This window comes from Sinohyriopsis cumingii, chromosome 14 (genome assembly GCF_028554795.1).
Source record: "Sinohyriopsis cumingii isolate HCF-2022 chromosome 14, ASM2855479v2, whole genome shotgun sequence".
In the NCBI taxonomy this organism is placed as follows: Eukaryota; Metazoa; Mollusca; class Bivalvia; order Unionida; family Unionidae; genus Sinohyriopsis; species Sinohyriopsis cumingii.
The window spans coordinates 33,790,271-33,862,359 of NC_142974.1; the positions used below are offsets into that span (position 1 = coordinate 33,790,271).

The 72,089-nt window shown below is 36.0% G+C and overlaps 2 protein-coding genes and 1 long non-coding RNA gene across 8 annotated transcripts in view; 1 reads left to right on the forward strand and 2 right to left on the reverse strand.

Annotated features, from left to right (window-relative positions):
• Nucleotides 1-6,784: 6,784 nt before the first annotated feature.
• Nucleotides 6,785-32,501, reverse strand: LOC149783542 (sphingosine-1-phosphate lyase-like). Of its 3 annotated transcripts, none has more exons than XM_089931806.1 (13): nt 32,251-32,501; nt 30,028-30,319; nt 28,543-28,689; nt 26,577-26,679; nt 24,652-24,817; nt 22,211-22,327; nt 19,450-19,601; nt 18,711-18,810; nt 17,951-18,065; nt 17,416-17,537; nt 13,712-13,814; nt 12,567-12,685; nt 6,785-7,785 (listed from the first exon to the last, which is right to left on the reverse strand). In XM_089931806.1, exons 2-13 carry the CDS (start codon nt 30,272-30,274, stop codon nt 7,660-7,662), a joined length of 1,617 nt encoding a protein of 538 aa, XP_089787932.1. In that variant the 5' UTR covers nt 30,275-30,319; nt 32,251-32,501; the 3' UTR covers nt 6,785-7,659. The 3 variants fall into 3 exon arrangements, with proteins under 3 accessions (XP_089787932.1, XP_089787930.1, XP_089787931.1); XM_089931804.1 differs by having other exon boundaries at nt 32,313-32,499; XM_089931805.1 differs by having other exon boundaries at nt 32,189-32,270.
• Nucleotides 32,130-45,804, forward strand: LOC149783543 (uncharacterized). 4 transcript variants are annotated; one of them, XM_089931809.1, is made up of 4 exons: nt 32,130-32,205; nt 41,107-42,063; nt 42,326-42,421; nt 44,697-45,804. In XM_089931809.1, the coding sequence occupies exons 2-4, from the start codon at nt 41,143-41,145 to the stop codon at nt 45,036-45,038; spliced, it is 1,359 nt and encodes a 452-aa protein (XP_089787935.1). In that variant the 5' UTR covers nt 32,130-32,205; nt 41,107-41,142; the 3' UTR covers nt 45,039-45,804. The 4 variants fall into 4 exon arrangements, with proteins under 4 accessions (XP_089787935.1, XP_089787936.1, XP_089787934.1 ...); XM_089931810.1 differs by having other exon boundaries at nt 32,171-32,267; XM_089931808.1 differs by lacking the exon at nt 32,130-32,205 and adding an exon at nt 37,982-38,517.
• Nucleotides 45,805-65,417: 19,613 nt separating this feature from the next.
• Nucleotides 65,418-72,089, reverse strand: part of LOC149783544 (uncharacterized) — an 11,775-nt gene continuing 5,103 nt past the window's right edge. Inside the window, exons 2-3 of the long non-coding RNA XR_016413624.1 lie at nt 70,067-70,125; nt 65,418-69,213 (exon numbers count right to left, since the gene is read on the reverse strand). This is a non-coding gene — a long non-coding RNA (uncharacterized LOC149783544). The remainder of the gene's footprint in view (nt 69,214-70,066; nt 70,126-72,089) is intronic.

A 72,089-nucleotide genomic window follows, 5' to 3' on the forward strand; every position in this document is an offset into this window, starting at 1 on the left:
GTCTGGCTGATGTCTAGGTGGGCAATGAGGAGCTCATTCAGTCTAGCTCATACCTAGGTAGGCAATGAGGTATCATTCAGTCTAGCTGATATCTAGGTGGGCATTGAGGAGCTCATTCCGAATCTAGCTAATACCTGAATGGGCAATGAGGAGCTCACACAGTGTAGCTGATGCCTAGGTGGGCAATGAGGAGCTTACTCAGTCTAGTTGATACCGAGATGGTCATTGAGCAGCTCATTCAGTCTAGCTGATACCTAGGTGGGCGTTGAGGAGCTCACACAGTCTAGCTGATACCTAGGTGGGCAATGAGGAGCTCACTCAGTCTAGCTGATACCTAGATGGGCATTGAGGAGCTCATTTAATCCAGCTGATACCTAAGTGGGCAACGAGGAGCTCATTCAGTCTAGCTGACACCTAGGTCGGCAATGAGGAGCTTACTTAGTCTGGCTGATGTCTAGGTGGGCAATGAGGAGCTCATTCAGTCTAGCTAATTCCTAGGTGGGCAATGAGGAGCTCATTCTGTCTATCTGATACCTAGGTTGGCATTGATGAGCTCACTCTGGCTAGCTGATACCTACGTGTGCAATGAGGAGCTCACTCAGTCTAGCTGATACCTAGGTATGCATTGAGGAACTCATTCAGTCTAACTGTTACCTCGGTGGGCAACGAGGAGATCACTCAGTCTAGCTGATACCTAGATTGGCAATGAGGAGTTCATTCAATCCAGCTGATACCTAAGTGGGCAACGAGGAGCTCATTCAGTCTAGCGGACACCTAGGTCGAAAATGAGGAGCTTACTTAGTCTGGATGATGTCTAGGTGGGCAATGAGGAGCTCATTCAGTCTAGCTAATTCCTAGGTGGGCAATGAGGAGCTCATTCTGTCTAGCTGATACCTAGGTTGGCATTGATGAGCTCACTCTGGCGAGCTGATACCTACGTGTGCAATGAGGAGCTCACTCAGTCTAGCTGATACCTAGGTATGCATTGAGGAACTCATTTAGTCTAGCTGTTACCCCGGTGGGCAACGAGGAGCTCATTCAGTCTAGCTGATATCTAGGTGGGCAATGAGAAGCTCATTCAGTCTAGCTGATGCCGAGGTGGGCAATGAGGAGCTCACTCAGTCTAGCTGATATCTAGGTGGACAATGAGGAGCTCACTCAGTCTAGCATATATCGAGGTCGGCAATGAGGAGCTCATTCAGTCTAGCTGATATCTAGGTGGGCATTGAAGAGCCCACTCAGGATCTAGCTAATACCTAGATGTGCAACGAGGAGCTCACTCAGTCTATCTGATACCTAGGTGGGCAATAAGGAGCTCATTAATTCTAGCTGATACCTTGTTTTGCAATGAGGAAGTCATTCAGTCTAGTTGATACCTAGGTGGGCAATGAGGAGCTCACTCAGTCTCGCTGATACCGAGGTGGGCAATGACGAGCTCACTCAGTCTAGTTAATACCGAGGTGGTCATTGAGGAGCTCATTCAGTCTAGCTGATACCTAGGTGGGCAACGAGGAGCTCATTCAGTCTAGCTGATACCTAGGTCGGCAATGAGGAGCTTACTTAGTCTATCTGATGTCTAGGTGGGCAATGAGGAGCTCATTCAGTCTATCTAATTCCTAGGTGGGCAATGAGGAGCTCACTCAGTCTAGCTGATACCTAGGTATGCATTGAGGAGCTCATTCAGTTTAGCTGTTACCTCGGTGGGCAACGAGGGGCTCATTCAGTCTAGCTGATACCTAGGTGGGCAATGAGAAGCTCATTCAGTCTAGCTGATACCGAGGTGGGCAATGAGGAGCTCACTCAGTCTAGCTGATATCTAGGTGGACAATGAGGAGCTCACTCAGTCTAGCATATATCGAGGTGGGCAATGAGGAGCTCATTCAGTCTAGCTTATATCTAGGTGGGCATTGAAGAGCCCATTCAGGATCTAGCTAATACCTAGATATGCAACGAGGAGCTCACTCAGTCTAGCTGATACCTAGGTCGGCAATGAGGAGCTCATTAATTCTAGCTGATATCTTGTTTTGCAATGAGGAAGTCATTCAGTCTAGTTTATACCTAGGTGGGCAATGAGGACCTCACTCAGTCTACCTGATGCCTAATTGGGCAATGAGGAGCTCATTCAGTCTAGCTGATACCTAGGTGGACAATGATGAGCTCATTCAGTCTAGCTGATACCGAGGTGGGCAATGAGGAGCTCACTCAGTCTCGCTGATACCGAGGTGGGCAATGAAGAGCTCATTCAGTCTCGCTAATACCGAGGTGGGCAATGAGGCGCTCATTCAGTGTAGCTGATACCTAGGTGGGCAATGAGGAGCTCATTCAGTCTAGCTCATACCTAGGTCAGCAATGAGGAGCTCACTCAGTCTGGCTGATGCCTAGGTGCGCAATGAGGAGCTCATTCAGTCTAGCTGATTCCTAAGTGGGCAATGTGGAGCTCATTCAGTCTAGCTGATACCTAGGTCAGCAATGAGGAGCTCACTCAGTCTGGCTGATGCCTAGGTGCGCAATGAGGAGCTCATTCAGTCTAGCTGATTCCTAAGTGGGCAATGTGGAGCTCACTCAGTCTAGCTGATACCTAGGTGGGCATTGATGATCTCACTCAGAGTCGAGCTAATACCTAGATGGGCAATGATGAGCTCACTCAGTCTAGCTGATGCCTAGGTGGGCAATGAGGAGCTCACTCAGTCTAGCTGATTCTCAGGTAGGCAATGAGGTGGTTACTTAGTCTAGCTGATATCTAGGTGGTCATTGAGGAGCTCATTCAGAGTGTAGCTAATACCTAGATGTGCAATGAGGAGATCATTTGGTCTAGTTGATTCCTAGGTGGGCAATGAGGAGCTCAAACATTCTAGCTGATACCTAGGTATGGATTGAGGAGCTCATTCAGTCTAGCTGTTACCTAGGTGGGCAATGAGGAGCTCACTCAGTCTAGCTGATATCTAGGTGGGCATTGAGGTGCTCATTCAGAGTCGAGCTAATACCTAGATGGGCAATGATGAGCTCACTCAGTCTAGCTGATGCCTAGGTGGGCAATGAGGAGCTCACTCAGTCTAGCTGATTCTCAGGTAGGCAATGAGGTGTTTACTTAGTCTAGCTGATATCTAGGTGGTCATTGAGGAGCTCATTTAGAGTGTAGCTAATACTTAGATGTGCAATGAGGAGCTCATTTGGTCTAGTTGATTCCTAGGTGAGCAATGAGGAGCTCATTCAGTCTAGCTGATACCTAGTTGGGCAATGAGGAAGTCATTCAGTCTAGCTGATACCTAGGTCGGCAATGAGGAGCTCACTCAGTCTCGCTGATGCCTAGGTGGACAATGAGGAGCTCATTCAGTCTAGCTGATACCTAGGTGGGCATTGAGGAGCTCACTCAGTCTAGCTGAGACCTAGGTGGGCAAATAACTTATTGCATTTCACTTATAGGTGTTATCCAAGGAGGGCTGGGTTTGAGTGGTAGTGGTTGTTTTCCCAAATCATTATGAAGTAATTAACTGGAAAAAATATATTTGGGGCAACTTTAGAGCATGTTTGGAATACTGTAACACATTGTAATGGTTTTTAACCTTCTATCCCTCATGACTCATAATGTTTGCTGTAAAAAGGTTATTTCAGGTATGGAAATGGTTTCCAATTTTTAACATAACATTTTTTATGTGGCCGTTTTATGTTATTCAACAACGGTACTAAAGCAATAGAAGAAAGCGTTACTAACAGTATCTCATGAGCATAGACAATTTTGTCCAAATATTGTTTCCATCTTGGACTTGGACTTGTTACAGTTAAATGCACCAATAAACAATGCCAAGCTGGATAAACGGGAGTAAAGGTTCTGGCAAGCAAAGTTTGCTTACATTCGATTAGGATATTTCGAAATGCAGATTCTGGGGCTATCAGGTGGCCCCAAATAATATCGTAGAAACTAAACATGCAATTAGAAACTTACCTACTACTGGAATAATATTTAATGCAGGTGTCCATGACAATATAAAATATACAGTTCATATACAGAGTACAATGAAAGCTTATGTTTGGGCACCAACAAGACTGAGGTACAATTTTTAATAATATTTTTTAGTCCTTTCTTTATCTCGATGTATACATAACGTTTATCGACTTTTTCTTCATATCAGTTTCTGCAGTTATGTAAAGTTAAAACTGTTTTTCTGTAAATTAAAATGAGAAACATGCAAATGTATATGAATTTCAATAGTTATACTTGTTTCTAGTAATGTATCCTTTGGCTTAGTACATGGTCATACGATTAATTCGAATACCATGGGAGAGTCTGAAAAGTGAAACCACTCTTGGTTTTCAAAATGTACGTTTTCTAAACCTTATTTTATTCCATTCAGTATGGGTCATAAATGATCCTTACAAAATCCAATATCACTCATGATAAACATGGGTAAGACAGGGTAATTCTTATTATTTTTAACAAGAGTTGATACCCTGCAGATGGCCGTAAGAGGGCGCTCTAAAGATATTATTCATTTTTGAGAGTATGACAGACATAAAACGAAGCTCTTTACATTTGCAATATGCACAATGGAGAGAATGTTGGCTAACATCTATGTTACTTTCATATGGCTGAAATTTCTATGGATATTGTAGAAAATGTACCTGCTCTAAGCACATTGCTAACTAAAACGACTGCTCCCATGAACTCGAACAATCAGCATGAATTAGTCTGAAGTATATTATCTTTAGCAGTTATTAAAATAGAGAAAACGAATATTGCCAGACTAGACAATGCCAGCCTTTGAATGTACAATGAATGAATTAAAAATATATAAAATGTAAATAAGTTGCAGGTTTCTTCTTACAATTTACCTCTGAACCACAGGAAGTGACAATGACCAAGCGGAGCTAGCAGTTCTTTTTATACGAGCACATCTGAAGTAAGGCCAAACTGTATACTCTATAGCCCAAATGGCACCCTCAATCATACACCAAATTAAAGGGAATTAAAAGTCGTTTTAATGATATCTAAGATAATCAATGTCTTTTAATAGTCAGTATAACAGTGAGTATATCTTGGGAAACTATTTTTCATTAAAAATCTAACCCTATGCAAAATACGAAACTGTTTGCAAAGAGATGTAGAGCTTAAGATGTGTATAATTGCTGATATGGAATCACGTCACAATTAATACTTCCAGTTCAGTACCCACGAATGTAGTTCTAGTCTATTTTTAGAACATTTTTTCCTCTCTCATTTTGGTGGCGATAGAAGAGTTTTATTTATGCATTTTTGGTAGGGATTTAAAGGTAACTGTTTATTCTTGATAATATGAGCTCAGGGTGTTGTTGTCTGTGTGCATTTTGGCGACAGTACACACTGAGTAATAAGGCCTTGGAAATGATCCGGAAGTGAATCTGTGTTCTGTTTACATGCTGCTATGTTGACAGTCCAGCATCTCAAAACAGAGCAGGTCAACCTTTGACAAGAACTTCACCGTGAAGTCATCTTTGAAGGTATTTTAGATTAACATATGATTTGTATTGATTGTCACACAGTGGAAAGGTCAGTACTGAGAAACAAATGTAGAGAACATATAGTAAAATTAATTGTGTTCCATGTCCATATGTACATCTAAATAATCATTGCTATCTGTCTGACATCATCGTCTATGAAGACGCTACACCTAATTTCACCGAAAAGCGCCCAGGTAATACCCAAAACTGAGACAAAGGAAACAATTCATAACAGCCATACATATAGAACAACATATTCAGTATATATCATTATAGTTGTGTAGAGTTCAATACGGTATATTCAGATATACATGTTGTTCGCTTCCCTTTATTAGTTTATTTACTGAAGTTACCGTTAGTGAATTGTTTGACTAATGTCCAAAGTGGTGTGTTCTACTGTAAAGAAACGTAAGATTAGCAGCAATTGGTTGTGTAAAATGTAAATGCAGAAACGTTTAGAATTGAACATCTGTAATTTTATTTACCGTGTAAATATCAAATAATGAGTTTGATTCATATAAGGATTATACAAGTGATGAAATACAATAGAAATGAAACTTTAAAAAAGAATTGGTGGTATTAAACATTAGTAGCCTTGGTTACATAAATCAAAAATATAATTTTTTTTACAACGCCACCTGAAGAAAGGTGAACCTTTGATTGCAAAACAAACGTTAATAAGTGTATACATGTAATAACCGTGACATAATTTATGATCAACCTTAAATGTAATGCTCTTATGCATAAATGTAATAAATTTGACCTAATTCAATATCAACCTTAAATGTAATGCTCTTATGCATAAATGTAATAAATTTGACCTAATTCAATATCAGCCTTAAATGTAATGCTTTTATGTAATATTATTATATTTAACTTTAATTTTTATTAAATTCACAGTTACTGGAAATATTACATCTATGGGTAACTGTTATTATATTTACGGTTTGTCTGGTTTATAACACGTAAGACTGATGTTACTGTATTTACGGTTTGTCTGGTTTATAACATGTAAGACTAATGTTATTATATTTATGGTTTATCTGGATTATAACATTTAAGGCTGATATTAGGTTTACGGTTTGTCTGGTTTATAACATGTAAGACTAATGTTATTATATTTACGGTTTGTCTGGTTTATAACATGTAAGACTGATGTTATTATATTTACGGTTTGTCTGGTTTATAACATGTAAGACTAACGTTATTATATTTACGGTTTGTCTGGTTTATAACATGTAAGACTAATGTTATTATATTTATGGTTTATCTGGATTATAACATTTAAGGCTGATATTAGGTTTACGGTTTGTCTGGTTTATAACATGTAAGACTAATGTTATTATATTTACGGTTTGTCTGGTTCATAACATGTAAGACTGATGTTATTATATTTACGTTTTGTCTGGTTTATAACATGTAAGACTGGTGTTATTACATAGATGTGAGTTTGTTAGGTTGACGTTTGAAACCATATTTTATTTACTGCATTTACATTACTTTTGCATTTAAGCATTTAACAGACGAGTACAATATACCAACACAATAAAAACAAGTATGAACATATTAAAACAGACAGGCCACAGTATGTAAATATTTAAAACAGAAGACACACAGTGAAATGCTACGACAAACAAATAAAGAACGAAAACAAAAGAAATGGCACATCTTTATAATACAAACTGAATAGATAAAAAGTATATATAAAACATAGATATATCGTGCTATATTGTAAGTAAAATGTGTACATACATGAAACACCAATCACGGGACTATTACAAGATGTGTCACAAAATAATATGATTTATTGCTGTATCCACATGGCAAGTCAATTGTTTATATTCATTCCGTCAAATTAAATAATATTTTCATCTCATGATTTAATATTTTGCTTGAATCACATAAATCATTCTGATGAGAGAAAAAAAAAGAGTTTTCATTTTTAATTCAGAAACCACGATCGAGTACAGTCCCTGTATCGATCGATCGAGAACATCTTATACGGTTCACATTGTAATAGCCGTTTGTTCTGGTCTGCGATAGTCAGTAGAATTAGTTTCAATCGTCGATTCATAATTTTTTAAAACACTGATTACAGTGCTAGGGTGGGTATTAAAAAGTCATGAAACATAGTCCGGTAGTGCACACTATAGTTTGTTTTATTCGTAAAATGAATCTTGCAATTTATTTGCACTTGTAGATCTCGCTGAAGAACTCTGTGATAAAATCATTGACAATGGCTTTGTCAGGTATTGTAGCCATCATTCCGTACATGGCAGCCGTGCCTTTCTTCGCCAAACTCTTGTTCTCCTAAAATTGAATAATGGCAATCATGCTAATCAGAAATTAAGAGAAATTACCCACACTGCTGAACATATTTGTCCTTGTCTTTACCTTCTCTTCATTATATGCACCTCCTATCAGGTTCAACAAACAACCCCACCACCAGAAGGTTACACAAGATCATTTAGTAGATGTAGAAGTTTTTCATATTGGTTCCAAAAATACGAAACAGCCACCATACAACATATCATGCAACGTGTTTGAAAGTCTTATCACATAAATGCAACTTTAATTGTCTGTGAACAGCACGTCGCCAAAAACAAAACGCATTACTCGATGATCGTTTTATAGACTTTGAAATTTGTCTTTAATCAGTGGACAAAACTTATGACTAAAATAATTAATGATCGAATGTCAAGGAATGCTTTGAAAGAAGAGGAGGGAAACATGTGCACAACATGGAATGCATGTTTGCGGCTGTTTTTTGTGTGCGCTACGGTGAGGGTGGTAGTTGCAAAGAGATGTTTGTAGCAATGGCGAGAAAGGTGGTACATACGATGCTATTATGGAGACGAAAGCAGAAAATGAGAAGGAAAGGTGTAAAGTGCTTTTGATGATGCGAGGCATCTGAATCAGGTTTGTTTACAGGGAAAATGTCAATAAAATGAACGAACATAGCTTGTGAGATATTAATGATCACGTTCCTTTCTACAGTCACATAAAAATAACCGTCTGAGTCATGTAATCTGAATGTTAAATATTTTAAGTATCTTTTATATTCATTTTGCCCTTTAAATGAGAATTGATTGAAAAAATCATAAAACATTTTAAAGACAATATTGGAGCAATTACATTTTTTGGTTGTTTTTATGAGCATTTTCTGTTCATATGATAATTTGTAGTTTAAGTTCCTTTATAAAGCTAAGCTCACTTTTAAAAGCCAAAAGGCCATTGGAGTCAAATATAGAAAGTATATATTATTAGAAATACAATCAATCCAGAACAACCGAGAATGGACTGCATGGCATAGACTTGAGTGGAATTAGGTTCACCAAGCGAAACATGATTTGGGAACAGAGAAGGACGAACGAGAGGAGAAAGGAATGGTGGAGGCAAAAATAGTCTGTGGGATAGAGGGTTCAATTAAAAAAAAAAACATTTTAATGGGGTGTGGACGAGTAGGAGAAGTGATTATGGGTGGGGGTGGGTACGAAGAAAGTTTAGGCGAGAAAGTAGAAAGAGGAACCGAAATCCGAAATCAAGTTTATGTAAAGAAGAAGGAATATCAAGAGAAGGCGATGGGAAAGAGGAGATAGATGCAGTTATCTTTGATGTCGCATAAAAACAGGATAGAAACCAACAAGCGAAAGAAGAATGATATCAAACTGGTGTGATATTAAGAAGAATAAAAAACTGGAAAGATGACGCGGTAAGATGGAAGTGCATGAGAAGAAGATGGACACGGTGAAATGGAAATAAAGGAGAAGATGGACACGGTGAAATGGAAAAAAAGGAGAAGATGGACACGGTGAAATGGGAAAAAAGGAGAAAAATCTTGAATCTGTCATGCGGTAAAATCATTACAAACCTAAGAAAGAAGGAGACATGCAGGGAAGAGAAATATGACGCTCTAGACACAAGAGCAGGATGATATGGAGCAAAAAGGACAAAATAGTAGAAGAGGAGAAGGAGGGAAATAAAATTGAGAATGGGATGGAGAGAACACAGTATAGGAAGGTATGCTGCAACGGTAGTCATTATGTAAATAGGAGAAACATTAGGGGTCTAAAACAATTAGAAGGATGGCCAATGAATAGACGACCAAGGACACGGAGAAGACTATTATAACAGAATCATCAGCATGAGTGGTAGTTGTAATTTGAGTAAATGACGTCACTTCGACGATGGTTGACGTTAGAACCAATAGAGAACTTTCAGATTTCGAACTCCCTTTGACCGCTATTCTTCATTCTCATTTGACCTCTTTTTTGACGGTGAATGGATATTGTTCCAGTGAATTCCATTGAGCGAAAGAGCGAAATGCATGAATAAATAAATAAATGCACCTTCTGTATGCAAAAAATGTTTATTAAATCTATTTAAAAAAATAAAGATCGGTAAATTATATAAGCAGCTGAGCATAACTAAAAGTCATTTACTGCAATGATATGATTAAAGTCTTAGATTATTTTGATCACTATAAAGAAAGAAAATAAAAATATTGTTATGCCATTACTTACATAATTTCAACAAGGTGAGGTAAAAACATGTCAGTTTCATGGTATTTATGGGGAAACTTTGATATGTAATAAACTACTGTGACGTGTATTTAATTTATATTGTGTACTTGACGTTTGTCCGTTACTGAGAGTTGAGTTTTGGGCCACGTGGCTATTGTTATGTTTTGTCTACCTGTTGTTTGTTTTCAAATGATAAGTGGTAAACTAGATGTTTCCTACACTTTTAAGTTCAAGGCCAAACTTATTTAGTTAATTTTTTCATTGGTTCTTTCGAAAATTTATTGCGTTGCAGGTCAAGAGAGGTGTGTATATATAGAGGTTTGGTAAACACATTTTTCATTCCCATTTCAAATAATTCTTTGGAAATCCCTGATCAGAGTTTGAAGTTGTGTTCAGGTATAATTTGGGAGGAATTATTTATTTCAAATTATTCACGGGGATTATAAAGAACTCAGTAACGTTTTGGACTGAAACACTACCATGGGGTTATTGAGGGCTCATTCAAAGACATTCTGGATTAAATCATTGGTGCATCAGGACATTCAAGATTATTGGAATTGATTCTGAACATTCTATACTTTTGGACTTGTCAGAGAACATTTAGGATTATCTGAAACTATATTATCAATAATGTATGTGTCATTTAAATTTTCACGTTGAAACGTAGAGAAATAACTTATTGTCGATTTTACTAATCTTGTTGGTATATTTCCTTTCCGTTGCATATCTTAAAACCTAGTATCGTGACACTAGATATTCAAGTTAATACACGATACAAAACTACCGTATGTTATAAACTAGACATTTAAATGTGTATATTCAAATATTATCACAATTACAATTAGTTCTTCCAAAACTTTTAATAAATTTCAAAGAAAGAATCTAAATATTATTCATCCCGAAATTGCCTCAAAAATATAGAATATGCTACCAGTCTATCCTTGTGCTCTCTAAATCTTCTTTTTTTAAACACCCGTTAAGATGTTTTTTGCAAATAAATTCGGAATGCCTACAACATGCTATGATGGGGTTCTGAAATATTTGTAAAACACTGTCGTTTATATAATTAATACATTTTTGGCACAACATAGATAATTCTTATGATAAACAATTCCGATGTTGATCATTAATTTTCTACATTAAAACTGTATCTATAAAGAGAACAATCTAATAAATTCCTTTTAGTTTAAAAACATCTTTCTGGTCAATTGTTTTAAAGAACTTCAATAAAGAAAAATCGTTATTATTTGTCAATACATTGCCAAACAAACTGGGACAACTATAGATCTTCATCTGTCCACTCAAAGTCAAGCTTTAAAAACCAACTCTTCTTTAGGTAAAGCCTTTACTGCGTTTGTTTCCAGGGTATCAGACAGTTCTATAGTAATTCAGCAACAAACGCTTTTCGTAAAGTCTCGATCTTCGCGAGATTTCCTGGGTTGTTCATGCTTTTGTTGTCTACTGTCACTTCCATTCACTGTTATTTAGTTTTCGAGTTTAAGACACTGCGGAGTGTGAGTCTTCTATAGCAATAGTTTTTCAATGAACTACGGAGCAGCTGAAAGGTTTGCTTCGTCGAAACCTCACAGATCCTCGCGGGACGAATCGTTATTTTAAGGCTTTAAGGATAATGCGGAAGTCTCTCTTTTGCCTATTAAAATGTAAAAGCTTTGCAGACGCAACCACGAGGCGGCATTAACCCGTGTATCTTTCATAAGCAATGCTCCAAGGATATATGCGACTGGCAGAGGTAGATAGCTTGATGAGCCAGCTTCCAGACAACTAATTCTGAAGCGTAGCTTCTTTACATTTAGTTTCTGTATGGCGATATTTTCACCACGATACAATCGTTTTCATATCAGTAGTTATTTTGAAGTTGGAGGAAATGGTGTCAAAAATTGACTTAATCAATGATAAGACACAATAATTAACTTGCGTTACGATATATAATTACGCTAATAACATTTGCGAATCTCACATGTCCATAAACCGTAAGTAATAAAGTGTGGGACAGCAAACGTCGCCCCGTGTTTGAGTTATTACAAGTGGACTCTTAGATATCATTATAAACTGCCACACTGCAGACATTATAGCGATATGACTGATTTTTTTTTTAAAGCTGCTTTAAAAATCCAAATCACACACATACACACTAACATATTAAAATAGGGAAAATTAATTTTGCCAGACTAGACATTATGAACGTCTGAACGTACAATTAATGAATTACAAAATAAATAAAACATAAAGAAGTTATCGTCTCTTTTTTAAAATTGACTTTTTAAGCCCAGGAATTGAAAATAGCTAGGCACAGCTAGCTGTGTCTTTTATATGAGCACATCTGAAATAAGGCCGAGTTGTCTGCTCTATAACCCATACTTCACGAATCAATCATACACCAAAATAAATGGAATAAATGTTCCTTTAACAATGCCTAAGATACACAAGGTCTTTTTTAAATAGCCAAATAACCAGTGAGGAAAACCGGGGAAGTTATTATTTCTTTAAAAAGCTAACCATGAAAAATACGAAACTGTAGAACGCCACCTATAATAATAATAATAATACCTTGACTTCCTGTGTTGATGACTTCAGTACCTCCAACAGTTCATCAACCACCCCCACGTGATGCGGCAAAATGGAGCAGTGGATTGAGTCAGGGTTCATGTTTCTTTCCATCTTCCAGCCTGTCATGTTAGTAGAACTTCGTGATTGAATTGAATTCACATACACGTCAATTCTAAAGATGGTGCGTGAATGTATATGTTTGTGTACGTGTGTATACCGTCTCTCTTGGTTGGTTCTGTTTCTAAAGTCTCGCACATTACAAAACCGTTCTGGAGCAGAAAGGTTCTACAGTTGTAAGTTCAATCTAAAACCTACAAGGGTAAATTTCCGCATAAACAGCTGTAAAATTGGATTGTAAACCCTTCAGATTTTAGATCATTACCTGTAATTTGAGGTAAATTGTTTCAGTATAATAAAACGATAAGACATTTACCTTTGATATCTCCACGAAAACGTAACTCATTGCGAGATTTGTCTAACGACCATATCTGGATAGATCATGGCGAGAAAGGTTGTGCAATTTTAACAATATCAGAGAGCTGCACGACTATAAGAATATTGTCTTTCTGTTCATGTTCTCCAAGACGCTCGCAATCGATATGTATGTATGTATGTATGTATGTATGTATGTATCCAACTCAGTGATTTAGAAATTAAGAAAGAAACTTCTTATAGTGGTCATCATATTCACACACACACACACACACACACACACACACATCATGCAATTCATCTACCCGACCTTTCATGTATCTATCCATACAATCATTCAAACCATCCATCTATGCCGGTTCATCAGTGTTTCCCAAATTATAACATTCGCGTACCCCTTCTGGGAAATCGGTCTTATCGGCGTATCCCTTCTCCCAGTGCCGTAGTGGATTTTTTTGTGTGTGAAAATTTTTTAGCGATTTATTTTCTGCCACGTACCTTCTTAAATACTTTCATGTCCCAGGGGTGGTATGAGTACCACACTTTGAGAAACACTGCTGTACATGAAGAAAGAAACAGGCGTACTGGGAGACAATGAAACATACACAAGGTTTACTGGGAGACGATGAAACAAACACAAGGTTTACTGGGAGACAATGAAACATACACAACGTTTACCGAGAGACAATCAAACATATACAAGGTTTACGAACCTCTTTGTTCCATGACATCTGCTACAGCCTGCATATTGATGTCTGGATCGGAGGAACCGATGGCAAACGCCGTCATGTGTGGTTCACCAAGAATGCACAGTCCCTGTACATGATCAAAAAAAGTAGATAAGCGTCTAGTGGTCAACTTTCTGCGTTTTCAGATCTTTCCAAACATAATAATGTAGCAATCGAGAAATTGTCGCATTCGAACGTTACGAAATATCTTGTAGCTTATATTCCAAAAAAGAAAATGTATGCCATTTTGGACACAGGGGCTCGTATCGTTGCTTACAATTAACTTGTAGTTATGATATAGTACATGTATGACAGGTCAATTATAAGCAACGATACGAGCCGCTGTGGTTTTGGAATGGTAATAAGATGTAATTCAAATAACAAGAGATTGCGCCATTTATATTTATTTATATCTTTTCATCTCATTCGTAATTGCCTCAGCTATTCTGCGAGACAAAATTTTGCCTCAGATGTATGTCGGCGTAGTAGTTTACAGTAAAAGCATATTTTATTTGGATAAAATTTTCTCCGGAACAAAATTCAGATCGCCTCGGCTATTTTTACTATTGAAGTAAATGTAGGATTAACCGAGGGGTTAATAATGAAAATAATTTGTTTGATCATTCGTAACTTCTCTGTCAATCCTTGTTTCATAAATAGCTGAAAGTAATCCAAATGGCAGCTATCCATATACATTTGAGATATTATCAGTGGGACTGATCGCAAAGTTGCGAATGTTTCTCAGTTGTGGTCTGACGGCTTATCTTTACTTGCTTACTCTTATTTTCCAGGGGCCCCGAGTGGCCGAGTGGTCTAAAGCGCTCTTCGTTACGGATCACTGCCATCTCACCTCTGTCTGCGGCAGTTCGAGTCTAAGATTCAGCTAATGTGGGTATGTGAGAAAGCTTGCCAGTAGCTTCTCGAGGTTCGGTGGTTCTTTCCGGGGTTTTCCCGGGTTCTTCCTCCACCATTAATACTGGCCGCCATGTATAGCCTATCGTGTGCTGAAAAATGGCGTTAAGCCCCACGACAACAACAACAACTTATTTTCCAGAAAATATTGGGAACCGGTGAACAAAAACAGGAATAAGCCACGTCACAAAGACTATGTATAAATTACAACAAGTGTACCGCGTTTGTTTTCAGTTATGGTTGCCATTTCAATCAATGTACACGGGTGTTCAATGTTGATGATGCTTCTTTAGAGGAGACAATGACTTTTAAATCAACTGTTTTGCTGGAAGATTATCTGTACAAAAAATGACGTAATTGGAAAATCTTACCCTATGATGCTTATAAACTTTACCACAAGAATACTTGACCTTACTAATTTCCGTGAAATTATATTAGTTTCTGAAATGGCAAACAATGCATCGCTCTAATTTTGATATTTATTGATATTATTTTCCTAATACATGCATAGTCTGGGAAATTTTATTTCTCCATAAATTTAAAGGTAAAGATGCATAAGCATCACGTAAAACATGAATGCTCATTTATGTATCACGTGTCTTAAACAACATTCTTTGTAACAATACATAGCCACAACATTCTTTGTAAGAATACATAGCCACAACATTCTTTGTAAGAATATATAGCCACAACATTCTCTGTAAGAATACATGGCCACAACATTCTTTGTAAGAATATATAGCCACATCATTCTTTGTAAGAATATATGGCCACATCATTCTTTGTAAGAATACATAGCCACAACATTCTTTGTAAGAAAACATAGCCACAACATTCTCTGTAAGAATACATGGCCACAACATTCTTTGTAAGAATACATAGCCACAACATTCTTTGTAAGAACATATAGCCATAACATTCTTTGTAAGGATATATAGCCACAACATTCTTTGTAAGAATACATAGCCACAACATTCTTTGTAAGAATATATAGCCACAACATTCTTTGTAAGAATATGGCCACAACATTCTTTGTAAGAATATGGCCACAACATTCTTTGTAAAAATATATTCTTTGTAAGAATATGGCCACAACATTCTTTGTAAGAATATGGCCACAACATTCTTTGTAAAAATATATAGCCATAACATTCTTTGTAAGAATATGGCCACAACATTCTTTGTAAGAATATATAGCCACAACATTCTTTGTAAGAATATGGCCACAACATTCTTTGTAAAAATATATTCTTTGTAAGAATACATGGCCACAACATTCTTTGTAAGAATACATAGCCACAACATTCTTTGTAAGAATACATAGCCACACCATTCTTTGTAAGAATACATAGCCACAACATTCTTTGTAAGAATACATAGCCACAACATTCGTTGTAAGAATACATAGCCACAACATTCTTTGTAAGAATACATGGCCACAACATTCCTTGTAAGAATATATAGCCACAACATTCTTTGTAAGAATATGGCCACAACATTCTTTGTAAGAATATATAGCCACAACATTCTTTGTAAGAATATGGCCACAACATTCCTTGTAAAAATATATTCTTTGTAAGAATACATGGCCACAACATTCTTTGTAAGAATACATAGCCACAACATTCTTTGTAAGAATACATAGCCACAACATTCTTTGTAAGAATACATAGCCACAACATTCTTTGTAAGAATACATGGCCACAACATTCCTTGTAAGAATATATAGCCACAACATTCTTTGTAAGAATATATAGCCACAACATTCCTTGTAAGAATATATAGCCACAACATTCTCTGTAAGAATAAATAGCCACATCATTCTTTGTAATAATACATATCCACAACATTCTTTGTAATAATACATATCCACAACATTCTTTGTAATAATACAGAGCCACAACATTCTTTGTAAGAATACATAGCCACAACATTCTTTGTAAGAATATATAGCCACAACATTTTCTGTAAGAATACATATCCACAACATTGTTTGTAAGAATACATGGCCAAACCATTCTTTGTAAGAATACATAGCCACAACATTCTCTGTAAGAATACATAGTCGCATTCTTTGTTAGAATATATAGCCACAACATTCTTTGTTAGAATATATAGCCACAACATTCTTTGTAAGAATATATAGCCACAACATTCTTTGTAAGAATACACAGCCACAACATTCTTTGTAAGAATACACAGCCACAACATTCTTTGTAATAATACATATCCACAACATTCTTTGTAAGAATATATAGCCACAACATTCTTTGTAAGAATATATATCCACAACATTCTTTGTAAGAATATATAGCCACATCATTCTTTGTAAGAATATATATTTACGCATGCTACGTGAGGTGTGTGTTTTTATTATTATTATTATTATTATTTTGTTGTTGTTGTTGTTGTTCACCTCCATCCCACCCACACACAAATAAATGGCGATATTTTTAGTGCAATGTAATAAACCCATTTGAATTTACGCATCAGATAATAGTTTTGTAAGAATTTAGTGATTTTTGGTTGATTATTGGGAGTCGGTGTATTGAGGATATTTCGTAAACCGAGTAATTGTGTTAAGGTTCTTGGAAATAGGGAAAGCATGTACCTCAGACCAGACTCACTCAAGATTTGCTTGATTCAGTCGGTAGTCAGACCTCTTGCGTGTAACAATAATTATATATGAAAAGCTTGTGTCATTTTAAATGATATACATTTGATAATGTTTACGTGGAATTTTGAGAGGGACAGAAAAGAGAGAGAGAGAGTCAGACCTGGATATTTTTTATGCCTGCTTTAAGTTTTATCGTCGCCTCCATCAATTCTTTGGCTTTTCTCATGTATCCGTCTTCTCCCAAAGCCTTCATAGACGCCCAAGACGCGGCTATATTACCACCTTAGGGATAAAAGCCATTTGCATCATGTAAATTATTTCGTGAAAGTGTGATTAAAAATTGTAGAAAAAGGACTTTCCACCATATGTCTGAAGCCATTTCAGTTTGTATAGTTATTGATTCATAATCCTCTAATCAAGGCTGAGTAGCCGAAACTGAAACGTTTGTGACGTAGAAATGCTTTATATATTATCTAGAATTTTACAATTTCATACGCTAAGGATGGTCAAAACTTACATGGATAATTCTTTCAAGCTTAGGCAATGATTAGGTCATACATTTCTAGAGGAAAGTTAGTTGAAAGTTTTATTTAAACGATGTAAGATAATATCAAGCTAAATGATTAACTGTTGATCGCTTATTCATTGTTATGTGTGTGTATGCATTGCATGCTAAGAATCTGCATGCTTTTTACCTGGTCTGGTGCCCGCCATGCTGGGAGATCCGTACAAGCCCCCAGGCCATTGCGCATAGGTGTAAATTTGAAACTTCCGGATCTCGGAGTTCCGGTACACAATCACACTGGAGCCCTTTAAGTAAGTACATATACATCATATTTAAAATGTGACGGAGTATGTAATGCGAATACGTGATGTATGTGGTCTCATATTGGCTCAAGAGCTGTCTATCAAAAAAAGTTGAAATTTGTAATTTAATGTCTAATGTTTTTATAAATCCAGTTTTACCTCTTGTTAATAAACTTAATACTTCATTTAAAAAAATTATTTTATATCAAGAATAGACCTAGCATGTTCTAGGGGACATCAAGTCAACATCTCATACGTTTCGAAACAAACTGCATCTATATATATGCATACTAGTGAACTATGGATGCATCCTTGAATGCTCATTTCTAGCGGAAGCCTTGGATTAAGCAAAGTATGATCATCTGCAGCCGAGTATAGCCAGTTACGGAAAATTAAAACAAAAAAAAAAAAAAAAAAAAAACAGATCCGCATATAATGTTCTTAAATATTTGTTTGTACCCTTAACTACTCCCATATAGTGTACTATGCTGTACATTTGTGAAGTGTGTGCATTGTTAGTCTAAGATTGTTGCAGTCTTCTTTTTACTGTTCTTTTTCCATACATCGAGAAAGGTTGGTTTATCTTGCAAAAGGGTGAAATCTGTAGTCGGTGAAGGGAAAGCAATGTACCCATAATACAACACTCACCTTGGAGCCGTATCCGTACTTGTGGATATCGGCCGAAATAGACGTCACACCTAGACATCTAAAGTCGAATGGAGGAACCGGGTATCCTAGCTTTTCCACCCTGCAAGGAGTCACCAGGTTAGGACTCATTTTCTTGCCTGCTATACAGCTTAATGAATTACTCTTCTCTCTCTCTCTCTCTCTCTCTCTCTCTCTCTCTCTCTCTGTGAATAGATTTTTAGTGGAAGGATTGTAGTAAGATATTTATTGTTTCAAGTATAAATCACAATTAAGTATACGATGGATTCTAGAATTTACTTGTCAAATAGGAACAGAAGAACATATCCATACCTCATATTTTTTAAAGTAGTGATTTGTTTGTAAAAGAAAATTCGAACGTATACGTCACAACGTTTTTACACCGCTTCTCAATATTTGTAAAAGCATATTCACTGCGTATAAAGGAATTTAGAAGAAACTAATTTCAGAATACCGTTGTCACAGACCTTACTTTTTCAGGAGGATATTTCAGCATGATATTTATCTGATACTATAAATGCTAAAGTTTATAAAATTCGCAATATTTCTTCATTGTATTCCTTGAGCGGTGTCGTTTTAGTGCTTTGTTAAGGAAACTACACTCGCATAACTTATTTGTTCTGCTTGATTTACCTAAATGGAGCTTAGTAAAATTAACTCTGAAAGAGAAAGTTGATTTATCACATTCTAACAGAACGAAAAAGTATCACAATCCAAATACCACGGAAGCATGAATCCACCGAAGCAAGCGTCTACATGAAATGGAAGGCCTCTCCTGAGTGCGATGTCCGAAATTTGCCCAATAGGATCAACAACACCGTGACAGAATTGCGGTGCTGAGGCGGCGATCATAATGGTGTTGGAATTTATAGTCTGGATTGTAAAAAAAAACACGACAAATTAGCGTTAAGGTCACTACTTGAACACTGAGTTGGTTTCATACGGCATCGCAATAACACCTGCTGCTGCATCTAGAAATATATTGATGGAAATTGTTATTACTAATCGACAAAGAAAGCTCCTTTTAAACGAGCTTAATAGCACGCCTTTCTTTGCCTCATTATCGTGGTCAGTGGTTAATTAATAGCATGCCTTTCTTGCCCTCATTATCGTGGTCAGTATGGCTTCAATCACCTCAAAGGGTCAAGGTTATCGTAATGGTAAAACTACCGCCATATTTTATAATGTTTATTCCTTGCAGAACGTGCGTTGGCTGCAACCTCCATCAGATTTCCGGTAAAAACAAAATCTACTAATATTTCAGTAATTTATCTTGAACTATTTCTTTAGTTTCAAACTTAAAGAAATTTTTTTATTTTTTATTTCTTGAATATTTTGTTATTTATTTTACAATTACCATATTAGCACGCAATTCCTTAACCCTATGCAGGATCTAATCATCGTCTGACTACTATGCCTTGATACCAATAATTTTATATTACAAAAAACCACGAGCTTCGACTGTGAATGGAATCCATCTGCTGTCACGTGGTAAAGAATGGTTTAAAATGTTATTGATGCCGATCTAATACGAGTTAATCTTGTTCCGTGTTTCCGTGCGTCGTAAGAAACACGTTTTTAGACACATCAAGATTTCCATTCGCGATGCTATTTGAAAACAACTATGGCTATCTGTCTGATATTTGAAAACGACTATAGCTGACTGTCTGATAAAGCGACTGACTGATTTAATTAATAATTGACAAATAAAAGAACTTGCCAGCTTGTAGGACAGGGTAATTAACTGACTGACATATCAACTTCGTTAATCATGTATTTGTTTAATTAATTCATTCCACAACATATGTCTTTGTCGGACTGAGGACTGACTAATTAATCAAAAAGTATATTTGATGAACATTTAGGATTTGCAACACTAACTGGCTTACTAATATACCCAGTATACGACAACATCTGAATCTGAATCTGAATGTGTACAGTGCAGGACCAATTACGGCAGAATGTTTGCACCGGAATCTGAATGTGTACAGTGCAGGGCCAGTCACGGTATAAGTGTGCACCGCAATCTGAATGTGTACAGTGCAGGGCCAATTACGGCATAAATTTGCACCGGAATCTGAATGTGTACAGTACAGGGCTAGTCACGGTATAAGTGTGCACCGGAATCTGAATGTATACAGTGCAGGGCCAATTACGGCATAAATTTGCACCGGAATCTGAATGTGTACAGTGCAGGGCCAATTACGGCAAAATGTTTCCACCGGAAGAGATGCAACTAAAATTTCAACTAATTAATTAGCTAGCAAGCCAGACACCTTATTTGTGTACATGTTAGTACACCATAGCCTCTCATACCTAACGGGTGTGATTAAACATCATATAAAATTACTGAAATAATCTGTTGGTAATTTAATTTGCTCGACTGCACATGTAGTTCTTGACTGAGGAACAACAGCAATGTTGATTCATATAATAAAATACTTAACCCCTTTTTTGTACACAACATGTCCATTATAAAAACGAAAAGAACGAGAGGTCCACGTGGATTTGGGATAGAGCACCTGTCAGATATTTGTTCAATAGCCCAATGCATGAGCAGTTTTAGAAGTTCCTTTAGGTTGTTCTATTTTCTGCAAGACTCGATTGGCATCATTTGTATAAACTTAAGCTTTAATCATTTCGTTCATCATTATATCATTCCAAACTTATCATCGTCAAGGGTCGCTGAAATTTTCATCTTGTTCGTGTTGCAAAACCGAAATGTAGTTTCTTCACTTACACTGTCGCCATATTTGCGAGAGCGAGTCAAATTATTTTCAGACAACAGATGTTATGTTGTTACCCACATTCAATAAGCTCCAAATTGTTCCGAAAATTTCCAGGACTTATATCTTTTTGAACACGTATATATTCGAGTGACATCATTTTATTTTCTTTATTTTATTTTAGAAATATTAAAAGAAGACATTGTATATATTGGCGACAACACATTTCTTAAGGTCTTGCAGTTTGCATCGACAGCTTCCGTCTGGTTTAAAACGCAGACAAGATGACAGTGTTAGGAGCACTTCAAATGATGTATTTCGTTTTGTAAATGGCTGGGGAGGGGTTTAGACAACTTCCATAACTGGAGGCAAATATTATACACGCACTAAAATTGAAATGTTACTTTTATTTATTTACTTTTTCATACGCCCCACCCCATAAGTCAGACTGAGAATGAGAAACACGCACCCCACCCCTCAGTATAAATCACCTATATCACAATACTAAATTTCACGGGGATAGGTACTTTACTGGTTTAAAAAAAAAAAAATTAAAATACTTAAGCAGTGACTGTGGTTCTCATGGAATATCAATAGGGAGTCTGACATTGGATTTGAAAGGCCCTGGATGACAATCGCTGTTTGATTCGAGTTTCTGCACACAGTAAGCTTTCTTGGTCTTACCGATATGAGAGATTAAAACATAAATAAAGATGATAAAAAAGGAAGCAAACAATTAAGTAATCACTCACTGACCTTCTCCAGTGCCTTGACATCGGCTCTGAAGTCCGGTCCTATTGGGGTGTGAATAACCTCCAATCCAAAGTAATGTGCCGCCTTGTCAATTGTTGGGTGGATGGTTATGGGTGTTACCTGACATAGAACAAGAAACAGATTCAATGTGTTTAAATCCTTCTATAACACAGGTTTCCATCTCTACTCTGAACCACAAAGTGTATCATCCAAGTTTTAACATCACAATGAATGGTACAATAGGTGTACTTATCTACGTAAGAAATGTATTTTTTGGTTTCATACATTAACTTAGAGAGTAATATTATTTTATATCTAAACTGTACAAGAAAAGTGATCCGCGTAAACATGGAACGAGTTTACTACCCAATACAGCCAAGTTTGACTGTAGCACTTGAGCTGTGGATTTATTAATTTCTGCACACAAAAAATTCTTCCCCAGAACAGTACACTTTGAAACTGTCGTTGTTTAGTAAGACTTCTTCTCAGATGGCATTACCATTTCTTGTACAGAACACGCGTTTTTCGTGTATTTCTGGTGTATGAAAACTAAGCAGGGTTTGGCCACCTAAGGGCTAATGGTGAGCACAATTCAGCACAGGTGGGTGGGGGGATGGTAGTCTGAGTGTGAAAAATGGCTACAAATTATGCCAATAGTGATGTCACATTTCCTTTAATTAGGTATACTGCAACAGTCCGCAATGGATGTGTGAAAGAATGGCTCATAATAAAAAGTCCATATAACTTTGTACAGAGACTTTGATGTAGTGTACAGCAATATGGAGTTTATATGTAATGAAATGAAATGCCACTGATATTTATGTATAATGCATTTAGTGACAAGGTGAAGTGGATTTTGCATAAAACTGGAAGAAACTGAACATGAGCTGCTTTTTTGCAGATGCTGTTTGCAATAAAAAGATGTACATTATGTACAGAAAGATGTGTGCATGGAATATGAAAATATTCCAAAGTATTCATTTTGGGATAATAATAATAATGTTTGTGACAAAACTGTATGCCATTATTACTATTATCTGAATAAATGGAGAGCTCCATTTTTGTCTCATAAAACAATGTGTTACAAGCCTCTCCACTTTTCTTTAGGTACTGCTATCAATGATTACCACAGTGTACTGTTCTGCACGTGCGCGTGCGTGTGTGTGTGTGTGTGTGTGTGTGTGTGTTTAACACATATATTAAAAAATGACATGCTTTTAAAATATTGGTATAATACAAATTGATATACCAGTAATGTTGGTATATCAAAATGTGATTTGTGTATGGCACATTAATATGCATATATTAATATAGTTTCAACAGTATACTATCGCTTTTATACTCTCTAGATCAGTGATGAATTTCCAATGATTAATTGTTAGCGACGCAAGAGAATAAGGAGAACAATATTAACAATCGCCATTTTCTAAATGAATAAAACATAGTACACAATTTCAACAAAATCTTTTCTGCTTTCCCTTTTTGTTTTTCTCTCTCGTGCATAAGGGACATAATACCTTGAAATTGAATTCAATAGCCCGTCGAGATTTATAATAAATTTCTTCATTAGAAGGCACACATATCCTGTAATATATTTAATTAAATGCTTCTTTGTTTGTTTTTATTTATAAAACAATAACTATAATAAGGATCTATATAGCAATTATTAAAAAAGATGTTTTAAATTAATGATATCAACCTGTTATTTTGTTACTTTACAGACTAAACGTCCTCAAAGCAAAACTGAGACAAGGTCTTGAATTCTGTTGATTGATTGACTGGTGTGTAAAATTAGATCAGCATATGAAAGTGGATACAGTGCTGATACAGTTGGGGCAATGTGCTCTGTGCAGGATTGGAAAACAGCATCAAATTAGTTCAGGATCTGAAATGCTAGACAATGAATCAACCGTGGTTCCTTTTTTGTATTCTAAAATACAGTAACATAGCCCTGATAAGTGGTAAGGTTTATAGCATGACTAAATACATGGATTACCTAATTTGTTCTTCTTCGTTCTTCTGGCATTGTGCTTGTATTATTTTTCTGAACTTTCTTAATCTAATTTAATTAATCTATCCTGCTCCAAAACTTGGGACTTTATCAGATTGATTAAAATTTCGTTTGTAATGTTTGATAGTTTGTGTTTCACTGAGGAAGGGAGGAGAAACTGTATTGCGGACTGTTGGTCCCTTCAGTTATATATTTTATAACTTTTATTACTTTACAAAATGTAATTTTACTAAATTTCTAAATTGAAAGTATGAGTTTACAATTGTCACTTATGGACATTAAAAACAAAAGGAAAAAAAAAAAGAAAAGAAAGGAAACACTGTTGAAGAAAATTGTCCAATTTCACTGGCATCTCTATTAGGGTGAAATATGTCATTTTATACTTCTTATATGTCATTCTATATAGCTTATAATAGTAATTTTCCAAACATACAATATTTGGCTTCTTGATATGGGGCCACAATTTCCTAGCTCTGTCTCTATACGTTTTAACAGCCATCAAGTTGCTCTCCGTTCCACCGGAAGTTAGAAAACCGACCGCCTCTCTACTTCCATTCAACATGGCTGCTGTCATGCTGATGATCTCTGTCTCCATTTTTCTATATAGAGTTAAACAGTTTCATTTGCAGATGATGATGATGGTAATGATAGCAATGTTAATAATAATTATAGGTTACTGTATTTGTATGGGAAAATATGAACGAGTTGTTTGGATGGAATACTGCACGAACTTGTGAGTGCAGTATATCCTTCCTACAAAACGAGTTCATATTTTCCCATACAAATGCAGTAACTTTTTTATTATGTACTCATTTTTTTATTCTACCTAAGGTTTAATTATATAAACAAAATACACTACAAGAAACAACGTAAAGGAATGAATGCCGTATTCCAAACTAAATACACAAACGTAGATTTGTCATTACACAATGACATCATTATTAATGCGCACATAACTCCGCCCAAATAAATTTGAACTTAGTCGCGCGCTCGACATAACTTTCGAAAGAAAATGGCGTGTCTAGTTAAAGCTGAAATTTGCAGTCTAATTGTGAATGAATGCGCATTGCAACAACTGTTAAATTTGATCTGGAATGAATATATTTTGGTATTTTGTTTCGATTCGACGAAAGTTTGTCATTTTGGACTGGATTCATCTGTGCAAATTATACATGAAATACATCGGATTGAAGTGGCGCGGGAGAAGCCTGTTTACGTCAGCAAATGTGTCTGTTTCTGTCATTGAATGTTTGAAAATCATAATGTGGGAAAAATATGAAGTCTTTCCATTGCAATTATCAAAAAGACGCTATGGAATTTAATGCTTATTTCATTTTGAGTGCAATAAGGAGGATGCAATTGCACTTATCATCGAAATTACAGCACAGTTTCGAAATGTGTAATCCCGATTGAAAACCGATGACATGGCTCATGTAATTCGGATTTGCAGAATTAAGAAAATATATTTTGAGGAAATTCAGGATGTAAAACTGTAAGTATGTTTTATTTTGCCATTCTTATCACCAGCTAAAGAAAACAGTATATGCCTTGTCACTTGTATGTTATTTGTAAGGACCCAATCTTCCGTCATTTTGATAATGTAGCTAGCCTAAATCCGAAACATTGTATCAACGCGGAATGTGCCAAAACAGCTGGTTTTTTTTTTTGCAGTCCACGAAACGTGTTTTAGTTCATTCAGAAACAAATTTAAACAACCACAACGTAAAGAGCCTCTTACGCGACTGTATATGATTTGTTTACAAATCAAAAGTGCTGGCGTCTGAGTCCATTGTTTGTTTACAAAAGAAAGTAGTTCCTTTATTCACGTGAATGCTATATGTGTGTTGTCGCGCACGTTCAGTATCGGGGAATATTGAACGATTCTGACAATGTAAAGTTAACGGGGGAAAAAATGAGCATGTAATAAGAATCGTTATTGCAATAACAGCAATAAAACTTGTTTATGGAAAGGTAACTCCAAATGAATGTCTCAGTGTAATTAAGCATATTTATAGGGAGTTGTGAGATCTTGCATTTGTACATGAGATACTGAGATAATTGCACGGATCTTTATACTATACAATATTGCAGATCATGTCCCTGATCAGAGGTTATCATTATAACTCTGGGTCTGCTGAAGTTCTAAAGAAATTGGGAATTATAAATTAAGATCTACGGCACGCAGGTTTTTGATATGTATATTTTCATCTTCCGTCACATAAGTAAAATCGTAATGAATTTTCATTACTTCTTTCTTCCTTCCTTCCTTCCTTCCTTCCTTCCTTCCTTCCTTTCTTTCTTTCTCTCTTTCTTTCTTTCTTTCTTTCTTTCTTTCTTTCTTAGTCGTATGAGACTCGCCTTAGACTCGGGTAAATCATGGGATTCAAGGCATTCTCGTGTAGAAAGGCGTGATGAAATTCTCTCACCAGCGTATCATGGTCCACGGAATAGCCGATCTTTTCTAAATCAATTTTTTAAAATAAAAAATAAATAAATAAATTAAACTAAACTAAATTAAATTAAGTCAGAAATAAATTAAAAGTTATTTGTATATTTCACCGCATTTTCTTCGATTCCGTTAAATGAAATTAAGGCAAAGCACTTCTTAACATATTCTATCTGATTTAATATATTCGTTTGTTTAGTTACGGGGTGAGTTGGGATGGGGTGAAGAAAAAACATTTGTCCGTATTTGTGGGCTGTAAAAACACATTTAAGGACTAATCATGAAATTTAATGTGTGCCTAATTCAAAGTATCTCTTGACTCGAAATACTTTCTCAGTTCAAGGGTAATGCATTTAAAAAACTGATCCATGTACACGAAAGAGAGTAAAATATATTACAAAATTTATAATAACAACGTTCATTGTACGATTAGTACATCTGGGGACTAATTTTCGATTTGAAATTAGGGGATCAAGCATTGATAAACTATATTTCTTTAAAAAGTCTTTTTTTTCTATTTGAAAAGTTGCAATAAAATATATACGTTATGTAAAGTTAATGTCGTTGTGTAATCGACATTTCGAAAGTTTATATTCTGTTTATTTTCTTCAAGTAACTCACTGTCCTCAACTCAGTCGAAATGAATTTGCCAGGGTCTAAGTAAGGATAGTCTACTTAGTGACAATGACAATTAAAACAAAATCGGACACAGAATCTAAATTTAATAAACGCGTCCTTAGAAAAGAATGATCATATACCGGCCGAAAAGACTTCTTAGGAACTTACGAAACGTCCATTTCGTCCCTCCTCCTTTTTGCTATAAAATGCAAAGTGCTGAAACTATGTAAGACAGTATTGAAAAAGTTCAATATACCGAAAAAAATAATAAATATAATACTCTAACATAACATTAAAGTTGTTATATATCCTTGATATATATATATATATATATATATATATATATATATATATATATATATATATATATATATATATATGCTGCAAGACATGTATTAGGGAAAGTCCCCTGTCATTATAGCCATCCATTCAGAATGAGTAGCCATTTATTTAGTGATGATAAGAAGCTGAGGTGGCTGTTAAAGCTGTCTTGTAGGAGGTCAGGTTGGTATCATTTTCACAAAGGAAAAAAAAGATATCGTGAGAAGTCTTTTAAAGACAACCCTATATCAAAACGACCATCTGCTTTAGAGAAGTAGTTAATAACAAACTTTTTAATATGGCCGCCATGTCAGCCATTTTAATGTTTGGATCAACATCATTTTCATTTATAGCCAAATGCTATACGTTTCTTGTCAAAACCTATGGCAATACATCCTTTCTTTCAGGCAGAATATAGATAAAATATTTTTAAGATCAGTATAACGAAAAAGATAGCGTGTGTGTGTGAGTGTGTGATTTGGATTTTTAACGTAGCTTTAAAAATTGTTCAGTCATATCGCTACGATGTCTGCAGTGTGGCAGTTTATAGTGATGTCTAGCACATGGGCATCATGCCGCAGACATGTGACATTATCCTGACACCATGCCGACCAGTCCTGAGCGCCAAGCAAGGTAACTGTTTGTACCATTTTTGTAAGTCTTTGGTATGACTCGGCCGGGGATCGAACCCACGACCTCATGCATCTGAGGCGGACGCTCTAACCACTAGCCACTGGAGCGGTTAACGAAGAAGATAGAGAAATGGAAATAAATGTGTGTTAATTGAAAATTCGCCCAATTATATACTTGGCATCTTAAAATTTGCATGAGAAGAGATATCACTGCCAGACGTATGGACTAACAATATGACTCAATACCTTATAAACGCGTGAGGACGAAATGTCATTGATGTTGAAATTTCGTGACAGTTGAACTCACCACTGAAGATTTCAAAAGCGTCTTTCTGAAGCTGGAAATGATCGTCCTCCAATGTGTAGACATAGGCGAAAATTTTCCCCTCCTCGTGATTGGTCTCCTTCTTTTTCATCAAGATCATCTGTCGCCGCAATTCCTCGTGAGAGATCCCTGCCGAGGAGATTCAATTGATATTTTTTTCTGTTACAGTAACTCCTTACTTCGCATATTCTTATCTCATTTGCTGCAACCAGTAACAGATTTACAGACAATTACTGGTTGGAGCGATTACAAAACATTACATCAAAGGAGTAGTCGTGTAAAATCTGGTCCTTATAATAGGCGCAAGTGTAAAAATTGATTAAAGAAATCTGAGCTGGATCGTGGCAGAAAAGTGAAAGAATTATTATTAGTAATAGTATGCCATTTTCGGCGTAGTCTGGTTGTATGTTAAAAGACTTAAAATACTCAAAGGAGGAATAAGGACCTTGGAACTAATTTAAATACAAGGCCTGTTGTTATGATTTGCCGTGGAATACTTGTGTTAGTCTACAGAATTTACGTAGGGTAAGCGAAGAAGAAAAAAAAGCCCCAACAAAATCAGCTCTTCATAAATAAAAACGCTGCATGCAACCTATACAATTCCGATGAAACGTATCGCAACGTATCGCGTTATTCATTCATTCCAACACTTTAAAAGTTGGGAATAATTATTAGACGCAAAAAGACGTGGTCAAGACTGCCCCCCCCCCTTTTTTCAGTAATAGTAACTGTTTATAAATATCTGAATAAACCAGATAAGTTATCTAACCAGCACACACTTTATTGCTACTACGATGGAGGTGAAAAGATAGCTTACGTTATGTATTTATGCTAATGCAGTTGAACAATTAATCTGAGTTGTGGTCGATGTCTTTATGCTGAATAAAAGTTAGTGTATGTAGATAGATAAGTAGGCAGGTGTATATGTAGATAGATAATTAGGCAGATGTATATGTAGATAGAAGGAAGGAAGGCTGATTAGTTAATTGATTCGTAGTTGGATGGATGAATTTACAGACCATATTATTGCGTCCTCTTTGTGATTTAACGCACCCCATCCACTACCGTTAAATTGTACACATACATACATACATACATACATACATACATACATACATACATACATACATACATACATGCATGCATACATACATATATATATACATACATACATACACACATACATACATACATTCATACATACATACATACATACATACATACATACATACATACATGCATACATACATACATTCATATATATACATACATACATACATACATACATACATACATACATACATATACATACATACATACATACATGCATGCATACATACATACATACATACATACATGCATGCATACATACAATTACATACATACATACATACATACATACATACATACATACATACATACATACATACACATGGATAGACTGGCTGACTGACTGACTAAACGCACCCTCTTTTGATAGAACCACTCTTGGTTGCATTTGTTCCACTTGGGTGTCATCTGCCAGATTTGTCGTCTTCACGAAGCTTGCGACCGCTTTGTGCAATACAACATCTATCAGCTCCTGTACACCAGGCAGCGCTTTTAGACCCGTCAGAAGTACCCGGATCAACTCATCTCGACCTTTTCGGAAATAGACGCTGGCCAATATGGCTACCACCAGCGTAAACAAGAAGTGCTCAACAAACTCGAGCATGATTCCAGGATGATAGTTGTTGTGCAAGAAACATCAGAGGCTAACCTAAATAAATATGACAGGTCTAATTGAAATGTTTCGTAAAGGAAAAGAAAAATTGAACATAAAAATAGATAGATAGATAGACAGATAGATAGATAGATAGACAGATTGATTGATTGATTGATTGATTGATTGATTGATATGTAAAGAGTGAATCTATCTAAACGATCCAGGATAATGTTTAGTAACAAATCAACAATAAAACAATACAAAACAACAAATATAACAATCAGAATATATATATATATATATATATATATATATATATATATATGCAACACCCGACGAGGGTATCTCCATGGTATTTTAGTAAGTATGTACAGCCTAGGGTCTCTTATTCGGTATCCCAGCCTTGTATCACAGTAGATTTAAATTCATATGCCTTGTACAAGTCAGAATACTCGATACCGATATAACTATTTATGTACCATTCAGAATACTCGGTACTGATTTCCTATTTATGTACTAGTCAGAATACTCGATACCGATATACTTATCTATGTGCTAGTCAGAATACACAATGCCAATATACATATTCATGTACTAGTCACATTTCTCCATACCGATATACCTCTTTTATGTACTAGTCAGAATACACAATGCCAATATTCATGTACTAGTCAGGATACACAATGCCGATATACCTATTTATGTACTAGTCAGAATACTCGATACCGATATACTTATTTATGTACTGGTCAGAATACTCGATACCAATATACTTTTTTATGTACTAGTCAGAATACACAATGCCAAAACCTATTCATGTACTAGTCAGGATACACAATGCCGATATACCTATTTATGTACTAGCCAGAATATTCGATACCGATATACCTATTTATGTACTAGTCAGAATACTCGATACCTATATACTTATTCATGTACTAGTCGAATACTCGATACTGACATACCTGACTCGCCATGACCTTATGGTGTTCATCGTTAGGGAAGCATGTTCATGTCAAAGCAGATGTGCAATGTGTCCGAGTTTGCACCAAGACTGATGGAGAAGATGACCATTTCAAATAAGATATATATTTTTTTTAGACACTCCTAATTAAAGACCTTTACGGTATATACCAAGATTAGAAGCTAAGGACGCAAGCATGTAACTGCAATTTATTCAAATAACACCTAATAGTGTATACTTGGATTTTAAAGAAAATAATAGAAACCAACAAAAAATAAATAAACCCAATAGGGCTGCACGTCGCGCAGCAGCATAATGACAGTTTACTCCTAATAGGACCGCTCCGGTGGCCTGGTGGTTGGAGAGTCCGCCTCGGATGCGGGAGGTCGCGTGTTCGAACCCTGGCCGAGTCATGCCAAAGACCCATAAAAATGGTACTGGCAGCTGCCTCGTTTGGCGCTCATCATTAAGAGGTTAGTCTTAGGACTGGTCGGCCTGGTGGCAGGATAATGTGACTGGGTGGGACATCATGCTACATGTCTGCGGCACACTGCAGACATCGCAGTGATATGACTGAATATTTTTTAAAGCTTCTGTAAAAGTCCAACACACACACACACACACACACACACACACACTCGTAATGGTCCAATACACCTCATGCAACTCCACCCACGACTAATAACGTACGCTCAAGTCCCCGACGACCGACTAATGTTTTTCTCTTAGTTTACGCACAGATCAAAAGCAAATTACTCCACTGACTCTCCACCCTCTACAAAATCTGTCCTGCATTGTATAGCTTGAACGAGAGTGAAAGTAAAGATAAAACCACAGACACGTATGTATATCGGCTTACTAGTAGTTTATCACGTGCAGGATTCGTGTGTGGGAGAGATAATAATATCTACCTTATTAAAACACCACCAAGGCTTATGAAAGTTAGATGTATAGCTTACCGGCATACGATCAAAAAGTGAGTACTTCAGTACACAACAATTCCGTTAGATGTATAGCTTACCGGCATACGATCAAAAAGTGAGTACTTCAGTGCAAAACAATTCCGTCAGATGTATAGCTTACCGGCATACGATCAAAAAGTGAGTACTTCAGTACAGAACAATTCTTCACTCTTTCTCGTGTCTGTATTATCAGAAGGCAGAGCAGACGGATTGGAACGAAGATACTGAATGATCATGTACACGAGGAGTTTAACCTGACTGATATCCACGAAAGGGTCAAAGGGTGCATTATCACCATATCGTATGGTATATTAGGGTATAAATTCGTTTCACATAGAGGGTATTATTTCCCTTGGTCCGTCATGTCGAGGCCATAGTTTTAAATACGAACTCTACCGTAATTATTTGTTCATTTTAACTATCAGGTCAGAAGATGTATTTCGCTTGGAAATAATATGCAAATATTTCTGTCAGTTACATAAAACTGTAATCCATGTCAGAAGGGAAAAAGGAAAAATAAAACGATGTTTGGAGAGCTAGCGTGCTAAGGGAGATAAATAGAAGTAATTCTTACCGAATTCGCTAACGTGTGTGCATTTGTCATTTCATTTTTTGTGAAGTCAAAACAGATTCCATAAGAACAATACACTTTACTGTCATTAGTCTTTTAATTGTTTCACTTTATCCGAAGAAAATCAAAGCGTTCTGGTTTTATTTTCATTTACAGCATGTTCAATTTTTCTGCACCTTTCATTTTTTGAAGACAAATTTCCTAAATAGTGTTTTTCAAAATAGTATCGCAGTAAATGGACCTACAATATTTTATTGCATAATATTTAGTCTCATGGAAAATCATTCATTATTTTTATGCTTTTTCCTGTATCTTTCCAAATCATCAAGATTGTTTCTTGTGCTCATTAGAAAGCAGCATTGAAACTTGAAAAGACAAAAGTTCTACCGTGTCCAGCCTATTGGTTTTAGAGGAGGTTGACGAAGTAAACAGGTGTGATTCAGCCGTTTTTGCACAGGTCACTTGCACTACAACTTCCATTTGCTGCATTCCTATGCACATAATTAAAACAAATGTATTCATATGCACATAATTAAAACAAATGCAACATCACGTGTTCTGATTTTTGCATATGCTGTGACCAAGATAATGCGCAATAGGCGACGGTAGAGGTGGGTCTGTGCAGTTGCAATTAGACTCGACTTAAAGGCCAATACAAACGGTATATAACCGCTCCGGTGGTCTAGTGGTTAGAGCGTCCGCCTCGGATGCGGGAGGTCGTGGGTTCGATCCCCGGCCGAGTTATACCAAAGACTTACAAAAATGGTACTAACAGCTGCCTCGCTTGGCGTTCAGCATTAAGAGGTCAGTGTTATGACTGGTCGGCCTGGTGTCAGGATAATGTGACTGGGTGGGACATCATGCTACATGTCTGCGGCATGATGCCCAGTGCTAGACATCACTAATAAACTGCCACATTGCAGACATCGTTGCGATTATTAAATTGTTAAAGCTAAGTTAAAAATCAAAATCACATCACACAACACATCACAAACGGTATACAGGTGCTCCTGGCCTGGTCAGTTAAGTGGAATAAATTAAATAGTTTGCTTTAAAGACATCCGGGTCTAAATTTCTCCCTTCTTAACTGATACGGTATCTTCGAACAATTGAAAGTCAACATACACGTCTGTTGTTGACACAACGAACATCTATGTAGTTTTATCTTTCGAAATATGGCCCATGGGTTTTTATACTTCTCATGGTTTTATTATAGGTGGACGCAAGTGCTTTGGTAACATCGCTCGGTCATTTCCGTCAAGTGGAGAAATATCATCGGATTTAATTTCCTGAAATGCACATATGTTTGTTAGGCTAAGTGATTAACCTCTGGTGGAGTGCACCACATATGTTGCGACCAAAGAGGCAGACACTATTCGATTGTGTCTTTGAATCCTTCCGCTGCCACAGTGTATCTTACTAATAAAAGTAGTTCCAAATTAGTTTTCAATGGGGGCGAATTGCATCCTAGTTCAATTTCTCGACTTGACAGAAACGGCCGAGTATGTACACAAGGGAAATAATTTGTACATAGCTAAGTACTAAGTTTAGCAATTGTGGGATATCTTGTTTCAAAGAAACATTATGGATGAACATTGTCCTAAATATTGTATCATATTTTTTATTTTGTACCTGTAAAATATTTAAACAAAATATACAAATAGTTTTGGAGTATTTTAATCTCAACAAAATATAAAGAAACTTAATTTTTCTTATGACTATGACAAGTGAGTCCTTGTGTTTAGACCCTGATTTTTTTTTGTCACCTACCATATCATTAGGCTGTCCATTTAAACATCTTCCTTGTGTAATAAACTGTTCACTGGAGCAAACCATATTTGAAATAAATGCAACCAAACTTTACTGTTATGCTTCAGTGTCGCTGCAGAGATAAAAAATCAAATTCATTAAATAGGTGTAAGCATTTGTCATTTTTTTCAATAAAATTAGAAGCACATTATACATTTTCTTCCCTAGCAGCCCCGTAGTTTAGAGGATAGCGTACTGTCTCCTGCGCAGTATAATCGCGTTCGATTCCCAGACTAGGTCGACTAGGTTGCCGTGTTGTGTCCTTAGAACACAGAACTTACTATAAATGATGTGATAATACTACGCAGACACGTTTTCGTCAGCTGATGGGCAAGGAGATTAATTGATATTTAATGGAGAAGCATATTTTGTGTTTTATGACATGGAAAAGCTTTACATTATATGTCGTGTATTTTAATGTAATTTTCAGATGACAAGGTATTGACGGCAGATCTATATCATGATCATGTATGTACAATGTGTAGCCTCGGTCTTCATCGTTATTCTGAGCTGCGTAGTTATCTCCGTCCACACAAAGTTTCAATTGATTGGATATAACATTTACACTTATTGTTCCAACAATTTTGTGCCCTAGAGAACTTTCTTGCATATTTGATTTTTCAAACTGAATGAGACGATGTTGAACTTAAATACTGTCAGATATTTCTATGTGATAACCGCTGGAACGTTTAATATTCTCTACAACGTTTCCAGAAAGAAGTACATTTTTGTTTCTGTGTTAAATTAAAAGGTATGCAGAAATGATTTTGTTAACAAAATCACTTACTTCAGTCATTTAAATAATTTTTGCCCGTCCTGAGACTTTGAAACGCGTGCATCTGAACGTTGTTCTTACGTTTAGACCTGTGATGATATAAATTCGGAAAATGTCAGAAGGTTATGTAGATGTACATATCAGACAGTCGGAAAAAGACCATTTTTGTGTTCTCTCTCTCTCTGTCTCTCTTTCTCTGTCTCTCTGTCTCTGTCTCTCTCTCTCTCTCTCTCACACACACACACACACACACACACACCCACACACATAGCGATTATTGCTAATCTGTAACCGCCACCTTTAATGAAAATAAAACAAATGAGAGGAAATTGATGGTTTCTCTCAGTATTAAGACTATTGTTGAAAATATAACTATTCGGTCTAAGGGACACAATTCTCAGACTTTGACGGTAGATATATAATAAACTCTTGTTCAGCCTAACAAACAAAAAACTCGTGCTAGTACACAGATTCATATGCACGTGCTTCACAATACAATATAATCCTTGGAGTTTCATAAATTTATCAAATAAAAATAGGTTAAAATCACATTACAAAAATAAACCAATTCTTGCCTATAGAAGGCCCAATATTTTGCAAGATTTTTTAATTAAAACTCAACAGAGAGAGAAGGAAAAAAAACATGTTTCGTCATCTAAATGTAAAAGACACCGGTGCTCTCAAAGTGCAAATATATGAGAAAGTACTTCTTTCAGTAGTGCTAATATAAAAAGTATTTTCTCTACGTTATAACACCAATTGCGTATCAACTGATGTGATTTATTTAATAACCTGTAAAAAATTAAACATGCAATATGTTGGACAACACTTCGACAAGTTTCTAGAAAATGAATAATCGTCGCTTTCATATAAAAAATTATAGAGAACCTCAGTTTTCCTCTAATATTTCAACACATTTTGCTACCAATAATCACTACTCGATTTTCTTTCATGCCAATAGATACTGGGCACGGAGACATGAATAGACTCATAAAGGAAATTTACTGGGTTCGTAAGTTAAATACTTTGTATTATAATGGCCTTAATACCAATGCACTAAAATAATATAAAATATTATTATTTTTTATAAATTGATAATTATGTCTTTTATAACAATATAATTATATGTCTCTATTTTATTTCATTATTATACTAATTCAGGTTTCATAGAGACTCATGTATCTTTTATATATATATATATATATATATATATATATATATATATATATATATATATATATATATATATACAACGTGCAAATGAAGTTTTTAAACAAGTTATTGATGTTTTTGAAGCTAACGAAATGTAGTCTGCATATTAATGTTTCCATGGGAATGAGGATGATGCGACATACAATTCTTGTTGGGATACGTCATGTAAGCGGATGCTGCGACATGTAATTCTTGTTGGGATACGTTCTTTAAACGGATGCTGTTCGAGGGTAATCCAGTTTAAAGGACAGACCATTTAATTTGGGGGCGGGGGTAAGGAAAAAAATGTCTGGCTGTCAAATAACTGGTAACATATTCTTGCTCTGATATACATCAGCAAAAAAATACAGCAAACAACAAGATTAACAACCAAAAAACAACAAACAGCAAATAATAACTAAGAATAAAATACACACACACACACACACACACACAGATATATATATATATATATATATATATATATATATATATATATATATATATATATATATATATACACACACACACACACACACACACACACAACGCATCTCCATAAATATCCATGCTAGAAAGAAAATCCAAGGTCCATTCACCTCTCCCACCCACCCCGCATTACTCCCGAAAATGTTGGTATGTGCAGCATAATCATAAAAAAATACTACCAAATGAAAACTGTAACCAGATCATAAAAATACGACCAAATGAAAACTGTAACCAAATCTCTACGCAAATCGTCTAAAACTGTGAGCTAGACAATAAGGTAAAAATTGCTGTGAGTGTTGTCGCACAATAAATTATATTAGTTCATCCCTGGTATGACAATAATCCATCAATGGATTTAGCGTAATAATAGCTCAGCCCAAATATGAACATAATCCAGCAAGGGGTTTAACCACTACGAGTTAATCGAAAACATTTAACAAATCCATAGCCATTTGTTTACACCGCCTCTGCTGGTAAAAATCCCCATAATGCGTAAAAAAATCAGAACTCGGGGGATAGGGTCCGTCACAAAACATCCCTATATACATATGCTACAAATCTTTCTTTCTATGGTTTGAATTTTTCTTTCCAAGGAATAACACTGATTGTTAACAAATCGGCACGCTAAAAGTTATGCAGAGATGTTCTCTTTGATCTAGGTGGGTGGGGGTATGATTGTGCTCTGGATCAAATCAATCATAATATGCACATTTTATCCTATCGTCGGTGCCTTTGGGTCTGTCTGTCTGTCTGTCTGTCCATCCATCCATCCATCCATCCATCTATCTATCTATCTATCTATCTATCTATCTATCTATCTATCTATGGTTTCCCTTTTTCAGGATAGCATTACAGATTACAGTTGCTTGCTTCATACCAGTTCGCTTGTAAGTTTAATAACACATTCATCTTGTTATCGGAACAGTTAGGGTTTTTAGGGTACACACACGCCTGTCCGACTGTTCTCTCTCTCTCTCTCTCTCTCCACACATATACACGCACCTGACAATTATTTGCACTTCCAAGGTTGCAACATCTGTTGCCAACCTGAATCAAGGGAGGACAATTTACACCCAGCCAGCTGATACGCTAATAAAACTCCGGATTGAAATATTTCTCGTTTTAAAATCAATATTTAATTCAAGCCTCGAACAACCGTTACTTAATTTTGCTGCTACAAACAAAACTACTTTTGTGTTCTACCGAGGAATAGAAAACAGGTCTGCATTATGGCTATTTCTTTCCCTTTAATCATCTATACTGAAACACTGTCGCAGTTATAAACATATTTTTAAGTAGTTGCGTCCCAGTAAGTACGTTATATGTACTAAAATTGATCGGAGGAAAGGCTAACAATGCGCATGCTCCAGTGTTGTATGCCAGCGTGTGCATTTCCGGATGGAAACTAACGTTGAAAATTAGACGATTTGATGAGGATTGTACCAGATAGAGATCTATTCCAGTTTACAACGTATATGACGATGAAATCTTGTAAGTGAAACCAGCAAGTTTTGGACGGAGGTTAAAGGTACCCAAACTAAGATTTGCCATTTTATTTTCAAACCCTTACTAGTTCAACATTTTCTATCACTGTTAAATTTATTGATTTTATCATCATTTACACTACGTTATAGGCTTTATTCGCTAATGCCCTGTTTACAGTAAGGCTTGATTTGATCTCATTTATTACGTCCAGTTTATAATACATCCACATAACATTAAAGTTCTAACAATTTATATTACATCCAATTAACATTCAAGTTCTAACAATTTATATAAAACTATTGGACGGATTGAATAGGACGTGATTACAGAGGGAACAAACGTGTTAGTTCTGAGCCTTTTCTTAATAATGCATTATTGTAAATTATGTGTTCACTAGTTCGTCTCCTTTAGTTTATTTCTTTGCCGATTTTCGCTGCCTTGACTTTTAAATAATTAACCTTTGACATCCGTAACATATACATCCATACACGTGAAGTTCTAACAATGTATATAAAACCATTTTTACAAGGCAAAGTCTAAAATGTCCGTATAAGAGATGACCGTCATGAATCAAGCTCAGAGCAGTGCCGGATTACCAAATAGGTAGAGTAGTCACCAGCCTAGGGGCCCCGCGACAACGGATCAAAATAATATTGATAAAATGTATTAGGAGATAATTTGCGAGGGGACCCCAAGATTTCGACTGCCTAAGGGTCGAAGGGCCTCCACAGGGTTTAATTCTGCACTGGCTCAGAGTCACTGACCAACGTCGTGCTGTATTATTTTGTCTCGTTGTTACAAGAGTTGCGAAGCACTAGATGTAAACCACTGCGAAAATATGTTTGTTTAACGTTTTCATGATTATTTTTTGGGGTGGTGGTGGTGGTTTGGTTATATCCATGTTTTTCTTGTTTGAGAGACTGTTTTGAGTTCACTCATCTTCATTAATATGGTCATGCATGATGTAGTTAGTGTAGAAATTTGCACTTTATTTCTTGACTTTTAAATAAAAGTAAACCTCAGTGTCACATTGGATGGAACAAATAGCAGTAGACAGGGGACATGTATATGCTACGTACAATTTCCTATAGTATTGTATCTATTTGTTTTATGTTTTCGTTGTTAAATTTGGAATGTTTTCATGGACATAAAAACGGGGGTGAAGATTCCGTGGTTTTAATCCGTAATCATTTTCTCATACAGATCTGGCTATGTTTTTGCATTGGCGCTATACAGTACTTGCAAAGGCCCTATACAGTACTTGCGAAGGCCCTATACAGTACTTGCAAAGGCCCTATACAGTACTTGCGAAGGTCCTATACAGTACTTGCAAAGGCCCTATACAGTACTTTAATATTATCACCTTGAATATGTTCACTTCTCGTTTTGTTTGAAAAGATGTTGCAGTAGTAGAATTAATTAAGCATTTACAAAAGATAATAAAAATACTGCTTTAACTTTATTTTCTTATATTAAAGTTAAAGAAAGACAAAAGCAATGGACAAATTACATACATTCGTTCACTGTGAAGACATTAAGTATGAGAAATAATCGCAAAAAGTATGTAATCGTGGAAGAAAAAGACAAATTACAGAAAATAATCAATAAGCAACTACTGTGAGGCAAGCGTCTTACATCACCACTCTGAAGAACAAAAATGTCTACAGTTTGGCATAATAAAATTTCTGTTATAGAGAGTTACACATGGTCACAGTAAGAGAGACACATACTGAATCTGCACTAAATCATCAACGAAACAAAAATTGCCAAGGCAGTAGAAAACTGGAATTAATTGAAATATCCAAGTTGTACAAACCTGGAATTAAGTTAAATGTTGACGAATTACAAAATTGGATACAACTCAAATGTGTAAGAATAGAAAACTGGAATTAACTTAGGTGTCTAGGTATAAGACAGCTGAATGAAAAAGGAATAAATTTAACAAGAGACTGTATTGATCATGTCTCAAAAACAGGCAAGTTGCGACGATAAATCATCCTACAACGTTTTGTCTTTAAAAATTTTGTTTTGCATTGTTATCGCTCCTTTCTCTTAGAATCGACTGAAAACACTAAGTAATTTCTTGGACCGGAGGATGTTAAATCACACAAAACTAAATATCTTAGAAGGAATTTGTTTCAAGGGAAACGTATCTTGGTGAAGCACATTTTATGATTCAAACATTTTATTCTTTTGCTCTAAGTCCGACTTCAAAATTATTAGAGTAAGGGCTCAGGTTTACAGCTTCCAGTGTATAATATTTAAAGAATTTTTGAACAAAAAGTCACGTTTGTTAAAGATGTCCTCACAATTGTTGAAGAAAATTTATCGAATATGCATGCGATCCTATCAGTTTGCATGTATCGCACTACCTCTCACGATTAGACATATGATGAAAGGGGCTTCGGGCTCTTGTATGTATTTGGATTGATGCTAATTTATTAACAAAAATCACAGGATTTAGATCGGCCTCGTGGGTTTGGGAATTGACTGATGGATAGTTCATATATAATGTCAAATTTTAAGTTGTATGTGACACGATCCAATCCTCCACTGTAGTGAACTTAAGACTATTTATTTATTTATTTATTACAGATCGATTCAAGCGTGTTATGACCCGCATATGAAAACATGGAGGATGTGAAAGAGCATCATGGTAACAAAGACTGCAGTCGTCAGGATCATACATCACGTGAGCTCAACGCAAATGGCCAGACTCCACGTGACTATGTAGTGTGTGATGAGCAGCAAACATGCGCGGAAATATCAACCGATGCAAAAGAACAGGAACAATGTTTATTGAAGGAAAAAGAAATAACTGATGCTGGCAGTTTTTGTGGAGGACAAACAAGCAGCGTCGAGGACGACGGCTCTGTAGTCAGTCATTCTGATTCGGCGACGATAGACAGTTTGGAAATGGATTCCCTTGACTGGCCCATTATGAGTTTTCCATTTCGAAATGATACAAATTATGAAGAATACAATACAAAACAAAGCCCATTGTGCCATGATATTCCGGTGCAGACAGAGATGCATTTAAAGAGAAGTCAAACTTGGGAGCCTTTCCTCGGAGTGGGTAAATCTGCAACAAAGAAAAAATTGATTAAAGACAAAGATAAGCAGGAAACGGGATGTACAACCAAGCATTTCTTCATGACGTCGCAGGAATGTATGTTGGTGCCCGGGTGTCGGCTTCCACGCGAGACAATTGCTAGCCGGTTACGGTATGAAAAACAGCACACTGCACATGACGAATGTCCAAAGGATGAGTACCACACACCGACACAGAGGAGAGAGCAGTTGGTGAAAGACCTGAGACGCCAGGTGAAGGAGTTAGCCGCGTCTGTGCGAGAGAAAGACCGTGCGATAGAACTGTACAAAGAGCAAATAAGCCTAGAGACGAAAAGTCTTGTGGAGGCAAAGGATGAAGAGATACACCGACTTGGTCAAGAGATTATTACTCTAGAGGAGAAAAACGAAGAGCTTCAAAAGATCTGTGAAGAATCTCTTGAGACAAGCTCTGCTTTGGAAAAGAAAAGGGACGAACTTCGAGTAAGATCTCTCTCTCTCTCTCTCTCTCTCTCTCATAAAAATGGAAGCATACATCCTTGTTTCTGATCTAGTGGCAAATAAACAAGTGAGCTAGAAATACATAGGGACGAAAGTCTGTGAATCTGTTTGGCGAATATGTTGGTTGGTTGCTTGTGAATTCTTGAAATTGTAAATTTAAACTCCACATTTCAACCAGAGGTCAATGCTACCGAAGGTTTGGTTACATTATCAATGTCTACATTTTTGCATGCTTCCTTTACAGAAAATTATGATGGAGAGAGAAAAACAGCACGAGAAATTTTACTATGAGATGTACAAGAAAGGACAGGCATCGGCAAGTTTTGAGCGGGAGGAAGAGGTACTAAACATTTTTAAAAATGACTTAAATACGATGCGAACACCGAATGCCTGACTCGGTCAAAACATCCCCTGCGTAGGATATCGCCATTATATATGTCAGGCACTGATTGTTCTCAACAGTTTGAATCTGGTTATAAAGTATTCCTGAAGGTTCTAAACAAGGCATGGTTTTTTTTTTTTTTTTTTATTATACTTTTGTTCTTGTTTGGGGGTGGGGTGACGGAGAGGGCTATCAATTATTTTTCTACTGCCAGCATCACAAGCATGTATACGCAATAGTGTGGGGTGGGGTGTACCTAAATAAAGCATCAGATTTAATAAAAACCACTCCCACACAGTTCATTTTCTTCCATTAGTATAACCCCACTGCTACAATGCTGTAAGTTTGATGGTAAAGTGACACCCAGAGCAAACCGTAACACATTGTGTTATACATAGGAGGAAAATTCAATAAATCTTCAATTGCATCAACGGGGAACAAAATCCAATGACATTTATACGCATACTACTCATAATGCGTTACCTCCCCTGCGTAGGATATCGCCATTACCACAAGGCTATAAATTTGGTGATGACATACCACCTGGAGAACATGTCCTTTTATAAAAGTGCATGGCACTTAATTTAGACTGCACTCGCTACAATCATTTTCCTGCTCTGGCGTAAGCACAGATTGGGAACATTTTACGAAATGTACGGGAAGAAAAGTCAGGAATTCTTTACTTGAGCGATAAAGCATAGGGCTGGTGGTTTTACAAGACTGCGTTAAGGCAGGCGTTACAGTATACGTCTGACGTCAAAATAAAGCACATCTGAGCCGCTTAGCTGACAACTGCGTTACATGTCTAGTGCTTATGAGACCGCATGTAACTATCATATTCCATCTTGATGTTTGTAACATGTCTCCACACTTTCCCCCCGTGATGTTTAGAAGCTACCAACCAATAAGTGCAGTTCAAGTGAAATTTCCAAACAAGCAGCTATTGTAATGACGTCACTGCTGTGAGAATGACTTTAACGATTAACCAATCGCAAGATACAGGTTTTATTATAGTTTCGACCCACCCTCGCCCCTCCCCCGGGCAATTTTGTATCCCCCTACTGATTTTAAAAATTAAAAAAACCAATGATATAACAAATGCACAACAAGTAGTCCTTTCATTAATTGACATATACTTGAGAACCCGACTATCACCAAACGGTCTCTAAAATTGTCATCTTCGCGTCATTTTCCTGCTGTCATTTTCCATTTGCTGAAAGTGACCATTTTCGCTGAAGGGATGGATGCAAGACCTATGCTTGCAAAGCTAAACACTGTGGGGTTAGCATTCAGTACATGCCTTGTCTAATGTTTGTATTTTCCCAAAGAAATAAATTAAAAAGGGGGCGAAATAAATTTCCGATTTATCCAGAGCTGACGGAAGACTTTAAAATGCATCACTCCTGTTGAGTGAAAAAGACAGTCTCGCCCACGCTGATGACGTGTGCCGTGTTAATGTTGAAGTTAGTTTAGGTTGAAACTCGAGTAAGGTGGCAATGTTGGGGATCGCTTTGTGGCAATCGAGTTAGAACTTATCAGTGAATGAAATTTGTGAGTTTTGTGGATTTAGACGAGAATAAATTTACCGGTTTATGATATAAATTTTTTTTACCAGTTTGTTCTGGGTAGCGGCGATATGAGCATCCAAAAATAGCATGGTTGCCTTTCTGTTGTACTTGATTGGATTTCAATTTGTTAATGAGCGTAGACGATTTACTAAGATTTAAAAATGAGATGATATCACAATGAAGTTCATTAATCAGAATTCCCATACATAGTGTGGCTTCTCTTCCACGTTCTTGATTGGATTTGAATCCAACTTATGCAGATTAATATAGGAAACATTCGCATCGCAAAAACAAATCGAAATCTAACATTATACACGATACACATCAACATAAAGTGCTGACATGATCTGAGTAAATTAAATCTGTAATTAATTGATCCTACAGTCACTTATATTCTCAAACATTTTGGCAACCAGTACCACCCACCCACCCCAATCAAACCCCTAAAAGAAGAAGCCACCCACCCACCCAAACACACGCAAACATACACATACATCAGCAACAAAATGGAACAAACAATAACTTCATTTACGCCATTTTTCAAGGTATTCTTACTTGTTTCTCTGAAATATGAGTATTTGGATTAATTAATATATCCGCTTCAGTAGATGTATGTTCTATATTTTAATGTATCGCTTTTTCTAATTTATTTATTGTGGTATCAGTTGCAGCACCTTGCAAACATAGGAGGATGCACGGTTACCATTTCTGAGCTGGTCCGGAAATTAGCATTGACAGAATATGAGCTGGCAAAGTGGCAAACAATACGCAGGAGCGAAAGTTATAACGAGGCTTTCCATCCGGAAACGGAAACAGATGCAACGTTGCGGTTTCTACGCGATTCCTTCTTCCACTTTTTAACTAATCCAAAGGACTCCAGGCAACACTTAAAGGCAGTGATACAAATACTGAATTATACCAAAACACAAAAGGAGAAAATTCAATCGAGTCCGGTTCTTGAAAGCATTGGGAAATGTTTGGAAAAACTTAAAGCCAAGGCAAAATAGTAGGCCTTAGAAGACAAACTGTATGGCTTTCTATGTCACTCTCTCATGCTTTTGCTATTTTCCAGGAATGAAATAAATACCCCAAGAACCAAACCAAGCAAAACAAGATAATATATTTCTTAACCATTTGTAAAAGCTGTACATGTCCTGAAATTCGCTGCAAATATCTGAGGAAAGAAAAAGGCACGAATTTGAAAATAGCGAACACAACGATTGTCAAGATTCTTGCTTGCTCGAACTATATGATAGAGTGGAGTCCTTTACTTAATTATGCCCAAGATTTATTATTTGTCGTGTATATAAGATAAGCACTGTTTTCAGAAGCTTCGAATACGATTGAAACGATCCACATAATTCTATTTAGTTTTACGTACATAATAGAGTTATGTTACTTATGCAATACGCAGTTCGTTCGTCGAAGTAAAATTGTATATGTTTAACGACAAAAAAATGTATGCAGTGCCGGGTTAAGGTGGTTCCCCCAGTCATGTGGATCCCCTCTGGTTGCCGTGGATATAGTTACATGTGTTTAAATAATAATGTATAGGTTTAAACTAAATAATACTTTGCGCCTGATATAGCTTAAATGCCCAGCCCCACCCAACCGTAATCCGCTCCAGTATGTATGTATGTATGTATCCCGTATACATGATGGAAACGCCCATTCATGCTGTCTATTATAAACGTTTGTTATTGACTCTGAGATGCCTTAATTCAATATATTTTTATTCTTGTGCTTTAATAGACAATACACGTTAAAATTCTACTTGCAATGTGTTTTTTTTTTTTTTTATATGCCTAAACCTAATCATGTTCCATTAACATTACATCGCTAGCGGTATTGATTGATGGAGTGACTGATGAATTAATTGATTGATAAATGTATTTCTTTATGAATTTATTGATTGGTTGATGTAATAAACGATTCATCTGTTGATGAACTGATTCCAATGCAGTTAATAGTCTGGTAGCGGCTTCAGCTGGGAGAGAAGACCGTCTTCTCAGGAGTTCATTTGTTTGTGTATACTTTATGGATACGTGTTGGTTCCTTTGTTTTTACTGACACCGTCAGCTCGTTATTGACAATATCATACCGAGGAAATGTGTCTATGTACCCTTCCCAGACAGAATAACGGATCTGACACCTTCAGTTTATTTACCGTAATGTTTTACCTGCAACAGCAGCAAACAACAACAAAAAGAACAAAACAAACAAACACCCAATGAAAAAATAAAACCAAACAAAACAAAAAAGAATAAACATAAAAATAAAAAATAACACTAGGTTACGAATTTTCATACTATTCCGACACAGTCAAGGTTTTATTTAGTAGTAGTAAATGCAATACAATAAATGTGAAAATGAAATTCATGTGCAATCGTGGATATAATTACAGGTAAGGTGGCTATGCAGATAGTAAAGTGGTTATGTCGGTAGGTTGCGTGTCATTCTTCCGTCCATAGATCCCTCCATTTAAATACCAATACAAAACTTACACGCATTGCTGCCAACCTTCGTACCAAGCCACATACATACCATACACATATTTATGATCAGGTCGTGTTTATGCTAGCTTGTTAAAAACAAATTTTGAATGTCCGCCGTATTCAAACGTAAGACTAGCAATTGCCGTTTGAAATAAGTTTTTGTTATGGTACTTAAGAAACAGCAGTACGGTATCTGATTTATGTATTTAGTGACTTATTAGGGCGGAATAATACAGCACGGTTTGTAACGTGTGCACATCAGCATACAATATAATATGTATGATTTACACACATAAACACACGCACATTTTCATTTCCTACGTGAATGCCAGATATATTTCAAAGTGGTTAAAAAAGAAGAAGAAACACACACACACACACACACACACACACACATATATATATATATATATATATATATATATATATATATATATATATATATATATATATATATATATATATATATATATACCCCGTGATATTTTAACAAGGGGTGAAGCTACCTGGTACCGAACTGTATCGGTTATTTAAGCAGGAAAAGAAAATTTTCTTTTTATTATACACCAAACGTGCACAAGAATCAAAGCTTAGAAGATTGAACTCGCGCTTCAGCGCAACACCCTCTCCAACCCGCCCCCATCCCATTGTCATAAATTCAGCTTGCATGTATATACGATCATATAAAATATCAGCGACTTAAGTGACAGCTAGGATTGCCATGACCTGATCTGTCTCATTATATTACATTATCGACACTCTGTAAAACATTCTATTGAAACATTTTGTCTCTTTCTAGCTACAAAGCAAGTCCGTTTTACCAATGGATCTTAACGGGGTTATCGCTGTTGTCAACGAGTAAGCGCAGAACTTCACAGAGACGCGTACGGCATCGAGTCTAATTTCTTCAGAACAAAACATTTCCATGTCTGAAATGTAATGCAGTTCCTATTTATTTGTTCCAGCTGCAAAGTGCTGGTTCGTTAAAAATATTTATGCTGTCGGTATAGCTGCTATAGGCACGTACAATGAAGCTGTTTATGGCATGATAGATAAATTGTGATTTAAATAGCTAGGTAGATAGGTTGTTTCCTCTTCTATCTTTGGGTCAAGCTATTCATCCATGCATTTACAACGCACGCATACTTACCACCTACCTACATAGCTACCTATGTACATGCGTATCTACCTACATTATCAGTTTCTAATTGGTTTATTAAATGTGATACTGTAAAGTCAGTCGTACTCAGACTAAATAATTGATCGCGCACACCCACATACATACATACATACATACATACATACATACATGCCTTTATATGCACTAGTGTACATTTTAATACGCCTATAATTCAAAGTCACAATTCAGTGAAAACGTATGCCTGACAGGCACGAAACAGCGAATATATAATGCTTGACACAATCACAAGATCTAGACACGGCAGATTCTGATCACAATACAGAGAACAAGCATTGTCTGATATAATCATAACATCTAGACAGGGGAAATCTAAGTCACAATACAGCGAATAAACAATGTATGATACAATCACAATATGCAGACACGGGAAATCTGAGTCACAATACAGCGAACCAACAATGCCTGATACAGTTATAGCATCCAGTCGCGAGAAATGTAAGTCACGATACAGAGAACAAATATGTCACAAACACAATACCTAAACTGGTCAAATCTTTGTCAAAATACAGCGAATAAACAATCCCTGAGCAGCAGAGAGGGCGAACAGACCATAGAATTCCGACAAAAAAAAAAAAATAAACAAAAATAAAATCATCTCGTAGAAAGGTCCAGATTTTTACAAATAAACGTTTCATTGAGATGTTTTATTTTTTGTTGAAACCAACCCCATCAATAAAACCTTAGTTCGAAAAGGTAGCTGAAAAATAAAGTATTCTACGTGTTTATTTATGTTTTGTTTATTTACTGGACGACCAACATTGGTAGACGCCCTCTCTGCTGCTATTAATTTTAAAAATCAGAAACGTTAAAAGATTTTATCAAGACCCACACGATATCTTGTTCTTGGATCATGTAGATTTATTGTTATAAATCCATGCGGAGTAGCTTGCGCTCGTGAGAAGAAATTTCTGAATTTAATTATATCCATGTCACCACCACACCAAGTTTGATGAATATTTCTAAGTGTGTGTGTGTCTACACCATTAAACACAACTAAAATATTGCAGTTGTCTCTAATCACTTTCGGAATTTGTGTATATCGTTGAGTAACATAGATCACATCTGTATTTTTATGTCTGCCGCGAGAAAATATTCTGGCTGGATTTGATTGTTTATCTAGCATCACATCGTCGTACATAACTAAATTATTAATAAATCCGTCTAAAACATCTACGGATGGTGCTTCATCAATATCGGTTATAAACTTTATAACATCATTACCTTCGTCCAGTAATCTTGCGTTTTCATTGAAATCTTTAAGTACATCATAACATCGTTGATCATCAGCGGATGGTGCTACTAAATATAATTTATCCCATTTCAACCATCTCATTATTAAATTAAGTAATAACTGCGTCTTACCCGATCCAGATGGTCCTATGATAATCATTCTGATGGAATTCGGTAGCGCAGGATGATGCTTAACAGGTTCTCGTTTTCTTGTCGCTGAGAAATCAATTATATCCATATATATTATAACATGAATTTATATTGCTTACGCTGTAGATCTAAAACTCCAACTACTGATTTAGCTACGGTTACAACAAAAAATAAAAAAATAGCGTATGGTGGAAAATGTTCTGTGTGCGGTAGGAAGAAATTTTCGTTTTTACCTAATAGGCGCGGTGGTGATATTGCTAATTTGATGTCAAAGTTTCCAGGTACTCCATGTGCTAAATACAGCGGAAAAGAACATCTACCAGGATATAATTATTGCACTCCTGGTACCAGACTTGATATCAGACTTGATAATCAAGATCAACCGAAACCAGGCGAGGAACCAATAAACGCTATTGATCGAGCTTGTCACGCTCATGATGTAGCTTATAAAAGTAAAAATCTACAAGATAGACATATTGCAGATGTGAAATTATTTCACGCGCTAGATTCTATAAAAAATAAAAATATCAAAGAAAAATTAGCTAATTGGTTGGTAAGATCTGCGATGAAAGGTAAACTCGTATTAGGGGCTGGTAATATATAATGGAATTAATTTATTATTCACCAAGAGGATACTGGAGAGGCAAAGCAGCAATTAGTAAACTTGCTGATGCAGCAGCGGTTAAACATTCTACTGCTAAAACGTAGTTATCTAAACAAGCAATATGGCAAATTTACCTACCACCACCGAAACGAATTCAGTACGCTTATTTCGATGTCAGTGTTCCTAATGAAGTTCATCAAGCTGATATTCTGTTTTTACCACATGATACTGTACGTAGAAAAACGTACAAGTACGCGTTAACTGTAGTTGATGTTGCAAGTAGATATAAAGAGGCAGAGCCGCTATCAACGAAAACATCATCTGAAGTAGCCGATGCGTTTGAACGAATTTATCAACGAGGTGGTCTGTGATGGCCAAATCTATTACAGGTTGATCCTGGTAAGGAATTTCTTGGTCCAGTATCATCGTTGATGAAACAACATAATACCAAAATACGACGAGGTCATACTGCAATTCATCGTGATCAGGCAATTGTTGAGCGATTTAATCGAACACTCGCTGAGCGGTTATTTGGATATCAATAAGCGAGGGAATTTATTCAAGATAAAAGATCTCGCGAATGGGTTGCAAGATTACCAAGCGTGATAGCTGCATTAAATAATGAGATTACACGAACAACCAGCATGAAACCCATTAATGCAATTACAAAAAAAATATATACCAACACAACGAAAAGATGTTGAAAAACAAAAAATATTGGGTGATGTCACAGTCAGATATTTATATGAACCGGGTGAACTTGAAGGTGGTAAAGCGAGAGCGACTGATCCTATTTGGAGTGTTACCACACACAAAATATCCACCGTGACAAGATCCTCAGGTAGACCTGCAATCTATAGATTAGATTCGGCTGCTCCTCAACGTGGATTTACACGTGAACAACTACAAATAATCCCCGAGGATACACAACTACCACCGCGATCACTTAACTAGCGCCGCGACGCCGATTACACTCAAGACAGGTCAACATGGTATTTTCTCGTGTATGACCGCGACTATTATCTTCTCTGTCTACGGTAAATTGTCTTGAATCATTACTCGAATACCGCCATAACATTATACAATTGCAACTTGCGCAATGATTATTCTGCTGCTGTTTCAACTCAATGATAAATTCAACATCAAGATCAAAGTCGCGTTTATTTTTTTTATCAGATTGTTTGTATACGATGAATTTTTTTCTTATTATATCATCATCGATGATGTTAAATTTATCAACGATTTCAGGAATTATAATTCTACGTAATTGAGATATTTTTCTGACCCTCGATACCGCTAAATAGACTAAATTTGACCACTCGATACGATCGTCCACAATCCAAACTCGTGTATCAGAAATAGTTAATCCCTGAGACGAGTGGATCGTCATAGCGTATCCCAACACCCATGGAGATTTGTCAGCGTGTAATGCATCTTCGACCACACTGATATCAACGGCGACAATATCATTTAATGCGAGATTCTGTTTTTCAGTCTGTCCTGGAATATCAACATTAATATTCTGTTTTCGTGTATCTGATGGTTTACAACATAACGGAACAGGCAATTCTGAATATTTTTCTTTATGTAGTTGAAATAACTGCTGTTGTAAAGCGTCTCTGATTATTTTTCTGCTTGCTACTATCAAATCGTTGGGTCTCCATAAATTTAAAAAATCTTTCATTGAGGTCTCTGAGATTACTCCGCGTATTATTTCACACTGAATTTTGTTTGATTGTAATCTGATTAATTTTTTAAATTCCTTTAAATTTGCACCGAGAGCTCTATGATCATCATCTATTTCTTCGTAATAATCGACGAAATTTTTTAACCAATCATGTGGAGATGGTCCAACAAAAGGCGGCGGTTGACCATGATCGCCACACATTATTATAGCGGTATTTTTCGTCGACAACCAATCAAGAAACATTTTTAATGTATCCAATGACACCGTGCATATCTCGTCCGAAATAATTATTTTAGGTATGTATTTTTCTCCCATTCGTTCAGGAGTCCATGTATCCCCGCGCCATCGAAAGAAACTATGATACGTGCACGATTGTACTTGCCGTTGTTTCATCTCTCGTGCAAGTCTATGTGTGGGTATCAGCACGATCATATCTGAATTTCTAAAAATATTAATTGCTAGAGTCGTTTTGCCGCATCCACCAGGTCCATTGAGATATACTGTCTTATATCTAGTTATTGGATCACTCAACGATGGCGCTTTCGACATTTCTGATATTTTATTACCCTCACGATAAAAATCTCTCATTGGAACATCTGCTGATTCTGTATAATTGTGTAATAATTCTTTTCTTATTCTCCACGAACCCCATCGTTCATCATTACTTGTGAATTTCATAACAGATTCTAAATATTTACTTGAAATATAAAACGAATCTGTTGCGACTCTGACTGCGGTCTCGGGAAATCTATTAATCATCGATAATAAATTTATAGAAACATAAGCCAACATGGAAGATCTTAGATGAGTATACTGTGGGGAGACATCATTTATGTAACTAACGATCGTACCCAATTTTGTTCCGTCAGATAAATAAACACCTCGATTTACAAATATATTTCTCGCTGTTGTATCAGCGATTATAAAATCGTACTCGGCATCATCTAGAATTAATCGTGCGTGATGTCTTTTATGATCATATGTACCACCTTGAGTAAATTTACCTATAATTTTTCTACCGAGATCTTTTGCGGTTTTGAGTTTAATCTCGAGAATTTTAGGAGCTTCTTTGATAATATCATCTTCGGAAACACCAGGACATTTTTCCTTAAATTCCTTAATAACTTCATCAAAACTGATAGAATCTCGCTTGGGCAACCAAACTTCGGTCTGCGCGTGATATGATATAATTGCCTCAGTAACCACCAACGATGTTAGTATCGCACAATCTAGCATATATCGTAATAAAACTATAGGCACCCAACGTTTTTCACAAAAATGTCTGCCAAACCAAACATAACAAATTTGGTGAAGATTTTCGTTAAGCTCGAATGATTCAATACAGGCGAATCCAGTCAGATCAAAATCAGGTAATGGTCCATTAATTGCCACTCGCGTCATCTCGTTTGTAGGGTGACCGAATCTTTTAAAGTATACAGAACAATCTCCGTATCCTAGAAAACTTCCTGGATAACATGCAACCATATCAACCGAAATAACATCGTTGTAATTATATTTGTATTCCACAATCCGCCGTGTCCGTATTTGACGCAACTTGCGCGTACATCCTCGAGTAAATCAAATCGTGTTGGTTTCCATGAATTTTTTTCTCTAGCAAAATGAGCCGCAACAGATGGAACGGTAAAACAATTAGTTAGTAATTTATCAGTATTTTCCGCGAAAAACTTCTCCGCAAGATTTTTCATCTCGTCATGGAGAGATTCTGTTCGATATATTTCACCATTTGGTCTAACAAACTGATCAAATCCACCTTCTTCATTACTTTTAAATAACCATACTGATACAGGATCGTTTTTACTTATTTCGTTGATAAAATCAAACATATCTGCCCCAGAATTATCTGGGGGGTAAAATCTAACAGTTCGATCACGTGGAAATATTGTTACTGCGCTGGTCCATGCGTGCACGTTATGATCAATAATATTTATTGGAGCTCCTTTCGATTTCTATTTAGATTCGTACAATACTTCTCCCGTTATTGTTGATACGGTTATTGGAAATTTTAATATTTTTCCTAGTTCAGCAACATCTTTTATTGTAGCACCGGTATCCTTAACTGAATCAGCCCACGAGTTTATTTTTTTTACGTCTTAAATCAGTTAATCCGTTTCCACGCATCGCGTTTGTGAAGTGTTCTATTACTCGTTCGGCTACACAATTTATTTTTGAAAATTTCGTGGGTGCCAGTTTATCAACGTTGGGTTTTTTATTTATCTCATAGATTCCATAAATAACCGCTGTTACAGGATACGCTTGCTCATAATACGGTTTGTCAATACCCGTCAATAGACCCGGTCTGGAATTTTTACTTAATATGGCAATTTTATTATTACCAAGGACAGGATCATATTTGTCACGGATAATCCAACTACCTGTTTCTGTTAATATAATAAATTTTACTCTGAAGAAATATTTTTGATTACCCTCGTATTCAGTGATGTAGTTAATGATAGTTGCCGCTCGCTTGTCATTCATTGTAGCGTCCTTGACAGTATTGCGTATAATCTTGAACGTTGACCATACATGAGATGCACCATCTGTGTAAAATTCTTTCTTGGCGTCGTGAATTTTATTGATCAGACTTTTATTTTTCGGATCAACCAGATCTCGTACTGGTAAGTTAGGAGATAATCTGTCGAGATTAAATTTATATTTAACAGGCCTAGTTTGGGATAATTTCTCAAACTCGTTCATATAATTAAAACAAATATTTAAATAAAAAATATTATATATACAATGTCTCAAGGCAGATGGTTGATGATCGGCTCAGTAAATCGATGCAACAAATCCTGTAGAGGGAAATTTTGTTGGATGCACTTACAGGGCATACGGCGGGGGAGTCTAGGACCAATACCAAGTCTACGATGTGGTGTTGGGGTGCGAGGCAAAATAGAATTATGTGGAAAGTGCGGTGGAAAACGGTTCAGAGAACTTTAAAGATATTATGACAACAAAAAAAAGTAATAATGGTGAAAACGCTATAAAATCCGTGGAGGATTATATATCAAGATTTTAGACAAACAATGATTTAAACAAATAATGTTATTGTATAAATGGAGCAAAATATATTTGTCCCACGTCCCACAATAGCAAACTATGAATCAGATATTAATGGTGTCATCAGACACTGCAGGTTGAAGAGACCAGTTGGTAATGTTAGTAATTCTGGTTATCTAAGGTTCACATATGAAGGGGGAGGAAAGAAACATTATCTCTGTCATCGATTTACGTACGAGTGTTTCTTCGGAGTGATCAAAGACGGTCTTGTTATTGATCATGTTGACGGAGATCCTCAAAATAATAGTTTATTCAACCTTCGAGTTGTCACGCAAAGCGTCAACTCTGCATGTGGTAATACTGGAAGATGTAAAACAATCGGAAAGAGGGCGGTAAATTCCACAAACACAGAAACTGGCGAAGTAATTATATTTCGTTCGATATGTTCTGCTGCGAAATACTTTGATATTCACCCGTATTCAGTACAAAAAAGTAGCAGAAAATATATATAAAACCGCTTTCTCAAAAAAATATAAACAGAGAATCACCTTCCGATATCAATAATTATCATCACCACATTGAATTATTTTTTTGGTTAGAAATTGCTACTTACCTGAAGGGGGATAACTCCGTTGAGCATATTCATGTAACTGAGTTACTTCCCCTTGACCGTGTTCATTGTGTAATAGTAGATCCGTTGCAGGGGAAAAACCCAAGAAAAATCCCCCAATTATGGGTTTTTCCTGGTTTCTCCACTTTATATACTGGCCTCATAAGCTATGTTTTGCCCCTAAACTTGCTAGTGTGCGGTGGCAGACTAGGAGTTATGGGACCGCCTCTAAACTTGCTAGGCTGCGGTGACAGACTAGGAGTTATGGGGTTGTACTGTCTTTATATGTATCCTTGAACTTGCTAGGCTGCGGTGGCAGACTAGGAGTTATGGGATTTATATGCCCGTTGAACTTTGGTAGAATACGGTGGCAAGCTACGAGTTCTGGGTTGTAAATATACGTTGTGTTCTGTGTGTCCTCTAAACTTAGTAGAATGCGGTGGCAATCTGCGAGTTTAATGAGGATTGTCTTTACCCTCTTGGGCCTCCAGACCGTTGTTTGACGGGTTAGGGGCTGTCATGGGGGGGTTAGTATTTCATATACCCGTTGAACTTGGTAGAATGCGGTGGCAATCTGCGAGTTCTGGGTTGTGTTGTCCTTCATTCATTGTATATATTTCATGTCAGTTGTGTTCTGTGTATCCTCTAAACTTAGTAGAATGCGGTGGCAATCTGCGACTTTAATGAGGCTGTAAATACGTGTTGTGCCATCCCGACGAACTCGCTATAGGGAATAAAAAGCTTTTATTTTAAAGATTTATATATTATATAATGAACCATGAAAATATCAAAGACATTATTTCTGCTATCAAAAAACTAGAAGAAAACGGAATTAATATATCTGATGAACTAAATCCTGAAAAAATAATATCTGATTTTGAAACGTTAGAAGAGCTTAAGAATGAAAATAAGTATGTTCTATCATCTCAGTATAAGTTCATAAAGCGGATTCAGGCGCTATGTTTCAATCACTAGCTATGGTGAGTGATGATCAAGTAAATGAATTTGTTCCTCTTTCTGTCGCAGTAGAAAAGGTCAGATCGGGATTATCCAGCGAGTATCAAACGATAAAAACAATCAGTACCCGCATAAGATACTCAAGAAACATTATGTCAGCAGGTAACGACCAAAGCAACCCTGTATGAATTATTATTTATTTATTCTGAAATAGTTTATTTATTCTGAATTATTTTATTTATTCTAGGATTATATTTATTCTGACTTATTATATTTATTCTGGGATTATATTTATTCTGATTTATTTTATTTATTCTGGGATTATATTTTTTTCTGAAATATTTTATTTATTCTGGGATTATATTTATTCTGAGATTATATTTATTTTGAAATATTATATTTATTTTGAAATATTATATTTATTTTTATTCTGAAATATTATATTTATTTTTATTCTGAGATTATATTTATTCTGAAATATTATATTTATTTTGAAATGATATATTTATTTTTATTCTGAATTATTATATTTATTTTTATTCTGAAATATTATATTTATTCTGAGATTGATGGGCTAGTTGGTACTCAGAATCATGCAGACCAATCAAATTTGCAATTTTGATGGGTTAGTTGGTACTAGATTTATGTAAAATGATCAAATTTGCAATTTTGTTGGGTTAGTTGGTACTCAGATTTATGTAAAATGATCAAATTTATAACTCTGATGGGTTAGTTGGTACTCAGATTTATTCTGAATTATTATATTTATTCTGAATTATTATTTATTTCTGAAATTGATGGGTTAGTTGGTACTCAGATTTATGTAAAATGATCAAATTTATAACTCTGATGGGTTAGTTGGTACTCAGATTTATTTATTCTGAATATTTTATTTTATTTTCTGAATTTCAGTGAATTACCTATTAGATCGTCGGGTAAAGTTACCTGATTCTCTAATTGATTTTAATTGAACAAAATATCAAAATCAATAAATATCGGTAAAAAATAACAAAACATCAGCTCAAATATCAGTAAAATTAGCTCAAATATCAGTAAAATTAGCTCAAAAAGTATGTAATTTTTTACTGATTTACTGGTTTTTACTGGTTTTGATATTTTATTCAATTAAAATCAATTAGAGAATCACGCAACTTTACCCGACGATCTAATAGACAAAATCACCCAAAATGGGTAAAAGACCCCTAAAAAACACGAAATTTGTTGATTTTTCACTGAAATTCAGAAAAAAATAAAATATTTCTGATAAAATATTTCTGATAAAATAAAATAAAATAAAATAAAATAAAATATTTCTGATAAAATAAAATAAAATAAAATAAAATAATATTTCTGATCCACTCCTTATTTTATTTATTCTGGAATATTATTTTTTTAAGTTGATCGACTTTAATACAGGAGTGTACATAACTTAGAATCTTATCTCTGTTGCAAATGATCTCGATAATATGTTTTTGACGGAGCTGATCTAACTGTTCTTGTGTTAGTAAGAAATCCTTGTGAAAACACTGTTCTGATGGCGTTTTCAAGTACTTCTTTGTCATGTATAAAAACCCTCACGTGCTTGTACATTATATAATATTTACTGTATCTTTAAAATCAAAGATCTATGATTTCACATACAGATTTATCACAAGCTCTTCTCCACGTATGTCAATTAAGCGATTAAGGTGGTCTGTGAGCTTAAAATTTATTCGTGTTAACATATTATTGTGACACCGCAGATACACAGGATTAGTTGGTTCTTGCACGATTAAACTTCCAGGGGGAACTTGTGGTGTAAATGTATATAAAATATATCCTTGTTGAGCCTGGTTTGATTTTCCGAGATCTATTTGATAGCTGCCATCGACTACGTCACAAACCAGATTGACCACGATCGTGCTGGTTATATTAACGATTCCCGGAGATACGTGCCTGCCACCGCCATGTGGATCATTATTATATCTTAAAACAGTTGGAGCTGGTGCTATTTTTCTCCACGCAGCTAGTATTTCAGAAAAGTTTTTCGCGACAAGATCAATGAGTGATCTTATCAATTCGCCGATTTCAAATCCTGGTAGTGTAAATTTTAATAAATCTCCTTCAGCTATTTTATAATGATCAATATATATTTGTTTGATACTTTTTTTTCCTGTACCTGCATAAGTACTAGCATTTATTACCTCAATAATGGTCTGATTAAAATATTTAAGATCCAATACAATTTGATTTAAATGTTGTATCGTTGCAATGATCTGATGTCTTAGATCGTCATTAGGATATTCCAGGATATAGTTTTTAAACAACTGTGCTAGTGTCGTTAATGTGGTTGTGTATTCAGTTTTAATTCTGTCAGATATTGATCTGAAATCTCTTTCATAAACAATTTCATTTAAAGTTTTTCTATCAACATCAGTGATAGTAAACGGTACTATAGGATATATTTTACCATCTTTCAAAATGTAATAATTATCCTTGTCAGTCCATGGATACAACAAATTTCGGTATTTTGGAGTTGTTATAAACTTGGCATCGTCCGCGAGAAATTCAATTAATTTTGGTTCTGGTGGTGCTTCATACACCGGGGGAACATCCGGCCAACCTAGTACGGATCTTATCGTGGATTGATAAATATCAACGACATAATCAGGAGAATGTATCTTTACCGTCGAGGATAGCGTCAGCTCGTGAACATTAATCGATATTTTTGCTTCTTTTCCGGTTATTGATTTTATTCTACGTTGAAATTCCTCATTGATATCTTCAATCTCATAACTACCAGTTGGTATTCCAACATCTATCCAGTCAGGAGTACCATCTGGTTTGTTCTTGTTAGCAAATACAAGCGAATTATTTGCTGGTGTACCATGAAATGATTTTGATCTGATATTTGGCCAGCTGTAATATACCCGTAATTGAGCTAACGCTATTTCTTTTACTGGAATTGCAGCAGGAAAATTAATACTAAATTCAGGATCAGATGAACTTACCGAGATCATCGTTATCTTTGGCGGAGTTGTGTTAGTCACGATCTACTGGAGTAATTCTGTCATTATTAATATTTGTATCTTTAATACCGATACCTTCATGATATATTTTTGTTATCATTGAAAACTCGAAATCAGATATAATTCCATCACTGAGACTCGCTGATAACAACGAGGATAATTTCGAGTATGCTACCGTCGCTGTGTGTAATTTTATTATGTAATCGGATAATTTTTCGTTCGTGCAAGTACATATTTTTTTGCGATGATATTAAGCACACCTGCAATAGTTGTTGCTGCTGAAATGCAAATAGTTACGGCTACTGGTGCCATCATTGTCACCGCTGATAATATAACACCGGTTCCAGCAACAACAGCGGAAACTGAATAAACAATCACATCAACGATAACTAATCGTCGTCGATATTTTTTTACTTTTACTGTATATTGTTCGACTCGATCTCTCAACGCTGCCTGCCATTCACGCGCTTGATTGTACCTGTATTGTGCACCGTCCATATATTTTAATGCAGTAACCAATTGAGGTGTTCCAGCTACAAATTCCAAACACCACCAGTAAGATGTTGCGGTTAATTTCTTATCATCTGCTTCCAGAATAAATATTTCTTCGGTTCCGCTATTTAATATAACAGATACAACCCCGGAAAACCTATCGGTTGAATGACACCATGGAAGCGTTGTAAATATTTCAAATTTTGCAGCACTGAACACAGACAGCCTGTACACGCCAGTGACTGTTGCGGTATATTTGATAGTTTTATTTTGCTGCGACCATGTTGCAAATCCCGATGATACTGTGTATACGATATTTGTGATATGTCCGGGAGTTATTCCGGCTGGAATTTTAATCAGACTGGTTTGTTAACGATATCAGGAATGCCCTCTACGATGTTTTGCTGTGTTTGTTCGATCGTGTCAATGTTGGTCTTGATATTAGAAAGTTTCATGCCGATGACGGGAGGAGTTCCAAAGAACTCATCTACAGATCATCGGTTTTTTGAAAGTTTCTTCGAAGTCTTGTAAAAGCGTTTACGTGAACATCATACTCGGCCCGCAACGTGGATAGTTTACCATCTACGATGTCGACGTATTTTTTTGTTGCTGCGTCTTCGTCGGATGTTGGATCTCTTAAAACTACTATTTTATTTCCGTTCATGCTGAGTTCACCCGTCATTGTGTCGCCGGTGTTTCTCACACGATTAGCAACGCTTCTTGCAATTTCATCTCTGATAGTTTTAAATGATATACTTGAATCCCTGATTCTGCCGCCGTCAGTAAACACGGGAATATTATCCGTAACTGCACCGAGTACTCGTCGAACTATATCATTCCATCTGATGTTGCTCGTTTTTAGTTTACCATATCTATCTTGAAAAATAACAACCTCATCTGGGTCAACTCCAGCTAGGTTCATGATTTCAGCAAGTTCATCTTTAGTCGCATACTTCGACAGATCAACATCGCCGGATTTTCTCTTAACGCGGGAAGATCTTCTTCCGTAAATATCAACCATTATAATAAGACCTGTTGTTTAAAACGTTTTACGCGCAACGAAGCGGTTACTTGTATAATCATGCACAACTTTATGTGGCGGTTTGGATGATTTTGATATAGCGTTAAGTACATTAATTACTTCACGGCCACATATTGGAGGATCTGTCATTGTTTGTGTGGGTAGCGTTGAATACCAAACTTGCGCGTGAAGTGGTGCGACATACTTGATAAATTCAACGGATGGAGCTAACCCTTATGAATCAAAATAAACGATTCCACGTGGATCAACCGCGTATGATACCCAATGAGTACCGGGTCCTGAATTCGAGTCTAGATTAATAATACCTGTTTCGAGTTTGTTTGGTTGTTTCGGTAATTGATCTCGCATAAAAACACCTCTAAAGGCTTTTATTTTTAATCGTTTAGCAGCATCAAGTAAATCAAAATTTGATGCTGGAACGTGTAACGTGGAAGCCTCAGACCTCTTCCTCACCGAGATCCGGGTAATCTTAGACCGCGTCCCTTTTTTGTATCCATTTCCAGTTGCTTTCTTTAGAGCCATTTCAGTAGCTGTTCCAATAGCACATAATGCGGCTGCTTTTGCTACGGCTGGAGCAGCAGCAGCTATTAACGCTGGAATAGCCGCAAGAAGTGGAAATATACCACCCGTTTTAACCATGTCTTTGATGGCGCTCGGAGAAAGATGAAATTGAACTCCGGTTTTTGATTCTAGGGCTTTATTGAAATGTTTAATCTGATTATTTGTCAACGATAATTTGTTTGGACCACCATTAATCTGATCTCGTTTTAGTGATATTTTAGTTCCGCATTTGTTGGCGGTTTTTGATTGAAGCATTTTTACCTGACCAGGAGTCAGAGTAACATTAACATGACTATACGACATTCTTATATAAAATATATTTTTCTAAATAACATGATTAAATATTTTCCACTGGTGCATCAACGACTCTCATTCGACCACTACCACCTTCAAGTAACATGGCTTTATCGCTAAGTATGACCGCGATTGCTCTGTAGGTTCCGCGAATAAGAGGTGGACCAGCTATATCAGGAGGAGGGTTAGTAACACGAGCTCGAAAGTGTATATCAACGACAGACTGTTTGGATAAATCAAGATGTTCTACTGAAAAATAATAAATCGGATATAGATTTGCAAAATCTAATTGTGATATTTGCAAACCAGTATCTATATTTTGATCACGTCCCATGAATGACATTAAACGATGATATGCACGCGCTACGTGACTTTGATCAAAATTTAACAATATATCTTCAGCTGGTTCTTGATGTCCATTTATCCGTAAGGAAACTTCATTAACTCCAAGGCTGTCAAATATCATATGTGAACGTTCTTGATCATTCGTCCGAGCATTATCTTGCAGCGCAATAAAAATATGTCGTGGTGTAGAAACACCTTGTTGTGACGCTATATGCCACGTAAATAAACCATTAACAGAACTTTGAATAGAATCTGTGGTTACTGTTAACCATGATAGCAATGATTTACCGCCTTGATCCATAAAAGAAATTAATTTTTGTTCTTCAGTAATAGATGGAGTCATTACTGGCATCCACAATGAAAGTTTTGATATATTTACTTTACCATCAGCAACACCAGCACCTCGCCAGATTGCATCATTATCATCACCTTTTCTTACGAGCACAATTGTGTGTTTAGCTCCAAAGATTACCTTTCTAACATTTCTGCAAAATCCAAAGATGCGAGATAATGGAATTGCACACGAAAAATTTCTATTATCTCCCGACAACGCTGCTCGGCGTGTTGCAAACCCTAAGTTGCAAGTCGCATTGACACTTCCTATAATATCAAAAGCAGCGGCTGGTCTGGCTGCGTGTTCAAAGTCAACTGGTTGTGGATCAGATGCAGTATCTTGTGGTGTTCGTAATTTAGTATATTGAACATGATCAGCGTGGTTAATAATATCTTTAGCAAACATCATTGTTGGACCGGCTGATCTTGTAATGTCGTCAGAATATCTCGCTAGACCAATTATTGTTGTAGCAACATCAACATCCTTCTGAATTGATTCAGTATTTTTTCCATCAATCATGTATGTGGCGCTATCAAACAAAGCCATAATCCCGTTGTTGACAAAACCAACACGCAAATTAGCAGCATATGGCGTATTAGCTACAACATTCGTTACAAGTCTACCTTCTACTTCAATAAACGCCTCAGCGGGCAAGAAATATCTATTTGTATCATGAACCTGTAATTCTATTCGCCCCCGCTGATTTGGTTGTCTTGCGTCATAGGAATAAAATTGATAATCACGCACCGATTCATACTTAAGGACAGGTGCTTCCATATCAAATGCTGGGTCTGATTCGCGCTTGAACATTTTATTATAATTACCATTTTTCCAAATGATGATTTAAATCATCGTCGACGAAGACCGCTTCCTGCTATTAAATTTGCTGTTATATTTTTTCTGCTTCTTCAGATATCGCCGCTAGTTTTTGATTTGCAGCCTGATTTATTATTTTACTGACATCTGCTGGCATCAGCTCAGTACTTGGTAATTTTACCGGTTGTTGTTTTCGTCGTAATAATCGTGCTAGTCTATCTTTGATCGCCGAGAACGCCTTACCAGCAACATTGACAATTGCACTAGGAGCTTTATCACGAACAATATCAATAGCTTTCATCGATAATTGTTTTGCAATAGGTGCTGCTTTTGGAGCTATCCTTGTAAATAATCCCTGAATAACATCACCAAGTCCATCTCCGTAAGTAGCTCTGTAGATTGGTAATCGTGAGTTTACCGCTCTGACCTGTACAGATTTACGATGATTATTATGTATGATCATCTTATTTTTATTTGTTATTTATCTAACAACTAGTCATTAACAAGTTCATCGATAAGTTCTCGGTAAACGCCGATATCCATGATACCACCTTGAAATAATCGCCGTCAAATATCAGATGCTTCATTAATTATTTCTGGTGAATTATTCCCGGCACGTTTTCCTCCTATGAGAACTTCTAACCGTGACACATCATTAATGATGTTATCGGGACAAACAAAATCATCTCCCAGACTACTCCCCCGTACTTCTTTTTCTTTTTCTGATTTTTTAGGTGGTGTCGCTACAAACATTTCTTTAATTTTCGACATCAGCGGTGAATAAAAAGAATGTTTTTGTTCTGTTTGTTGCAGAGGTGGAGGAAGTTGATACTGGGAGAGTTCTTCTTGTTTCTCTCTCTGTCTGTCTCTATAAAGTGTGTTTACTTCTTTATAAAGAGCTTTATATTTCGAATCATCCTCTCTAGCTTGTCCTTTATTTTCATGTATGCGATATATCCATCTAATAAGATTATCATTTTTTGTTTTTTCATAAGGGGGGTTCAAAACAGCAGATTTGTTAGATATATAATCTAATATTTTTTCGGGTAATTTTTCTCTTTTAGTATTTCTAATATCTTCGACAAACCTTTCCTTAAAATTTGTAATTAATTTTATATTTTCCTTTATTGGCCCGGGTTCAGGTGTTTGTTCTTTCTTCGCGCCGGTGACTTCAGTATAAAGTTTTCCAATACTTTCAAGTACTTCTTCGCCGACAGGTGGAGGTTGAGCCGCAACTATATCAATTGGAAGATCTCGTAAAATCTTCTTTGTTTGTTTAGTTCTTCTTGCTATTTTTTCGGTTTGTTCTGCTGTTTGTTTTGATACCGGAAGAAGATCTTCTTTGATGACTGTTGTAACTTTCTCAGTAGCTGCAGTGACGGGCTTAAACAGTTTTTTAGTGTCTTCTTCGTACTCAACTCGTGCTTCTTGCTGCGCTTGTAGATTTTTTCTAAATGAATCTCGCACGGGAAGAAATTTTTTAATTGCTTCTAGTCTCTCGTGCTATTCTTGCAGTATGAGATTCTGGATGTACCATTATTTTTAATATAACAATTTTGTAATTAATAGCAGCAGAGAGGGCGTCTACCAATGTTGGTCGTCCAGTAAATAAACAAAAAATAAATAAACACGTAGAATACTTTATTTTTCAGCTACCTTTTCGAACTAAGTTTTTATTGATGGGGTTGGTTTCAACAAAAAATAAAACATCTCAATGAAACGTTTATTTGTAAAAATCTGGACCTTTCTACGAGATGATTTATTTTTAGTTTATTTTTTTGTCGGAATTCTATGGTCTGTTCGCCCTCTCTGTTGCTCCCTGACAAAGTCACAATATCCAAATACGGGAAAAACATTTACATTTATTCATATAGCATGCGGATTATGGAGCTTCTTTGTAAATATAGCTGTGGAGAACTCTTTGACTGTTAACATACTAAAGTTTTATTCTACACGTGTAAGTGACGAAACACGAAAATATCTTTCTTAATGTAACGAACAGACTATAATTTGCATTAATCTCGATTTAAGTCGTGTCTCGATATCGTCTTTTATTCTCAGATGAAAAATAGTAAATTTATATTAAACTTATTTATCCAATATTAACAGGCGACCACATTTTTCAAAAAATGTTTACAGGCAGACCAAGTATAATTTGTATTGCAGTAATTGATTTTACATTCCTTTATTATGATATGCGTCTAAAAACGTCATATTTAATAGAAAATACTTCTAAGCAGTTTACATCTTGTTGAGATCGTTCCGATTTAATCATCCACGCAATGTTTTATGTAAACAGACCCAGTAACTAGAGAGACAAGTAACAAGCAAACCTCTTTCAACCAGATAAATTTTCAGCGGGTGAATAACCTTTAATTTCGTACATATCATGAATCGATGCATACATATTTAATAATGTTAATCGATTTAAGTACAACTTAGGTACAGGACTAAACCGACAAATGCCTTGTCAAATCTGAAGTCACCAGCAAGTAATTGTTACATGTGAGAGAAGGCCTGTAAATTTAATATAGGTGAAACATATTTACATCGAAACCGGGATTAAAAACTAGGTTTCCACTATATTTTGTTGTTGCCAAGGTATAAGAAAATATGAATTGTTTAAAGCAATATTCCATACTGCGATCTAGATGTTTTTACTCACAAACAAATGAGGCTTGTGAATGATCTCAGTGAACTGCTGACAAATCAGATTGCGAGACACATGTGAATCATTGCTTAATGATATGGGAACCGGTTGTTTGCGATACAGGAGACTCATGACAGACATTTAGCTGGGTTTTATTTCTTTGAGGGGTAATCCACAAATCTAAGAACTGCAAATTCAGCTTTAACAAAGCCATGCGCATTGTCACTAACGAAAATACACGAATTCACAGTATGCACAAATTGTGACAGAAAACGAGTAATCTTTTTTTATTCGTTTTATTTATCCCACAGGCTTACAATTAAGTTAAAATCAAAAGGAAATGTTCACTGGACTAGCAAGCAGTCGGAAACTCAATGGCGGTGTGGTTGTGTCCATTTGGAACAAGACCAGACGTGGTTTGAAAGTATTTGAAATTACACTACAACAATAAACATAGTTGATAAAATACTAGAAATGTGATATTAAACAATCCGTAAAAATACAGGAAAGGAACACCAGATGCCAGCGTAACCTTAGCTGCAAGAAAGGGACACCAGATGCTAGCGAAACCTTCGCTACAGGAAATGGACACCATATACCAATGTAGCTTTTGCGTCCAATTTATTTTAGTTCTACTATACAACTCCATCTGTGTAAGTGAAGCTATGAGTGGCTTAAATTGTATAAATCACAGCACAGTAATCTCATTTTTAATGTAGTCCTTTATAGTCTGAACAAGTACTCATAGACCGTACTACATTGATTTGCCCGAATCGGGTACTAACAAGCATAAAGCATGTATTGTTGTTGTTGTAGCGTTTAACGCCATTTTTCAGCACAAGATAGGCTATATATGACGGCCAGTATAACTGGTCGAGGAAGAACCCTGGAAAACCCTGGGAAGAACCACCGACCCACGAGAAGCTACTGGCAAGCTTTCTCACGTTCCCACCTTAGCCTGCCTGAGACTCGAACCCACGCTGACAGATGTGAGATGGCAGTGATCCGGAACGGTGAGCTTTAGACTACTCGGCCACTCAGGGCCCCTAAAGCTTGTATAACCGCAAAGAGTAAAGACTGTACGGTGTTTCTGTGTTAAACACATCTAGTACTCATGTAGATAGACCATCCAAAATAGATAATAATTGGTTGAAAGGATGTAAATAAATTTCGTATATCAGTAATTTGTATGGAATTTCTGATCTGATTGTTCAAGGCAGGGATCTCATCATTCAAGGCAGGGAGCTGATCATTCACATATGGTATTACTATATAACTTTTCTTAAGAGTTTTGTAATTATTCCCTACTTTGAGTCCAAATTTATTGGAATCCACGGGATGACTTGCGTCTAAACGTTTTCCAGTATTTAAGCAGGTCCCTGACTACAACACACCGAAAGGGATTCTCATAAAATACTTTGACTAGGATTTTCCGTAGTCCATAGTGTTGATAGAATCGGTTCTCTTGGTATCAGCTTTATGTAGCCAGTACCCATAAGGGCTCTTCTATTTCTCCAGTTCCTCTCTACAAAGATGGTCTCAACTTATTCTAGAGTTCTTAGGTCACGTGTTGCTACAAATTACCAGGATAAGGTTCGAATGAAAATCGATATAACGGGGATTCTGATAGGACTGATTGATCATAGAATAGATTTTCTCTATATAGGTAGTATAGTGTATTATTCCAATTTTGGCCTGGTATTTGGGTTATTCAGCTATACAAAAATTTGTCAAATCTTTTTGCAGCGACTAAAGCAGATCTCAAACAACCTGAGTCAAACAATGGTATCAAACGATGTTAAACAGGTGACCTAATCTCACACATGAGGTGGTACCACCTGTCTACACGTAGACGTTATAGAATTATTCCCTATTTTGCCTCAATATTTCATGGAATCTGATGAAAGAATTTGCGTCCAAACTGTTTCTAATGATCAAACCCCTGAGCACAAGATATGAAAACAGGGTTTAAATCACACTGCATAAGCAGAGGACCGCATAGTTCAGACTATGTACACCGTTGAACATCTCTATTTAGGCTATGCACAACCAGCCCATTAGGACCATCCTATTCATCCGATTTCGCTAGACGAATTTCGTCAATACTTTTTTTTAGAGGTACAAGCAGAGATCCCAATATACCAAATCTCAAAACTGGTTCCAAATGGATATTTGAATAATTAAAAAACAAAAATTCAATTGGTATTTTTTGGAAAACAAACTGTTACTTATTCCTTATTGAGGAAAAAGGATAAGTAACCAAGCTGATTCTATTAATAAACGTGCTTTGTTTATATTATGCATCTGCACAATAGCTGCGACATGATAATAACTGAGTACTGAGAGAGAGAGAGAGAGAGAGAGAGAGAGTATCTTTTTGACAACTCAGCCATCCACACTTCATGTCTGTAAAGGAGTCATGGCCAAAACAGGCACTGATATATACACGCCCATTAGGTTGTGAATGTCAGACTATATGGTATTTTGTACTGGTGAAATGAACACTGATACGAGTAAATCTACTGATCACGCTGTATTCGAAATTCGAATCCGGAGTTACAGAGACGCAAAACTAGTGGCCAACAATATGGCGATTCAGTCGCATACAAATGGTGTACCTTAGCCTAAATTAGCTCGCAGTTACTTCTACATATAGGCCATTCACATAAACGCCTTAATATTAATGTGTTTCTCCGATCCCTTGGTGTTCCGTAACCAACAACAAATTTTATTTCAATTCCCCAAATCTAATAGAAGCATTCCACCCGGCGAGCCTAAAGAAGGTAATTCAACCAAGAACGTCTCAAAACTGTATGCACTGACAATAAAAAATGACACTTTCGGTGAGCAATAGATCGCTGCTTATCTTGGACTCAGCAATGATTTACAGATTTAAAGTCTATAAAAGAGACCAAATGGAAAAGCATGGCAACATAATAAAAGTGCACTTGGATAACTTCATTCACTCTAGTTCGCGTTGAAAAGAATGTGTAGACGATTCTCTAGCTACAGTTTACATAATAGTTCATATTATACGATAGGGTGTGACCAAACAGACTTCAATAAGCACAGCGAAAACTGTACGTTGTAATTAAATTCTAAATATTAGTTGTACCTTGGATTATACTATGATATTTGCTGATTGGTAAACATATTTAATATATTGTTAATATAACAACCATTTTAGTTTTGTTAGTTTTGAAACATCACAGAAAAACCAAAGTTCAAAACTTTCGTAATTTTTTTCTCTCAATCGACCCCTTCTTATTCATGTAGCTGTATGGTTTTTGTTTCTTATCGTAACATCATATAACAACTATAGTGTGAAGGTATTTGAGAATGAATGTACAATAATAATAATAATAATAATAATAATAATAATAATATGTTGAACTAAGAAAGATTTATACCCGTGACTTCGGGTACGCGATTCCGTTGCACTAACCAATGAACCATCACAGCTCTCGGTGATGACGATAATTGGCTCCAATTCACTGGGGTGGGTGGGTAATCTATTTGCAATGGCCCTACCCTGTATTCACGAGGCTCCTCAACCTGAGTGCAATGGCCCTACCATGTGTTCACGAGGCTCCTCAACCTGAGTGCAATGGCCCTGCCCCGTATTCATGAGGCTCCTTAACTTGAGTGCATTCAACATCAGCTTCTCAGATGGTTGCCAGTGATTCAACTGATTAACATAGATTATTGGTAATAAATGAACTGATTAACATGGATGGTTGGTAATTAGCGAATTGATTAGCATAGACTATTGGTAATTAATGAACTGATTAAAATAGAGTTTTGGTGATGAATGAATTGATTAACATGGATGGTTGGTAATTAGCTAATTGATTAACAAGGATGGTTAGTAAAGAGCGAACTGATTAAGAAGGATAGTTGGTAACGAGCGAGCTCATTAACATGGAGGGTTGGTAATTAGCTAATTGATTAACATGGATGGTTGGTAATTAGCTAATTGATTAACAAGGATGGTTAGTAATGAGATAACTGATTAAGAAGGATAGTTGGTAACGAGCGAGCTCATTAACATGGAGGGTTGGTAATTAGCTAATTGATTAACATGGATGGTTGAGGGTGAACGAAATGATTACTATGGAACATATACATATTTTACAAATTATTCATTTGAAGACTGTTATATCCTATTTATTGATTTTATCAAATGTTAACTACCTACATGATTTTCTGATAGTATTTAAGTTCTAGTGCACTCAGAGAGAGAGAGAGAGAGAGAGAGAGAGAGAGAGAGAGAGAGAGAGAGATATTTGAAGTAGAAAAACTAGGAAAATAGCGGGAGAGCTTAGCAATTGCCTCAAATTTAAATATTTTGTTTATGCTATATTGAACCACAAAGTACATGTAGGCAGCCAGTGTTTTTAATGGTATAATGATGTTGTTAAATTCCAAAACAAAACAAATGCTATATGTGAGTTAATATTTTGCTGTGTGACTTTATGGTTTGCAAGGAATGGAGGGTGAGAACAGGAGTTGAATGTACTTGAGGTAGTATCTGGAATTACCTGTTCGTCAGCATTACGATACAGCCGTCTAATTCAAATGAGTATATGCTTCTCAATTTCTGCAAGTAAAAGAATTTCATAATTAACAATGGTTGAGTTGGTGATCTCATAATTAACGATGGTAAGTTGGTGATCTCATAATTAACGACGGTAGAGTTGATGATCTCATAATCAACGATGGTAGAGTTGGTGATCTCATAATTAACGACGGTAGAGTTGATGATTTCATAATTAACGATGGTAGAGTTGGTGATCTCATAATTAACGATGGTAGAGTTGATGATCTCATAATCAACGATGGTAGAGTTGGTGATCTCATAATTAACGACGGTAGAGTTGATGATTTCATAATTAACGATGGTAGAGTTGGTGATCTCATAATTAACGACGGCAGAGTTGATGATCTCATAATTAACGATGGTAGAGTTGGTGGTCTCATAAATAACGATGGTAGAGCTGATGATAATAAAGGGATTGGTAAATATACATTCCCTGGAAGTAGGGGTTCTAGTGTTGTAGATTATATTCTTGCTAGTTAATCCTTATTTTAATATGTAAATACGTTCGTGGTTGATGATCACAGCATTTGGTCAGGCCATTGCTTGCTTGTTTTCTTTCATCGGAAGTGTTTGAAATACTAATCATAATAAAGCATATGAAGGAATTAAAAATATTTTTATTTGGAATGCAATTTATAGACATGAGTATATAGGTGGAATAAGATCCTATGATATAGCATACCGTAACTGGAATATGTAAAGTCTTAATTGTACTTATGACGACATTTATAATTATATAAATCAATTTACAGATATCTAAAAATTTGTATGCATATTTTTTTCAGAAACGTATTAATCTTGTTCTACCAAGGTTAAACAAACTTTGTATAGTGCAGTATAGTTTTGATTGCGAATTACAGACAAAACAATTTTTGATCTGATTGTTAACGTCATATGTGTATCTATATTATGTGTTTCACTTCTGTTCATGATTGGAAGGGTCATTTTTGTAAAACAACGTTACACAGCTTCATGATAATGGTTTGAACTTTTATTTGGGTAAACCTGTTTACGTGACCTTTAGACTTGTTTACAACTTAGAATGTTCTGGAAATGAAATTATGACCATCATCCTGGTTCTCTTATTGTGTCTTAATTTTTTAAATATAAAGTTTGTGATAAATTGAATTAATTATTCCTATCTTAAACAACTGCAGAGGAATGAGTCTTTTTATTGTGTTCAGTAATTATTTGAGAGTTTTTTTATTTCAGTTATACAGTGGAATTACAAAGTGCTCATAGACTTAAGGATGTAATCACTATTTTGGGATTATTGTGAATTCATTTAAAGACATTCTTAAGTACATTATTTTGATACATCAAGACTGTTGATAAAATATCAAATTCAAGGCTAATGGTACATCAGCATACTCAACGTTGGATTTCATTGGGAACATCACTGGAGCTGATTTGGAATACAATATACTTTTGGGCTTGTGATAGAACTTTTAGGATTTAATTCACAATACTGTAAGTTCTCTTTAAATTTTAACACTATATTTTCGGGAAAAATATTTTATTAGTTGAATTTTACAAAACTTGTCGGTTTTCACTCTTTTCTGTTACTTTTATAAGACCATTGAGTCGTAATAAAAATCGGACGTTAACAGATATGAAATGATAAAAGCCTGAATGAAAAGACCACAAATACATGTTGGTAGGAGTACAATAAAAGACCAAGACATCGTGTAAAGTCAAATTCGCAGATGCTAAAGAATATTGTAACGAATTAAATCTTGTACTGTTTAAAAGTCATAATACGTTGTGTTTTTTCATTTAACCCCTAACATTTTATTGTCTTTCAACCCCAAATATTCTATTGTCATTCAACCTTTTACATTTTATTATCATTCAACCCTTAATATCATATTGTCATTCAACCCCAAATATTTAATTTTCATTCAACCCCTAATATTTTATTGTCATTCAACCGTTATAATGTTATTGTCATTCAACCCCTAATA

What these genes read in the sequence shown, in the direction of transcription:
- LOC149783542 (XM_089931806.1), bottom strand. Translation starts at nt 30,274, where the DNA reads ATGCTCGAGTTTGTTGAGCACTTCTTGTTTACGCTGGTGGTAGCCATA. An exon ending in ATATCAAGAAGCCAAATATT is followed by an intron (nt 22,328 to 24,651) that starts GTATGTTTGGAA and finishes GTTCTATGTCAG; the next exon opens with GTAACACCCATAACCATCCA. An exon ending in CATGGCGGGCACCAGACCAG is followed by an intron (nt 17,538 to 17,950) that starts GTAAAAAGCATG and finishes TTTATCCCTAAG; the next exon opens with GTGGTAATATAGCCGCGTCT.
- LOC149783543 (XM_089931809.1), top strand. Translation starts at nt 41,143, where the DNA reads ATGGAGGATGTGAAAGAGCATCATGGTAACAAAGACTGCAGTCGTCAG. An exon ending in AGAAAAGGGACGAACTTCGA is followed by an intron (nt 42,064 to 42,325) that starts GTAAGATCTCTC and finishes CTTCCTTTACAG; the next exon opens with AAAATTATGATGGAGAGAGA. An exon ending in GTTTTGAGCGGGAGGAAGAG is followed by an intron (nt 42,422 to 44,696) that starts GTACTAAACATT and finishes TTGTGGTATCAG; the next exon opens with TTGCAGCACCTTGCAAACAT.